Source organism: Camelina sativa, chromosome 2 (assembly GCF_030686135.1).
Source record: "Camelina sativa cultivar CO46 ecotype springtype chromosome 2, ASM3068613v1".
Classification (NCBI taxonomy): Eukaryota; Viridiplantae; Streptophyta; class Magnoliopsida; order Brassicales; family Brassicaceae; genus Camelina; species Camelina sativa.
Genome location: NC_141881.1, coordinates 4860184 through 4929482, shown reverse-complemented (window position 1 = coordinate 4929482; position 69299 = coordinate 4860184). Strand labels below are relative to the sequence as shown.

The window sequence follows — 69299 nt, the reverse complement described above, 5'->3', positions numbered from 1 at the left end:
CTGCTGAAGATGTATAATCTTCTGAACCTCTGCATCACATGCTAGAGTTCGAGGATCTTGCCAATTTAAGGATGTTTGATTCCATGTCAATTCCTTTACCAGCTTGTTGGTCTCACCACCCACTACAGGGAATTCGGACTCAATAAATTGACAATCCGCGTATCTGGCCTTGAACAGGTCTCCTGTCAGTGGCTCCAGATACTTTATGATGGTGGGAGACTCATATCCAACATATATTCCCATCCTCCTCTGAGGTCCCATCTTAGTTCTCTGTGGTGGAGCAATCGGTACATAAACGGCACAACCGAATGTCTTGAGATGGGATATGTCTGGCTCATGACCCGTTAATAGTTGGGATGGGGAATACTTATGTTCACTAGATGGCCTGATGCGTATGAGCTCTGCTGCATGCAATACTGCGTGTCCCCAAGCCGATACAGGGAGCTTCGACCTCATTAACAATGGGCGAGCTATTATTTGTATTCGTTTAATGAAGGACTCAGCCAGTCCGTTTTGTGTATGGACATGTGCCACAGGATGTTCCACACTCACCCCCATGGACATACAATAATCATTAAACGCTTGGGATGTGAATTCACCAGCATTATCTAGACGTATAGTCTTAAGTGGAAAGTCTGGAAAGTGTGCTCTCAGCCTTATAATCTGAGCCAACATCTTTGCAAAGGCGAGATTTCTTGTGGATAACAAGCAAACATGCGACCATCTGGTTGATGCATCTATCATCACCATAAAATATCTAAACGACCCACTAAATGGGTGTATTGGTCCGCAAATATCTCCCTGAATTCTTTCCAGAAAGTTTAAAGTCTCTCTTGTGACTTTTACTGGTGAAGGCCTTATAATAAGTTTCCCTTGTGCGCATGCGACACACGTGAGATGTTTAGGGATAACTTTCCTTTCACTTAGGTTGTGCCCATTCGAACTCTTAATTAGTTTACGCATCATGTTCGAACCAGGATGGCCTAGCCGGTCATGCCATAGAGTGAACTCCTCACTGAACATTCTTTGCTTTGCCAAGTTAGCCTCTATCATATTTATCTTAGCATGGTATAAACCAGAGGCTAGTGCAGGTATAGTCTCTAGGATTTTCTTTTGTCCTTTTACATTCTCTGTAATGTATAGGAATTCTCTTGTCCCTTCACCCTTGGTTTCCACATGATAACCATTTAATCTTATATCTTTAAAGCTCAACAAGTTTCTCTTGGAGCTGGGTGAATATATGGCATCACTTAATTCAATGTGTGTTCCCTTAGGCAACAACACGTGAGCCTGGCCGTAGCCCTCTATAAGGTTTGCTATACCCGCAATTGTACTAACATTGGCACTTTTCATGGTGAGGTTTATAAAATATCTTTTATCTCTTAAAATAGTGTGGCTGGATCCACTATCCACCACTAGTTCACTCATATCCTCAGCCATTTCTATAAAACAACATTTGTGTTTTAACTTAATAAGGCAAATAATTTATAAAATAAATCCTTGAATTTAAACCAAATAAATTATCCAATAAATAGAAATCAATCAAAGCATAAATTTAAACCAAATAAAACCGAAAAATTCATTCATCCTCTTTAAGGAGATCGGAAGTCTCTAAGGAGTCATCATTCTCATGACCTTCATCATCGAGATGCACCATGTTTGTTTCTGCGTTTTCCTTCAGGATCTCTGAAAGCCATTCAAACATACCCACATATGTCTTGAAGCTCCTTTCACGAATTTGCTGCTGCTGCAGTTCATCATCAGTGTGAAAGGTTGAGAGTGTCTTCTCTATCAAGTCCTCTTCAGTAACCTCAATACCACATATCTTTAAATTCGTTGCTATCTTAAATAGCTCTAAGTGGTATTCATACAAGGAGTCAAAATCATCGATCCTTATTGTTTCCCAATCCTCTTGAGCCTTTGGGAGTACAATCTCTTTGTACCCAAATCTGTTTTTCAACGCTGTCCAAAGTTCAAGAGGATCATCAACATGGAGGTACTGCAGCTTGAGGTTTTCATCCATATGGCGGCGCATATAGAAGTGCGCCGTAGCCTTGCTCCTTTCGGAACACTCATTCTCACTCTCTATGCATCTGAAGAGGTCTCTTGCTTTCATGTTAATCTCGGTGTCTAATGCCCATTGCAAGTAGTTATCACCGGACTTTTTCAGGCTAGCATACTCTAAGCTCTTAAGCCTTGCCATCTGCATACAACAGAAACAGACATCCGAATATTAGCATGCGATATTTGAGATCGAACCATGCACTCAATCAATAGGACATGCGATATTTGAGATCGAACCATGCCTTAGGCCATGCGATATTTTAGATCGAACCATGCCTTTCCATATTTGGTTTTAGGTTTAAATTCATGCATGCAAGACAACAAAAGCAAATAGTCTAAGCATGCAACAATTCTAGATAGGATTTCCTTTTCCTTAAGTTTCCTTTTTACTCTAGGATTTAATATCTTAATATTTTGGATAATTGCTAAATTAATTTAGGAACTTATCCTAAATCTTTTAATTCCGAAAATATTTATTTTCAAGCTTATGGAAATTTAACAAAGTTTCTTCTCTATCGGATTCAACCCTAGAACATGATTCTAGTTCATGCAATCGATCTTAATCAACTTTAAACAAAATTTTCGATTTCTATATGCATGAACAATCCAAGTTTTAATTCTCCTAGAACAGTTAGATCAAATCCTATCTCATGATCCTAACAACATCAATTCTAGGTTCTTATGCAACATAACAATTCAAGCAATCTTAGACTATGCAATCAATAAATTCGGATTTTAAAGCTTGATGTATATGGTGCAATTCTCAATCAATCTAACAGCCCTAACAATCTGATTTTAAGTTTTAAGATTTAGGGAAATTTAAGGTTTGTTAGATTGTATATTTGGATGTTTTAGGGTTCCATAGTTTTAAGTTCAAGTTCGATCATAGGGTTTTGAGGCGGTTAGAAACTTTGTTTACCTTAACACCTTAGGGTTCTGACTGGATAGGATCTGGGAGCTAAAGACCTCAGATATCACGAACCACGAACCTCGAACAGCTTCCCACGAACTTGAGCTCCTTGCCGCGAACTCGATCTGCTTCCCGCGAACTAGATCTCCTTCCCGCGAACTGCTCCTTGCGCGCGAACTCACCCCCGAACCAAGTAACCGTGTAAACCTCGATAGGGTTTTGAGAAAACTTGATCTCGAGCTAAGGATGCTCGAGTATCAATCAGAAAGAACTTCGAGATCAAGAGAGAATCTCGAAGGAGGTGAAGAACAAGAGGCGGTTTAGGGTTTGGAAGGAGAAGAAGAATCGGCGGCTGCCTATTAGGGTTTTAGGGTTAGAGACTCGTGCTGATAACGTGTTATGAAAGTAGAGTTTAGGGATAAAGCTCTTGTGTTTCTTATTGATAATTCCCAAGGATTACATGCATATATATAGTAGATTACATAAACCGACCTAAGACCTAATGGCCGAGTAAGGCTTCGGCCCATGGGCCGAAGCTATATGGACTGAGTAAAGCCTATGGACCGAGACTCCATAGCTTAGTACATGGGCCGGTCTAGTGAGTCCACTAAGTGTTTCACAACAGTTTCTGATTAATTTCCGTTTAATCTCTGATTTTTTTGTTAGGTGCTAGGCCCATCCCAATCGCTTGACTAGCGCTTAGCGATTTGTAAAAAAGACATACACCGAAAGAAATTTTTGATAGAATAAGAAATATGAGCATGATCATGAAAGTCCATTACAGAAGTAACAAGACATATATAAAATATAGAGATAATGTTTGTTAGATTTCTATTTGTTAGTATAACTTAGAAAACTTATTTATCGATTTAAAGGATGCGAAGTCGTTTGTTATACTAAAATATATTATTTCAAAAGGATGAAACTATTTTAAAATATATAAGTGAACATTAGTTTTTGACTATTTATTTTCTTTCAGAGAAACTTCTATATAACTGCATGTTATTACTTTTGTAAACTATTCTCCTCCCTATTGGCTCATTTAAACTAATCTAATACAGCTGTTGTGAAAAATAAAATAAAAAAGCTTCTATATAACTATTTTAGTTTGAAGAATCTTAAATATCACTTTACATAAAAGATTAGTTTATTGTATACAAATGGTTAAACAAAATTCCTTAAAGTGATCAGTTTTGCGTCTACTATTACAAATTTGTAAAATAACCTAGGATGTAACTAACTACCTAAGCAATTTCTGGAATAAACGAAAAAAAAAACAGTAAAAGGGATACAATGTCAATTTAAGGAACTGGTATCCAATGTCTAACTTAGTTCCAAATCAACCAGCTAGAGTTTCTAATAAAAATACATATAACATATTCTTTATCGATATATAATAAGAATTTACCAAAGACGCAAGCGCAGAGCACAAGGCGAAAGATTTGGTCAGCCCTAAACGCTAAAACAAGTAAAAACAGCGAAGAAATTAAAGAAGAATGACACATTTGGGTCAGCCCTCCATCAAATTTTTGATACGTATAGGATATCGATACAGGTCATGTACATATTTGTAAATGAATACAATAATTAAATTAAAAATTACGTAATAAGGATTTAGTATAATGATTAAAGGAGTAAAGAAGGTTAAGAGGAGGGATAATGAGATAAAAGCTCAAGTACAATGATAAAGAAAACAAAGAAGAAAAAGGGTGAACACAAACATACCTTCCAATATACAAACAAAGACTGCCATATTTGTCCTAATCCCCATTTCACCTTCACGTATACATACATACACATAACACATATTCAGGATTAGTTGCATATATACTCATTTGTTCAAATATACTTGTCATTTTCAAAACTACTTAGTGTCAAAGGCGAGATTGAGAGCCGAAATTACTACTTAGTGTCAAAACTACTTAGGTTCAGCCTCACGAGGTCATGCATGCCGAAATTACTGTCATCACTCATCAATTGTGGACGTTTGTTTTCAATTCTAAAAAATCGTTAGTTTACATATATACTAGAATTTGCACCCGCGGCGCACGCGCAGGATTTTAATTTAAAATATTTCTTATCAACAGAAATTGTTGAGCTCAAATATAATAATTCCAACATTTGAGTATAAATATATAACTTATTTTACTCAATGATATACAACATATATATATTTTAAGATAACATTTCTTTGTTATATCTATTTGCGATTTTACGTGGGATTTTAGTTAAAATTTTTATCAATAAGAATAATTGAATATGAATATAATTTAAAAATTAAAAGATAAATCTATATAAATGCTGTACTTATTTTACTAATATATATATAACATATATTGTCTGGTGTCGCAATAATATTGTCGACAATCTTTGACATTTTATCTTTAAAAGAGTTCATTCCATATTCATATCCCATGAAAACATAATTTTAAAAGTTCTAACGTCAATGTCGATCGTTGACCTAATTATAGAGACCATTTAAACATATTAATATCCAACATTAAATGCAAATATACAAAGTTTCATGAACAGTTTTACTGCTATGTCGCTAAAATGAGGTTGTCCAAATGCATCATCTGTCATAATATAATTTTAGACTAAGTCAAAAATGCTTAAATGATGAAACATTTGAACCCCACAATAAATATCTATTCATTATTCCAAGCTACATATATTTCTAAAATCTCATATGCTATTTGCAGATGTTAATATTGTGATGTAACCCCATCTTCGTCTTCTAAAAAAAATATAGTGTACTTTAAATATGTTGTTTTTGCCAATGTTTTGGGTTTTTTTCTTTTTGTTTGAACAAATTCCAATGTTTTGGGTTAAAAGCATTTGATTATATATAGATATATATATATATATATATATATATATGTTATATTTGTTATATATATTTTATATCATGTTATAAAATTGTAGCTCCACCTTATGAGATATGCTACATAGATCACATGCCACTTTTTGTAACGGCTTGCATATTATTTTTTCTATATTTCCTGACCATTGATTTTGTTTTTAGATAGATTATTTTTTTAAAATTCTTTTTCATAGTTTTCCCAAAAAAAAGTGTGCCCCTTTGTTTTAGATCAAATTTTTTAAGTTAAGTTAAGTTAAATAATTAATATATTCTTTCTTATAAGTAAAATTTAATAATAAATCTTTATGGTATATGTTTCTTAGAAACTAATGTTTCACTTCAATTTTATTTTCATGTTTAGATTTTTATAAATACAATTACATAACTTGTTTTTTTATTCCACCATGCATTAAAATCTTACTTACATTCTAAAACCCATTAACCCATTCTAAATTCTAAATTTTGGAATATAATTATTTTTTGGTTATAATTTTAATAATAATATTATTACTAAAACAAATTTATAGTATTATTTTTACTATTTTAAAATTTTCATTGAATTTACTTAATTCATTTTTTAGATAGTTATTAATTTTATTATTTACTAAAAAAATATATATTATTGTTTATACTATTCTAAAATTTAATTAGTTTTAGTTAAATCGTTTTTTATTTATTTTTTACTGTTATTAATTATAATTAATAAATATGCAATTAAATGAATATTAAAAATAATATCTTTTATGCAAAAAAATAAATAAAAACAAATTGATTAGGTGGATGCTGATGTGGAGGAAGGAGAAGTGAGCAAAGTAGTAGCGCGATAATTAGATTAAGGTTTATTCTGAATTTTGTTGTGTATTTTATTTTTTTGGTTACGTTAAAATCATATTTATGTTTGTTTTTGTATTTGATTTTGGTTGCTTATGTTGTATTGTTGTTTTTGTATTTGATTTTGGTTGCTTATGTTGTATTGTTGGATATTTTTTATACAAATAGGTTTTGCAGTAAGTATAAGTATAATTTAGTATGCTGTTTAGATTTTTTAAAATTGACATCATCTTAATTAAAACTCACTCGAAAGTCAAGTTTGACAATGGAACAAACCTTTTGTTACCTTAATTAATACTTACCACAATTATAACTTAACCTAAAGTTTTAGTATTTGAGCGAAAATTTTGGTTCTCTCGGTTCGGGTAAAACCGTAAGCCCAAGTTATTTATTTATAAACAACCTCAACTTTATTATGAAACTTAAATGGGCCAAGAAAAAGAAGCCCAAATATGAAAAAAACCACGGGCTTATGTATCTTCTCACTCTCTATTTTTCTGATCCTTCTTCTTCTTTTTACAGACTTCTTCATTCTTGAGCTTTAAAAGCGGTGGATGTTGTTCTTCTACGTTCACGAACTTGTCGGGTTCGGTATAACCACTGAACAGGGTGCTTCCATCAGCGCTCCAGTTCAGGCTTGTGCAGTAAATAACCTGACCCAATCAACAAACATATCGAATTCAGTTTCCATTGTTATACACAGAAAACAATGGGCTATGTTCGAAATTCTTGAGGAATGAAGTCTAACAACATGAATTATGAATCATCCAAAAAAGAACACTTTAGAAGATATCAAGTCTTGCAAGATATCTTAGGTAATCGAAGAGTATGGAGAATGAAATACATTATAACCCTACGTTGACAAGGTAGTCTCAAATCTATAGACTAAAAACGCAATTGTTATACAGGTTTCACAGATACATATCCTCAACAACAGGGTAATGCCTCTATGTGAAGCTAAATACAGGCAAAAGACGAGAACACAAGTAACTCACATGACAAAGCAAAGAAAACAACCAGAATTACAGACCTAGATTAATAATAAATCAATCCATTACAATCTTTTCAATGAACTTCCTCATTTCCTACAACAGACCTAGATTACTACTTAATCATCAGACATAACCAACATTACAAACAACAACAGAGCATTCTATCAAAACCAAAGTGAAACTCAAAATCAATCATGAGTTAGTTTGTTAGTATGTGTGTACCTTCCTCTTGGTGGCAGCAGGGCCACGGTTGTCAGCCTTCTCGGCCTCAGCCTTGAGATCAACCTTCAAATCCTCAACAATGGTCTTGCTCTCCAAGTCCCAAATCTTAATACCTTGTTCAGTTGCAGCACAGAGCCAGTACCTGTTGGGACTGAAGCAAAGGGCATGGATCACAGAGTTAGCTTCAAAAGAGTAAAGCTTCTTCCCCTCAGCCAAATCCCACAGCAAAACAACACCGTCTTTGCCTCCACTTGCACAGAGTGAACCATCAGGTGACACGGCAACAGTGCTCACGTATCCAGTGTGACCAGCAAGTGTCGATCTGAGCTTGCAGTTCGAGAGGTTCCACACTTTCACCGTTTTGTCCCACGAGGCTGACACAATCGTCGGCTGAAGTGTGTTAGGACTGAATCTGACGCAGCTAACCCAATCACGGTGTCCGTCACCACCTCCTTCTGAGATCGTGTACTTGCACTCACCTAGAGTGTTCCACAGCTTGATCGTACGGTCACGAGATGCAGAGACGATCTGACGGTTGTCAAGGGAGAAGGCGACGGAGAGCACATCCTTGGTGTGTCCGACGAATCGACGAGTGGAGACACCATCAGCTAGATCCCAAAGACGGAGCTCACCGTCCCAGCTACCGGAAAGGGCGAATTGTCCATCTGAGGAGAGAACAACATCCTCAACGAATGAATTAAGAATGAATGAAGGGGAGAATGGAGATTGAGGGTACCTTTTCGTCAATCAGAAGGAAATCAACCCCCATGAGTTGTCCACCTTTTTTAAGGTTTCAAGCAGGCCAGAAACAGAGGATCCTACCTACGATTTGTTGGTCAAGTCGACCAGCTTTAAGGTCAGCGAAAGAAACGAACAAAGAATTCATACTTCTAAGCAGAGAATGTAAGGCCATATGTAAGTTGAGAAAATGACAATAGGAAGAGATTGGTTTATATAACAGAAGGACTTACGACATTTAAAGAAGAAGTAGTGGACTCTCCATTAAATCAGAGAAGATGGAAGAACATTATTAACAGTTACAAACTAAACCGTAGCAATTGTGATGGAAGACATGGAAGATAAGTGAAAGTGTAGAGGACTGGAAGACTTCAATTTACATCAGATGATGAAACGGCATGGATCATGAGTTAAGGAGAGGAGCAACCGGTGGAGATGGAGAGTCGTGGACACAGCGCGGAGGAGAGACATTCATAGGTTTAATCAAAAAGATAGAAAAACTGCTGGGCCTGAATTATCTCTGCAAAATTTTGGACTAAGTCCAATCCGAAAAACTCAAAATATTTAAGAAAAAATGCTGACGTGAATGCACCAGTTCTGGTTTTGGTTTTAGTCCAGACCAGCCAGATGTGTAAAAACATATAACTAATAATTATTAAGCAAAAAAAAAAAAACAGGAGATGGCGTAACTCCAGTCTCCAGCCAAACGGACTGACCAAACCGACCCTAAACTTTGAACTGAAAAGCCCGTCGGACTCTCGGTCTTCATATTGCAATGAATCACCGTGTGCTAACTACTACCACTCTGCTAAGTGCTAACCACTGGAGGTAGATGTTGTCATAAACGACTCGCCACACCCGCATTGCCCTTGGGAGTTAGGATTGATGAATACAAACTCTGATCTACAACTAACATAAACGTGGTTAAATTATATCGAGAAGAGTATTAAAAACAGACTTTGGGTTTGTAAATGTGACAGAGGTCCAAACCTGAGTTTATCATCTACAAAATCCATCTTGGTTCCAATGACATGCATTAAGGCTTTAGGTTCAACAAGTATTCTCACACCTTTCTCCTCCACCAGCTCATCAAATTTCCCTTTCTCATCTGAAAAAGCACTCACAAAGAAACGTGTATATATAAACAAAGGCTCAAGACACACGATCGATCAACAACACACAACTTTGACAATTTTATAGAGCCCGAGATAATATAGAAAAAATGTGCATTAGCTTATATATATAGGAAGATAGAGATTTCAGTACATCATAACACCTTGAACCATATATGTACACACTAGACTAGCCAACAAAGGTGACTACCAAAAGTTTGAGAACATGACATATTTGTGAAGCAACAAGATGGTACACACCTAGCAACAAGTTTGAGAAGAGAAATAAGTTATAGATCTGATATAGATTGAACATAAGACATAGCAACCATTGATGAGCCCTTAGAACATAGCAATGCATCCATTGAATGTAAACTAGAAAGCACTTAGAACATAGCCAGTTTTTTCACATCAATGAAACTGTGGAGAAGATCTAAAGACCTCAAAGCATACAGCTGTAGTGTCCCTTTAATTTTTCAAATAAAACAATAAACATCCACAGAATCATTGTTGACTCTATAAGACAAGCCGTTGCAGCCACGAGCCTTAACGCCTAATGGTAAGAAAGGTTTTTTTTTTTTACGCTGTTGCAAGAAATGATGAACCCTAGAGGTCGTCAGTCAAGGTTAACACTTGCTTCCTTAACGCCGGTCCAACCCTCGCCGTCAAAACTCCATAAGCCTTCATCGAATCCTCAGAGAATATACTTTTTTTTGGTCAAAGGGCATTAGAGATGATGATTCTCCCCTCCATCTTCATTCAATCACCCAACAACATTGTTAACTACCCATTTTCATCTCCGACATCCATTACTTCGTGTTACAGCTTCTCGCAGCTCCTACGACGTAGTCGTTGTTGGCGGTGGGATCATCAGATTGACCACAGCCCATCAATTCCTTACCGGGTCGGATCTATCCATTGCCGTTGTTGAAAAAGCCGTCCCTTGCTCTGGCGCCACTGGTGCCGGTAATCTTTATTTCATTCCCTTCTCTTACAAAATTGGATTCTGCAAATAAAGTTGGACTCTTGGAGAGTGAATAGAGTTGACTTAACTAACTTGAAATTTGTGGTTTTGGGATTTTAGGGCAGGGATATATATATGGATGTGTAACAGTAAATAAATCAGCGAGCTAAAAACTATTCTAGGTCTTCACCAAGAGACTAAGAACAGAGAAAACAGAACTGAAAGATGATCAAAGAGAGAGAAGGATCACCTTAAAGGACTGATTCCGAGTGATGTGAGCAAGCTTAAGCGCCGCAAGAGATAAATGAGAAAGAGAGAGAGATAGGAAAATAAAAATGATACTCATTAATTAGGTTTCTCGAAATGGCAAACATTGTCTTACATACTATTCTTTGGACCACAAACCGGTACCAAAGTAAGATAACCAAAGCATAAACCGGATTACATTTTAATGTATTCGTTACATCATAAAGTAAGATACTGAAGGCATATTCCTGTCACAATACTTTCCTCTTCAGAACATCCTTGTCCTAAAGGATCAAAGGTGGGATACTTGTTGATGAAGTCTTGGTAGAACTCCCAAGTAGCTGCTGCAGGTGTTGAGCCTTTCCAGTGAACCAGAACCTTTGTGGTGGCTTTGTTGCGATACTTGATCATCTTCTTATCCAAAATGGCCTATGGTTCTTTAGCATTGCCGATGTCCAACAGATATTGGGGTAACAATGGAGCGTCCGAGGGAGGATTTGGGCAAAGTTTCAACTGGCTGACATGGAAGACATCATGAATAGCCGATTGCTGAGGGAGCTTTAACTTATACGCAACTGAACCTACTCTGTCCATGATCTGAAAAGGGCCGTAGAACCTTGGGGACAGCTTATGAGGGACGTTCTTTGACTTAAGGTAGTTCTGGCGATATGGTTGCAGTTTTAGATAGACGAAGTCTCCTATCTTGAACTCCCTTTCAGACCTGTGAGAGTCCGCTGCTTGTTTCATCCTGTTATGAGCTCTGAGCAGGTGGAACTTGAGCATATTAATCACTTCTTCCCGTTTTTGCAAACTGCGATCAACCACAACGGATGAGCTCTCACCAGGGAGATATGGTAGGTGAAGTGGAGGTGGTTGCCCGTACACGATCTCATAGGGGGTTGACTGGATGGCAGTGTGATAGGTAGTGTTATACCACCATTCTGCAAGAGGAAGCCATTTGCTCCAAGTTTCTGGGGCTTCTGACACCATACAGCGAAGGTACGTCTCCAGTATTTTGTTGGTTATTTCCGTCTGACCATCGGTTTGGGGATGATAGGACGTTGAGAACTGAAGATCAGTGCCATGAACCCTGAACATCTCTCTCCAAATCTCACTCAAAAACGTGGGGTCTATGTCACTGGTGACATCCTTAGGCATACCGTGAAGCTTGAAAACTTGGTCCAGGTACACCTGTGCAACATCCAAGGCCGTATAGGGGTGTGACAGAGGTAGGAAGTGTGCGTTTTTACTCAACCTGTCAATAACCACTAGGATGCAGTGTTTACCGGATGAAGGTGGTAGACCTTCAATGAAATCCAAACTGATTGATTCCTAAACACCATTAGGAATGGGTAATGGATTCAGCAGTCCGGGCTTAGCAGCCATGTCATACTTGTTTCGCTGGCAGATACTACAGTTGCGGACGTAGTTCTGGACCTCGAGACTCATTTTGGGCCAGAAGAATAGGGATTTGACGCGGTGCAAAGTCGCATCTCTACCTGATTGTCCACCTATAGCCGAATCATGCAACCACTGGAGGATCTTGGTTTTAACTGCAGCGTCATTCCCAACTACCAGCTTACTCCTGCATCTTAACTCATCATTGGTGAAGGTATAGTTTGGATGCGAGGCCGGTTTGGCTTTGATCTCAGATATAAGCTTACGCAAATGATCATCAGTTTCCCACAGAAGTTTCAACGAGTCAAAGAAGCCCTCGTGAGCTTGGGACAAGGTGATTTGTAGAAGTTGTGAGCCAGTTACCCGTGATAAAGCGTCCACAGCATGGTTTTCTTTTCCTGCTTTATACTGTATCTCAAAAGTGTACCCCATCAGTTTAGACAACGACATATGTTGAAAGGGTGTGGTTACCTTTTGATCCATAAGGAATTTGAGGCTCTTTTGATCTGTTATGATGATGAAGGGTCGATGTGCGAGGTAAGCATTCCAAACCTAAACTGCATGGACCACTGCGAGCAACTCCTTTTCATAAACCGATAATGATTGGTGTCTTGGTCCCAAAGCTCGGCTGATGAAACAGATAGGATGATGGTCTTGCATTAGCACCGCCCCAATGCCCACATTAGAAGCGTCGGTCTCGACTACGAATGCTTTGTCGAAGTTAGGTAGTGCCAGAACCGGGGATGTAGATAGTGCCTTTTTCAGGTTTTGGAAGGCCTGATCCGCTTCTGCATTCCAAAGGAACCCATCTTTCTTAAGTAAGTTGGTAAGAGCCCTTGCAATAACCCCATATCCTTTGATGAACCTTCTATAGTAGTTGGCCAAACCCAGGAAGCTCCTCAACTGATTCTGGTTCAACAGTGTTGGCCACTGCTCTATTGCCTTGATCTTACCCGGGTCGGTGCTTACACCTTCTTCAGAGATAAAATGACCCAAGTACTCGATGGTGGTGGCCCCGAGCGTGCATTTTGAGGGTTTCAGGAAGAGCTGTTAGCCTCGCAATATAATGAACACCTGTTGGAGATGGTATAGATGCAGCTCCCATGTGGCACTGTACACCAATATGTCATCGAAGAACACCAGTAAGAACTTCCTGGTAATCTCTTGGAAGGCATGGTTCATTAACCCTTGGAACGTGCATGGAGCATTAGTAAGACCGCAAGGCATCACTAAGTATTCATAGTGCCCCGCATGAGTTTTGAAAGCTGTTTTGTATACATCCTCGGGTGACATTCTGAATTGGTGGAAACCAGCCCGCAAATCCAGCTTAGAGAAGTATTTAGCACCACCTAGTTCATCCAACAGATCTTCCAACAAAGGAATAGGGTACTTATCTTTGATGGTTTGCTTGTTGAGACCACGGTAATCCACACAGAGGCGCCATGAGCCGTCCTTCTTCTTGACCAACACAATAGGTGAAGCGTAGGGACTAGTGCTACTCTGTATGATCCCTTGGGAAATCATGTCCTTCACCATCCTATCAATGACATCTTTCTGGAGGGTTGTATAGCGGTAAGGTCTGAGACTCACCGGATTTGCATCTGCGATCAGAGGGATCTTGTGATCGTACCCTTCACGAAATGGTTGTAAACCGGAGGGCTCCTCGAAGATATCATGGAAAGATGCTAGTAGGTACTGCATGGAAGGGTCATCTGACATTTCTGACTGATGTGTGGCGATGTGTGAGAGAAGGGCTTCCGGTTGCAGAGAAGGTTGATCAGGTGAGTCTGAGAGCAACTGAACTTGCAAGAGGGCTATCTGCGATGGTTGTTGCATGATTTTTTCCAAATTATCACCTTTAACTTCCTTGCAAACAACCTTTGTTCCCCGCAACACATGCTTAACGCCTCCTAACTTGAACTCCATGCGCAAATTCAAGAAATCCCATAATATTGGACCAAGGGTCACCAACCATTGCACCCCGAGGACCAGATCATAACTATCCAACGGTATCGGTCTCACCTCTGTGACAAACGTATACCCTTGCATCCTTCATGAAAAAGCTGAACACTTGTGTTTGGAAATGATCGAGCCACCGAAAGCTCCAATCACGCGTATTGGCTTAATGGGTTCCAAGAGACTGCCTATCTCGTTAGCCACAGCTACACTGAGAAAACTGTGTGTACTACCAGGATCGATCAACACATGAAGCTTTCGCTTACCGTAGTATGCAGTCATGATCATGCAGGTGAAATCAGAGGTTCCATTCAATGCATTCACAGAGATCACCGGTCCAGTTTCAGTTATCTCTTCCGCCTGATCATCATAATGGTTGGTGATTATCTCTTCCCCCTCGGGGCATTCGTCTTCCTCAACTTCCACCACAAATATCTGAGACCTCTTATGCTTTAAGTGATGACCGGGAGAGTAGGGCTCATCACAGAACATACAGAGCCCTTTGGTTCGACGTTCTTGCATTTCTTGATATGAATACTTCCTTGGGATTTTCTCGGGGGGTTTGGTGAAAGTGTTTGGCTTGGTAGATGGATATTTGGATATGTTGCTTTCGGGTGTCGGGAGTAATGGGGTTGTGTTTGGGTTCCTGTAGTGGGGTGAAGTGTTTGATTTGGGGAAGGGACTGAAGGGAGCTCGAGGTTGTTTTTGTTGGTTGAGGGATAGATAAGCCTCATGAAGTTTGGCTAATCGCGCGGCTTCAGCTACTTCAGTTACCTCAAACTGGCGGACATGTAAGGCAAGTTGAGGGTTGAGGTTGGTCAGGAAAATGCTTAAGGCGTGTTGGTCCGGCAGAGATAGCTTGGTTAGAGCATTTTCAAACTTCTCTAGGAAGTCTTCCACCGAGTCACCAAATTGCTTTATACTCACCAGAGCGGACAGAGGGTCGTTGTTGGCCTCCGCGAACGTTTAGACAAAGCCATGATAAACTTTGACCACGACGGGAAACACCAAAACGATTGTTCAGATAGTTGTGGAGCCACTGCATCGTTTTCCCCTCCATGTAAATGGAAGCTAACTGGACTTTCCCCTCGGCGGGAGTGTGGTCGAGGTGAAATAACTGCTCGCAACGGTATACCCAGTCTCTCAACGACGTACCATCAAAGATCGGGAAACCTACCTTGGTCAGGCGCGTGGATAAACCGTTTGGTGCCATCGAGTGGGTTGGAAGACGGTCAGTCCCCATAGGTCGCTTCCCGGAGGATGCGTGGCACTCATTCATTAGATCTGGGGGGTCCGGAGGTCGTGGTTGCTGAGTTTCGGCGGTTACCTCACCAGATACCATCGTCGGGGAATCAGTGGTTCCGCTTGACTGGCCCGTGTTCTGTAACACCAGCTTCTTCACCATGGATTCAAGGTTGGCCTGAGATTTGACCAGCTCAGTCTGCGATTTGACCCTTGATATCACCGGTTGTCTGTTTCTGGTCGTCGATTTGTTTGCTCAGAGTTTGGAAACGAGTAGCGTCGGCCATGGTTTTCGTCGATCCAAGGAGCGAGAGCTCTGATACCAATGTAACAGTAAATGAATCAGCGAGCTAAAAACTATTCTAGGTCTTCACCAAGAGACTAAGAACAGAGAAAACAGAACTGAAAGATGATCAAAGAGAGAGAAGGATCACCTTAAAGGACTGATTCCGAGTGATGTGAGCAAGCTTAAGCGCCGCAAGAGATAAATGAGGAAGAGAGAGAGATAGGGAAATAAAGATGATACTCATTAATTAGGTTTCTCGAAATGGCAAACATTGCCTTACATACTATTCTTTAGACCACAAACCGGTACCAAAGTAAGATAACCAAAGCATAAACCGGATTACATTTTAATGTATCCGTTACATATAAAGTAAGATACTGAAGACATATTCCTGTCACAGGATGACACACAAGAAACCAGGCAGTGATGTATGGGACTTGACCTTGAGGAGTCATCAACTTTGGCACAATCTTGCAGAGAGCTTAAACGATGCAGGTCTTATCTGTGTATTGTTGTTATCTGCAGGAAGTTTACTCATTGGAAGGACCTCTGAGGAATGTGTTTCTCTGAAACGAAAGGTTCATGAGCTATCTGAAGCTGGGTTGAGAACTGAATATTTGTCTATTACTGATTTCTTAAAGAGCCTTCGGTTCTTGTGGATGATGATTCCGGGGCTGCATTTCTTCCCCATGACTCGCAGTTGGATGCTCATCGTGCGGTTGCTTATATCGACAAGGTTGCTAGTTTTTCCTGGATATTTGAATGTCTCCTCTGCCTCTTTGCTTTGTGGTTAACTTAGTTTTCTTATTCTTTTTATTTTTTTTTATTTTTTTTATTCAGGGAAACAGAGAGTTTGCAACACAAGGAAGATATGCCGAGTTCTATCATGAACCCGTTACAGGTTTGATAGGGTTGCTATAATCTTTGTTTAGCTGAATTGGAACTCTTCTGAAACAGAAATAAAAATGCTTTATGTAATCTAGGGATCAATTGAGTTTATAAATATTCATACCTGTATATGATATTTGTGTCTAGTTTGCCATCACAGTATCCTAATTTTGGTACCTTGTGTTAATAGTATATTTGATTCAGGTCTGAGGGGCATGGAACGGAGGTTACAAGTGTTCAGACTTCTAAACAGAACTTGTATGGTAAGAAGGCTACTATAGTAGCTGCTGGTTGCTGGAGTGGATCTCTTATGCATGAACTGCTTAAAGACTGCAACATTTCGCTTGACGTTCCTGTAAAGCCAAGAAAGGTTTGAACTCTTGTCTCATTGCTCATTCTTCCATTTTCATTTACCCCCGTTATCAAAATCTCTGCCTGCACAAAAATTTGGCATTTTGAATCTCTATCATCGACGTCAACAGGTCTATAAATTCTGGAAAGCTGAGTTCCTGAGAGTAGTATTGTTTACAAGAAAACAAGTATATTTTTGTTTGTCAAGTTGATCCTCTGCAAGCTTCCAGAATTTGCAAACTCTGAAAATAGACTGCTTTCGGATTATCCAACTTATTTCTTTGCAGGGATAATTTTGATTCGTTCCATTTGATTCGTTCCATTTAAATTATTCGAATCATCAAGTGCTTCAGCTTTAGGATTGGATGTCGATGAACGAATGCTATCTATTTCCATGACAGCCACAGTGGATACAACAGGAAACCTTGTTCTTGGTAATTTCAATTTCATGAGTCTATGTCTCACCTCTTGAACTCCTGAACCAGTAAAATATCCATGTTCTTATTTTGTATGCTTAAAAATGTTTACCAGTCACACATGATATACATACATGTCTAACATCAGGGAACAGCCGTGAATTTGTTGGGTTTGACACTGAAGCTGATGAGTTTATCATCCGCTGCATATGGGAGCGTGCAGCAGAATTCTTCCCCAAGTTAAGAGATATTTCCCTCGAAGATTTCATCCGTAACAGGAAAGTGAGAGTCGGGTTGCGTCCTTACAGTTAGTCTCTTGCTTCTATTGCTTCAAAGATACTTGAAACCGGTGTTTCGAATTATCACAAAACCTGAACGTACTTGTCTTTTAACTGATGATAGTGCCTGATGGGAAGTCAGTGATTGGATCCATGCCCGGATTACAAAACCTGTACTTGGTAGCTGGTCATGAAGGAGGAAGACTTTCCATAGTAATTAATATTCATAATAATGTTCTTAAACCTTTCTAAAGTACATGATCATGATTCCAGGTTTTCTTGAAATCGTTTAGGCTCTAGGAACAGCAGAAATGGTACTGGGGAAACCGTCACAGGTAGCTAGTTCAACGTTTGGGGTTGGAGGACGTTGTTGCTGAGGAAATAGACGCAGTTCAGTTTAGTTAAGGGACTGAATCTTCTTAAGCATTGTTGTTGCTGAATGGTCTCTCGAAGGGAGTGGTGTCTAAATTTTTTTTGTTGTAGTGTTTGTCTCAGGCATTCTTGTCCATGCATGGTATTGTATCGTTTCGTTTTCTATGTTTGTTTATAATTTTGCGTTTGGAGTTCCACTAGACGATGATGAGGATTTACAACCACCAATTATAAGCAATTTAATTTATCTATGTGTTCATAAGTTGATAATAGCTTTAAATTTCATCTACAGCTAAACCTGAAATGAAATTGAAGCTACGTTGCCACTGTTAGCCCATATATGAGAAATAAAAAGAAGGGTGTTTTAGTGTGCGTACCTGAATCATCCCAGGATAGTGTCTACCAGGCCAGGGAGTAACATCCTGCGTTGTCCAACCTTCGTCATGGATATAAATAATATATCACTTTACACTTCTCACTCTGACTCTACCAACATAAGACATAAGGATATATGATATTAACTCTTACGTTTCTCAAATATAACCATAAGATAACACAAGAAAAGGCTATTTAAGCAAATTATAGTAGTCCAAGTAACCTTTAATGCCCGCCTCTCTTTGAGAATAGTAAGGCTGGATCTCGTCCTTCAAGTATTATTCAAGAAGTCTTGGTTCAATGTTGAATTTCTTGAAGGAAACCCATTTCCTTTGCAAACTCAGCTGTTTCAGAAAGGGATTCAAAAGTTAGCATAGCTGAATGGTCTTCTGAACCACATCACGCATATTTCTTTACTGGATTAAGAGAACCAAGTTTGCTGTTACAAGAAGAGGCCCTTTCATTTAGTCCACCATATTAACAAACACATTCACGGGAGCTAGCTGTAGTTGTCCCAAAACATGATCATATATATCTACAATAAAAAATAATAATCAAAACATGTGTTATTCTATCTTGAGGCATATGTAAGGTAAGTTACACTAACCTTAGTGACATTGTCCATAGCCAAAAACAAAATTTCTAACTTGTTTACATATTCTTTTTTTTTTCCAAGAGTTTGGAGAGGTTCTTTGTCCGTTTCTCCTCGTTCATGGCTTCTTCTAGTTTCAACCTTTAATATCCATTCATATAATATGCAAACAAGTTGAAATTTTTTTGAACTTTTCATTGCTTCACACAATTGATATGAGACAAGACTTTTTGTTTTGCAGACAATTTCTTTCTACTCTTCTCCATTCATCTTCGCAACCTGTACTGACAATTCATCTGCACATTTACGTGACAAAAATTTTCAGAATTTCTAAAACTTGAGTATAGTCTGTAAAAAATTTCAAACCAATTTTTTTTGAAATTATACTAATCTAACGCAAGACCTTCAAATCATAATTTTGTATCGCACGTAGGCTTTGCTCTAAAAAAACAAGGATGAACAAAAATTCAGAGAGTACATAAAATAAAAGATAGAAATTTATCTAATAGGACATGGATCGCACCCTTGCATGCAAGCAGTGATTTTATCCATCTGCAAACTCATCCATCAAAATCTCAATCAGGATATAAGTCTATACAGCTAAGCTTTGTAGTATCTCTAACCAAAGGAATAGAAAAATTTGATAGCAACATAACTTCCCATGCTTCAAAACTATATAGTTGAACAAAGCTATTATTCATCAGCATAACTTACCCTCAAGAGTTCAGACTACAGTAAGAAAAGAGACTATAACGATAATTTTAACACTTAATTTACCTCCAAAATGCTCTAGTTATCTTTTCGTAGAGCAGTAGTCTACTTGTTTGCATATACTAGGTAGGTAGACACAAGTTGTGTACGTAGGTTTCAAGCAGTCCTTTAGTTATCTAGAAAACGAGAATGATGTCAGTTCTATTGCATTTTCATTACAACTGAAACAGCTGTCATGATCTAGAATTCATCACCTCGTCTTGACATCTCTGTAACTATAACCGCAGCTTCAACATTGGTATAGAGGCTGAACTTGAGAGATCGTACAATGATTTGGAAGCCCTTCCTCTGATCTGCAATCTGTATCCTCCAAAATCACAAGGTTGAGTCAAATTCAGAGAGTAAAATTAACTACAAGATATAGAAACTTTATGGCCTCCAGGATTTTTCTGAACTCCAGCTTGTCCTAATTCTTTACTATCGTCAAACACAAGCAAGATGCTGCTTCTGGTGGACAATCTGCAACAAGACACAAAAAGAAGCAATAATAGATTTTTTTTGTAGTTACTGCTCCCAGATCAACTACAACTACATGTTTTTCTATTTATATAATTAAAATAAGTAAAGCCCTCAAAGTAAGTTATCATAGTTACTGCTCCAATCGTGAATTCCCCGGGAAAAATGCAGTAAGGAACTTATAATGCGGGCAACGAGACGGCTAACTCAATTTAGTCCACATCATGAGCTATTACCACCAATCACGCCTTGTTCTGCAATAAAAAAAACATACATGTTTCAGAAAAGATCCTGCAGCTAGCTAACTAATTTCGAGTGACAATTGAATAAATCAGGAAAGGAAGAAGCTTTCTCATTGAGGTTAGTCGCATGATTAAGACCTCAGCCTTCACAACAATTGACTTCTTTTACTTAGAAGGTTTGCCCTCAGCCTTCTTGAGAAGACGCTCCTTCTTGGCAGTTTATACTTCAAGTTTATACCAGAGAAGAACCTTGAACAGAGGAGTGGCTGCAATTATACAAACATTGGGTTAAAATAGCTAAAGGGTAATATAAAATAGAGCTGTCAAGGGTCCCTAAAACAAAGCTGGTGGGACCTTCGAGCTCTGCTTCAAGATACCCAAGAATCTACAGCCATAAAAACAAATATGTCACAAATTCGAACAGCAACAAGGTGTTCAGAGGGCTGTTTGGCAAAGAAATAAAAGAGAGAGAGAGACACCAAAACTTAAGGCTTTCAAATTATGTAACAACTATTACGAAAACAATTCCTGCATATGTTTTAGGGATGCCATCTCAAAAAATTATATGAAGTGCAATTTCCAGCTTGCGATTGTTTTAATAACACCTGAGATGAACTTAAGCGACCTACCAAAAAAAAAAAAATCAAACGGAACCAACAAGGTTTAAAGGTTGGAAATCGAAAAAGAATGGTGTACTTGAGAAAGAAACCAGCGCTTTGCTTTTCTGAAGACACAATAGACCCTTAGCTTCCCCTGGATTTTGAAAATAACCTTTAAATCTTGTAATATAATAGATACAACTTTGAGAGGTTTCGCTAGTTAGCAAGTCTAGGCATCACAACTAAGATAAAGAGAGAACAATATAGAGGCTGTCCTTGATGAGTTCTTACAATGCTTTGCGAATCATTCCCATGATTTGTGAATCATTCCCATGATCTGCCGAATTCTGAGTAAATGAATATAAACTTATCTAATATGAACTAGGATCGCTCCCTTGAGTACATGAAGTAGTTTCATCCATCAAAAATCGTAGTCCAGGAGGATAGAAGCCTAAAGTTATGATTCATAGTATCTAAAACAACAAGAATCGAGTTATTTGATAGCAAACAATGAATTTTGATAGCAAAAAAAAAAATCAAATGCAGCAAACAATGGATACAACGTTGCAGCATCGTTAACTAGTTTTTGGAATCACAAACTGCATCATAACTAAAGTACAGAGAGAGAATATTTACCTGACCAACAGTTTCAGAACTTCTGCAATAAACACAAAACGCATGTTAGCTTTGTTAAGGATGAACAAAATTTAGAGAGTAAATTGAAGTAAAAGAGACTGTTTCAAGCAATCACAAGCTAGCAAACTGATCTAATAGGACATGGATCAGTGATAGGAAGCATGCACTAGTCTAAATATTTTGTGGATCAGCGATCAGAAGCAAGCACTAGTTTTAGAATTTCTACAATAACCAATCTCTAGGTATAGAATCAAACAAACATGTAAAGCCTCAGAATACTGCAACTTTTCAACTAATTAGAAATGGTGCCTTACAATACAGCGTCAGTATTTTTATGAAAGCAGTCCTCAAGAGATCTTACAATGCTTCAGAAGCCATTCCCATGTTTTGCAATCTGGATCCCACAAAAACACACGTTAGCTTTGTTCTAAAAACAAGGGACATTGATCATATCGCAAGCAAACAATAGTTTGATCCATCCGTAGAATCATCATCATCATCCATCAAAATCAAAATCGGACCGTTGTCGTAGGAAAAGATTCCTCAAAGGTCGGTGGTGGTGATTTTGGAGATTTCTGGGTTTTATAAAAGAAGGATGAACAAAATTCAGAGAGTAAATTGAAGTAAAAGAGACTGTTTCAAGCAAATCAGCAATCGCAAGCAAGCATCAATCTTCATCCATTGACATCAAAACAAAATCGAACTGTTGTCGCATCTCAAACGGCTCGATTATAAAAATCATCAGATAGAAAACAAAATCGGACCGTTGTCGCATCTCAAACGGCTCAAATTTAAAGAGATTTCTCAAAAGTCGGTGGTGGTGATTTTAGAGATTTCTGGGTTTTATTAGAGATCCAAACGGTCGAAAACTCAGATTGAAACATCTCTCTTTCTCTTCCGTAACTGAAAAGGATACTTTTCTGGATTTAAATCGCGTTTTCACGTCCACGATTTTATTATTTTATGACCGTTTGAAGTGTCACTGTCTCTAATCAATTTAACTAAACCAAAACTTACAATTAAACCAAACCAATATTATATTACAGTTTAAACCAAAACAAATTCAGAACCGGTTCTATTTTAATTCTATTTTTCTTTTACATCATCCCTAATTTTCACATGATTAATGTCATGAAAATTTCAAATCAAGAACGATTAGAAAATTTAAAAGATCTGCATTAGAAGTTTATCATACTCAGCAACCAAGAACAATTCTGATCAGTGTGAAGAGGACCACTGCAACTCAAAGAGTATACTAAAACATGTGTAATGTGGATGCAGCCTGAAAGAATGATTTGAATGCAAGTGGCATTGGTTGAGTTTTGAGAGATGAGAAAGAGGAAACATCTGATGGGGTTGTGTACTGCTGCTGAAGCCTTCCCTCGTCTTGGTAGTTCCTTGAAGTTGAAGCCTCTGCCATCACATGGGCATTGAACTGTGTCTATAAGGTTTTTTTTGGCAATTCGAGAGAAATTATTCAACCATAAGAATGAAGTAAGATTAAGAATCTATTACACAATAGATTGGAATTTATTGACCTTAAGGGAGATTATCACCGGTCATTATATTGGAAGATTTAAGAATCTTTTGCTAATGACACTTTGCTCTGGCCATGTCGCAAGTTCTTCCTTCACCTCCAAGGCAAACATATAACCTTTTGCATTCACCACCTAAGCAGAGCAATCAGCTTCCACAGTACTACATTTGCTTCTGAATTCCCAAACTCCTAATGTATTTGGATTTCTTTTGAGGATTTTATTTTGTACATGATTTAGCTGTTCTTGGATAGGTATAGTTTTTCGATTTTTTTAAAAAAGGATAGGTATAGTTTCTGGATTCTTTTGTAAATCACTCTTATGTGAACAATATATGCGATAAGCTATATGTGTTATATGAATTTGTGATCTCATTGAAGAAGAAGAATCAATGAAGAACAGTTTTGTTAGTAGTTAGCATTTTTGATAGAACTCCTTTTACGTTTAATTAAACACTCCCTAGTCCCATGAAGAATCTTGAGGATTTTTATCGGATTTTTTAGCGAAGGTTGAGGAAAGCTTTCGTTTTGCTTTTTTCTTTTTCTTTCTAAAAATGATTAACACTCCCTAGTCTATGAAGATTGACGATTGCTCGATGTATTGTTTAATAGAATAATTATTTCCTCTAATGTAGTTGGTAACCCACTGAAGTTAGTTGGTAAATAACAAATTAACGATTTACAAGTTTGGTGGTTCCGATTATTATATTTAGTTACAAGACAATCACTTGGTATTTTAGTTACAACTTACATGACAATGCAAAATATATTACTATTACGAGCCATTTAGATAGTATCAACCAATATACACCACGCAGATTGTTCAGTTCATATACATAAGCCGAGTTATTTAAAAGACTAGGAAATTATATAACTTGCAGAAACAATAGTTTAGTGGAGCAATCATAAGCTTAAGTTGTTTAAGGATTCCTCATCAAAATCTAATGCATTATTTTTCTTTTATGGCTTTGGTGTTGGATTTTTCCCACCAAAGCCACTGTTCATTCTAATGAACAAATCTAATGCATGATGGAAAGACTCTACTCCTTTGTATGCAAAACAGCAAAAGTCATAATTACATTCTATAAAAAGTTTAATCTATAAGTTTTTAAGGCTTTCCACATAAGATTATAAACAAACAATCACGATTAGTCAACATTTTTTAATTTCTAATAATTTGCTATATCAAAGATAATTATATAGCTCTATAAGAATATCACTATGGTGATCCATTTCAAGAAAATTTCTGAAAAATATTATTTAGAAAATGGTAACAACTATTTTAATCCCCATCATATTCACCATCAACTACTTTTTTTTTTTGTCAAACCACCATCTACTACTTAAGTATTGGAAAATTGGCCTTATTAGAAGTACGGGCGACCATATTCCATGAGAGCTTTATGTAAGTTAAATGGCCATATTAATATGAGTAAATTGTTGAGATCGTCGCATTTTTTGTTACTTTTGAAGTTATTTTTGGAGATTCAACGACGACTTAGTAGCATTTTTTGATATATGTTGATCATGGAATAAGCCGTATATTATATGATCTAAATTATCTTTTCGGTCACTATGTTTCAAACCTTTTTTTGTTACTATATGTAACCAAACATTGAAAAAATATATATCAAAACGATATATTACATCATGCAATGAATCATCCTATTTAAATAATAGTTTACTGTGGAAAAAATGGTTGTAAAGATCAAAAACACGATATGGTCGTCTGGATATACATATACGTAAAATACAAAACAGGAAAACAATTGCTAACGAGGCGTGGTTGCCATTAAAAGGTGTAATATGTAAATAAAAATCTCTATATAAAAAAGCTCCACTTGAATGTATATGAAGACTGTTGGCATAAGTTTGAAGATAGCTTGAGGTTGGCATAAGTTTGAAGATAGCTTGAGGTGCAAGCTATACTAATCCTACCGAGTTATGGAATTATGATTAGTTCTATTTAGGAGTTATCTAAATATATTAGTTTACCGGTTTAGAATAGAAAAATTCCTATCGATGCGGAATTGGAAAGTTGTCAATTCTAGGGCTGCGCATCTAGGGTATTCTCGAGAGATGCACACAAGGTGTGTGGCGTCGCCCCACTATTGCTTGATATGATATACAATTGTAATTGTAATTGTAATCTTGTTCTAGTGGATTTGTTCTAGACTAGGTCCCAGAGATGTACGAGATCCGAACCCTGTTAACAAACTCTCGTGTTGTTTTACATTATGCTCATACATAGTCGCACTCAACATATACGTACTAGAAGAAGTAGACTTACAAATATGTGTTCTTTATGAAAACGCAAGAGCTATCGATATGTATGGAAACTGAGACACAAACTGAGTCACAAACTAAGACAGGGGTTCTTCAAAATAAAACTTCTTTATTAGATAATCTGTTTAGTAAACTTACAAGTTTCACTCAATCAATTATCTAATCTCTCATGTTCATGAATCTATACACAATCCAAGAACCTCTCAAGACAAACCCCTTAGTCCCCTTAAGCGTTATGCTTTCCTACAAGAACCCACATAACCTTAATGTCTAAGAATTCTCTTGCTCTTTTGTGCTAACCTCTACAAAGGCTTAGGCCCCCTATTTATACACAATAGGTCGTGGCCATACAACCTTAAATTCCTATTATAATTCTAATAGGAATTGCCAAATCTCTTTGCAAATTTCCTTTTCTTTTATGGAATAGGAAAGTCTTCTTCATGTTTCCTTTTCTACCAAACAAGAAACTCTTCATGCTTCTAGACTCTTCTCCAAGCTTCTAGTCTTCATAACTTTCATGGTTTGAATATTAATCGCCTTAGTTGATTTCCTTATTTCAGCTCCATGTTATCTGCTTTGTTGAACTACTTCTTGTAGTACTCTGAACTAGTGCAGCGACTACTTCTTGTTGTAAAACTCAGTTAAGAATACATCAACAATCTCTCCCTTTCTTACTGAGTTTTACAATCCAAGCTTCACACAACATAAGCTTCAACTACTACTTTGATGATCTCCAAACTCTCCCTTAATCTCCAAGTAAATATCTCTGCAGCATCTAAAACTCGATCTTCATAACACCAACAATCTCCCCCTTGATGATTGAGTTTTAGAACCAAAACACATACTTAACGCTCAGATGAAAAAGTCATTATTTGTTTTACATCCGCATCACTTTATTGTATTATGTTATCTTCCCTTTTTAACTTTGTGCGTCTCACAAGCACAATATAATTCCAACAACGAACTGAAGATCAAACACCATCTTCTTCTCCCCCTGCTTGTGAGCACACACAAGTTAAAAACATCTTCACAGGTTGACACACTCATTGTTTCCCTTTCCAATATTAAAGAACTCTTGTAACAACTCTTACTTATCAGTCTTGAAACAGAGAATAACCGGAGTAGTAAACCAACCCAGAAAATTATGAAACTTGGTTGATAAACCAACTACCTTCATATGAAGCCATAGAAAGAAACATATCATAATTTGCAGTTACGGTTTAAAAGATATGGCAAGATTCCTATGACAGATCCAGAGTGAGACAATCCTGTGAGCATCCAACTTCAGAAGAGATTTTCTATCAACTATAATGAATCCAACAACGTTCTTTATATCACTGAAAAGATCTTGCTCTCAAGATTCTAGAACATTTTCCAGACGTAAGATCCGAAATTTGCAGCCAAAGAAAACGAAGAAGAGATAACCACATCATGAAGATCATGAACCAGCAAATTTTTTTTTTGTCTCACTGAATTTTACTTTCTTTTTATTTTTTTTTATTTTCTGGGCTTTGGCTTTGATAATGCAGACCATATATTCTCTTCTTATTTCTTCTCCCCCATGGATGTAGCTCTCTCTAATAACTTGCAGAGACAAACATTGGACCTGATTTTGAAAGATTTCCTTTAAATCCAAGACCATATCGATCAGTTTTGCCAATGTTCAGAATACGATCCAACTGTTTTGTGCCATTATTAAGCATTCTCAAATTCTTTTGAGTTTCTTCAAGTTGTATTCTAGCTTGTAATGCTTCTTCTTCTTTCTCTATGGCATATTTTTGTATTTCAGCAACCTTAGCCTCTAGCTTGAGTTTCTCCCTTGTCAACCCTGAATTCTCCTCAGTTAGTTTAAGCCATTTATTATACAACATTGTGTAGTTGACACTCTCTACCTTGCTGCAATCTTCTGTTGCAGGTTCTGTTATAATTGTTGGTTCAATAACAGTTTCAGTCCTAGCTACAGTCTCTGTTGCAGTTGCATTCTCTGATGCAGACTTAGGATTTTTTACACATTCACGTTCTATTGCAGTTTCAGAGTCAGTTTCAGGTTTCTTCTTTTGCTTGAGAATGATTCCAATGGTTCCTTCTCTTTTCTTAACACTTTGTAGATTGCTCCAGGTTTCTATCATATGAGGTGAACTCCCATCATCAATAATCTGATGTTCCTTCCTCTTACACATTGATGCCATCTGATACAGATCAGATTTCTTCACCCATATTTGATTATGAAATCTGTTCCATGAAATTTTTTCTTGATCTTTGAGTCTACTTACTCTTTCTCTAAATCTGTAGCAATATGCTTTTATGTGCCCATTCTTCCCACAAAAATAACAACCAATATGTTTGGTTGTATTACTTTCAGATTTGTATAGATTTGGTAGAGAAACACCTTCAGGTACAAACTTGATTTAGGCTGTTTGAGATCCTTCTTGTCCAGTATATCCCAAACATCTGTTAGATTTTCCTGTTCTTGTAGAGACATTATGCTTGTCCTTCATTAATGTTACATTTTCTTGTTTGATTTTCTTTGTATCACTCAATTCAATCTGCAATGACTTGACAAGTGCATCAAGACGACGCTTCTCTTTTATTAAGGTCTGATTTTCCTTTCCAATCTTAATCAGCGTTTCACGCACCTCCTTGAAACATTCTGTAAATTCATCTACCTGTTCCCCTTCAGATTCAGATTCTGAAACTTCCTCTCCTTCAACAAATGTAGCGACGTCCAAGAATGCACCAAGCTTATCTAGTTCTATTCCATTATCATTATCTTCTTTTGAATCATCTTCAACTCTCAGTTTAGACTTTTCTTTTCTACGTCTCTGATCATTACCACATTCTAGCTGAGTGTGTCCAATACCTTTGCACATAAAACATTTTATTTCTCTTCTTTTGATTATAGGACAATTATTCTTATAGTGTCCATATCCTCTGCACTCATGACATTGCATGTACGTCTTCTTGACAGCTTCACCTTTCTCTAGATTATTTTTGATCGAGCTGAACCTCCTCTGACCTAATTCATGTTCTGCTTCTTTCAACACTCGACTAAACTTCTGAGCCAGCAAACCAATCGAATCTTCTTCTTCTACTTCGTGATTCTCTCTTTCAAGAGCAAAAATGTCTCGTTTATTCTCACCTTCCAGTTCCATCTCATGAGCTTGAAGCATACCAACCACTTCTCCAAAGCTAAGATTTTCTATGTTATGAGACACACTCAAGGCAGTCTTGTATGCCATGAATCTTGTAGGAAGACATCTTAGAAATTTCTTCACCAATTTCTTGTCTTTGTATTTTTTTCCCAAGAGTCAATGCTTCCTGAGCTAAAGAACTTATCTTTGAACTAAAATCAGATATTGACTCATAGCTTTCCATCTTTAGATTTTCAAATCTTGAAGCTAACATGTCTTTCCTTAAATTTTTCACCTTAGTAGTTCCTTCAAAGTGAGTTTGCAAGATATCCCATGCTTCTTTTGCTGTTTCACATCCTTGAATCAGTTCAAACTGGTTTCTTCCAACATTATTGTGAATAGCAGAGAGTGCTCTGGCATTATATTTTGATTTCTTCAATTCGTCGTTAGTCCAGTCTTTCTCTGGCTTAGCAACTTCCACTCCTGATTCATCCTTGATTTTTGGCTCTTCCCACTTTTCCAATATTGCTTTCCAAGCATATACATCAATACCTCCTATAACCGCCTTCATCTTTGATTTCCAAAAACCGTAGTTTCCATCACCTAATATTACTCTTGAACCGAACTCAAGTCCATGATAGCTCTCCATCTTCTCCACAGGATCTCACCTATATGTAATCTCACAAGTGCCGCTCTGATACCAATTGAAAACGCAAGAGCTATCGATATGTATGGAAACTGAGACACAAACTGAGTCACAAACTAAGACAGGGGTTCTTCAAAATAAAACTTCTTTATTAGATAATCTGTTTAGTAAACTTACAAGTTTCACTCAATCAATTATCTAATCTCTCATGTTCATGAATCTATACACAATCCAAGAACCTCTCAAGACAAACCCCTTAGTCCCCTTAAGCGTTATGCTTTCCTACAAGAACCCACATAACCTTAATGTCTAAGAATTCTCTTGCTCTTTTGTGCTAACCTCTACAAAGGCTTAGGCCCCCTATTTATACACAATAGGTCGTGGCCATACAACCTTAAATTCCTATTATAATTCTAATAGGAATTGCCAAATCTCTTTGCAAATTTCCTTTTCTTTTATGGAATAGGAAAGTCTTCTTCATGTTTCCTTTTCTACCAAACAGGAAACTCTTCATGCTTCTAGACTCTTCTCCAAGCTTCTAGTCTTCATAACTTTCATGGTTTGAATATTAATCGCCTTAGCTGATTTCCTTATTTCAGCTCCATGTTATCTGCTTTGTTGAACTACTTCTTGTAGTACTCTGAACTAGTGCAGCGACTACTTCTTGTTGTAAAACTCAGTTAAGAATACATCAACAATCTCTCCCTTTCTTACTGAGTTTTACAATCCAAGCTTCACACAACATAAGCTTCAACTACTACTTTGATGATCTCCAAACTCTCCCTTAATCTCCAAGTAAATATCTCTGCAGCATCTAAAACTCGATCTTCATAACACCAACAATCTCCCCCTTGATGATTGAGTTTTAGAACCAAAACACATACTTAACGCTCAGATGAAAAAGTCATTATTTGTTTTACATCCGCATCACTTTATTGTATTATGTTATCTTCCCTTTTTAACTTTGTGTGTCTCACAAGCACAATATAATTCCAACAACGAACTGAAGATCAAACACCATCTTCTTCTCCCCCTGCTTGTGAGCACACACAAGTTAAAAACATCTTCACAGGTTGACACACTCATTGTTTCCCTTTCCAATATTAAAGAACTCTTGTAACAACTCTTACTTATCAGTCTTGAAACAGAGAATAACCGGAGTAGTAAACCAACCCAGAAAATTATGAAACTTGGTTGATAAACCAACTACCTTCATATGAAGCCATAGAAAGAAACATATCATAATTTGCAGTTACGGTTTAAAAGATATGGCAAGATTCCTATGACAGATCCAGAGTGAGACAATCCTGTGAGCATCCAACTTCAGAAGAGATTTTCTATCAACTATAATGAATCCAACAACGTTCTTTATATCACTGAAAAGATCTTGCTCTCAAGATTCTAGAACATTTTCCAGACGTAAGATCCGAAATTTGCAGCCAAAGAAAACGAAGAAGAGATAACCACATCATGAAGATCATGAACCAGCAAATTTTTTTTTTGTCTCACTGAATTTTACTTTCTTTTTATTTTTTTTTATTTTCTGGGCTTTGGCTTTGATAATGCAGACCATATATTCTCTTCTTATTTCTTCTCCCCCATGGATGTAGCTCTCTCTAATAACTTGCAGAGACAAACATTGGACCTGATTTTGAAAGATTTCCTTTAAATCCAAGACCATATCGATCAGTTTTGCCAATGTTCAGAATACGATCCAACTGTTTTGTGCCATTATTAAGCATTCTCAAATTTTTTTGAGTTTCTTCAAGTTGTATTCTAGCTTGTAATGCTTCTTCTTCTTTCTCTATGGCATATTTTTGTATTTCAGCAACCTTAGCCTCTAGCTTGAGTTTCTCCCTTGTCAACCCTGAATTCTCCTCAGTTAGTTTAAGCCATTTATTATACAACATTGTGTAGTTGACACTCTCTACCTTGCTGCAATCTTCTGTTGCAGGTTCTGTTATAATTGTTGGTTCAATAACAGTTTCAGTCCTAGCTACAGTCTCTGTTGCAGTTGCATTCTCTGATGCAGACTTAGGATTTTTTACACATTCACGTTCTATTGCAGTTTCAGAGTCAGTTTCAGGTTTCTTCTTTTGCTTGAGAATGATTCCAATGGTTCCTTCTCTTTTCTTAACACTTTGTAGATTGCTCCAGGTTTCTATCATATGAGGTGAACTCCCATCATCAATAATCTGATGTTCCTTCCTCTTACACATTGATGCCATCTGATACAGATCAGATTTCTTCACCCATATTTGATTATGAAATCTGTTCCATGAAATTTTTTCTTGATCTTTGAGTCTACTTACTCTTTCTCTAAATCTGTAGCAATATGCTTTTATGTGCCCATTCTTCCCACAAAAATAACAACCAATATGTTTGGTTGTATTACTTTCAGATTTGTATAGATTTGGTAGAGAAACACCTTCAGGTACAAACTTGATTTAGGCTGTTTGAGATCCTTCTTGTCCAGTATATCCCAAACATCTGTTAGATTTTCCTGTTCTTGTAGAGACATTATGCTTGTCCTTCATTAATGTTACATTTTCTTGTTTGATTTTCTTTGTATCACTCAATTCAATCTGCAATGACTTGACAAGTGCATCAAGACGACGCTTCTCTTTTATTAAGGTCTGATTTTCCTTTCCAATCTTAATCAGCGTTTCACGCACCTCCTTGAAACATTCTGTAAATTCATCTACCTGTTCCCCTTCAGATTCAGATTCTGAAACTTCCTCTCCTTCAACAAATGTAGCGACGTCCAAGAATGCACCAAGTTTATTTAGTTCTATTCCATTATCATTATCTTCTTTTGAATCATCTTCAACTCTCAGTTTAGACTTTTCTTTTCTACGTCTCTGATCATTACCACATTCTAGCTGAGTGTGTCCAATACCTTTGCACATAAAACATTTTATTTCTCTTCTTTTGATTGTAGGACAATTATTCTTATAGTGTCCATATCCTCTGCACTCATGACATTGCATGTACGTCTTCTTGACAGCTTCACCTTTCTCTAGATTATTTTTGATCGAGCTGAACCTCCTCTGACCTAATTCCTGTTCTGCTTCTTTCAACACTCGACTAAACTTCTGAGCCAGCAAACCAATCGAATCTTCTTCTTCTACTTCGTGATTATCTCTTTCAAGAGCAAAAATGTCTCGTTTATTCTCACCTTCCAGTTCCATCTCATGAGCTTGAAGCATACCAACCACTTCTCCAAAGCTAAGATTTTCTATGTTATGAGACACACTCAAGGCAGTCTTGTATGCCATGAATCTTGTAGGAAGACATCTTAGAAATTTCTTCACCAATTTCTTGTCTTTGTATTTTTTCCCAAGAGTCAATGCTTCCTGAGCTAAAGAACTTATCTTTGAACTAAAATCAGATATTGACTCATAGCTTTCCATCTTTAGATTTTCAAATCTTGAAGCTAACATGTCTTTCCTTAAATTTTTCACCTTAGTAGTTCCTTCAAAGTGAGTTTGCAAGATATCCCATGCTTCTTTTGCTGTTTCACATCCTTGAATCAGTTCAAACTGGTTTCTTCCAACATTATTGTGAATAGCAGAGAGTGCTCTGGCATTATATTTTGATTTCTTCAATTCGTCGTTAGTCCAGTCCTTCTCTGGCTTAGCAACTTCCACTCCTGATTCATCCTTGATTTTTGGCTCTTCCCACTTTTCCAATATGGCTTTCCAAGCATATACATCAATACCTCCTATAACCGCCTTCATCTTTGATTTCCAAAAACCGTAGTTTCCATCACCTAATATTACTCTTGAACCGAACTCAAGTCCATGATAGCTCTCCATCTTCTCCACAGGATCTCACCTATATGTAATCTCACAAGTGCCGCTCTGATACCAATTGAAAACGCAAGAGCTATCGATATGTATGGAAACTGAGACACAAACTGAGTCACAAACTAAGACAGGGGTTCTTCAAAATAAAACTTCTTTATTAGATAATCTGTTTAGTAAACTTACAAGTTTCACTCAATCAATTATCTAATCTCTCATGTTCATGAATCTATACACAATCCAAGAACCTCTCAAGACAAACCCCTTAGTCCCCTTAAGCGTTATGCTTTCCTACAAGAACCCACATAACCTTAATGTCTAAGAATTCTCTTGCTCTTTTATGCTAACCTCTACAAAGGCTTAGGCCCCCTATTTATACACAATAGGTCGTGGCCATACAAGCTTAAATTCCTATTATAATTCTAATAGGAATTGCCAAATCTCTTTGCAAATTTCCTTTTCTTTTATGGAATAGGAAAGTCTTCTTCATGTTTCCTTTTCTACCAAACAGGAAACTCTTCATGCTTCTAGACTCTTCTCCAAGCTTCTAGTCTTCATAACTTTCATGGTTTGAATATTAATCGCCTTAGCTGATTTCCCTATTTCAGCTCTATATTATCTGCTTTGTTGAACTACTTCTTGTAGTACTCTGAACTAGTGCAGCGACTACTTCTTGTTGTAAAACTCAGTTAAGAATACATCAACACTTTATTTGGTATCAGAGTGGGAAACCGACTTGAGTCTTTAGTCTCTAACAGGGTAGATCCTGGATGTATGAACATAGAAGCGAATGAGGATGAAGGCGTGTGTTGAGTGTTTGTGGAATTGAAGAAACATAGAAAATGGTGATTTAAAGTTTAGACATCAGAACAGAAACCGAATTGGTGATGATATCGTCGGAAGGAAGCCATCGAAGAAAAGAATAGAGATTCGTTCTAGTAGGAAAAGAAGAAGTGTTGAGTATCGAGTTCGCTGGGAATCGCAAGGCCGTCACACAAAACTTTGTGTTCCTCTTCCCGTGAGAAAAAAAAAAAAAAAAAAATTGGAACAGAAAAGAGTGTTTTCTCGTCATTGGTCTTTTTGGGATTTTTAATTTAAAACAGGCTTAGAAAAAGCCCATTGTGAGAAGAAGAATTGAAAGTGTTTGGAGTCTCTAAAGGGTTCTAGTAGGTTTTTGTAGAAGGTGATAAGCTCAGGTGGCACAAGTGTGAATCTGGTTGCGAAGATCAGACAGAGAAAATGATTAATCTTCTGGCGAGCTTGGTGTGGTATTTAGTGATCAGCAGAGAGGTACATCGACAAAGATGTCACATGAATGTACAAATACTGTTGCTGGATGTGCTCGGGTTTAGATTGAGAAAAGCTCTGGTTTCTCTGTCTTTCGAATTGGATTGCGAAGAGAAGTCACAGGAAATTGGAGTTGTTGATCGTTTTTCTACTTTGTGTCTGGCTGCCTATTGTTGGTGAAAAGCGACTTTTCTTCGGAACTCTATGAGAAATCGGCTCAAGATCAAAGAAGAAGGGTCTTGATTGTGTTTATGTCATCATGACAGACAAAAGTATTTCCGGTGCATATTGGTGTTTGGTTTCGTCATAGAAACTGTTTGACGACGCGCTACAATGCTATTTGATGGGCCTAGCAGAAGATTCTCAAAGAATTGGTGAAGAGACATCGCCAAAAAAAATGCAGAGGCAATGACTGAAATTACATCTGGTTCTATTGTAGGGTAAGAAGCTTTGAGGCAGAGACAAGTAGAAGGGTTATAGTGATGATTGTGAGGTTCATTGGTTACCTGTGAAGTATGTTTTCAGAGAAGATAATAGAATGAAGTATGCTTCTTTAGCGTATCAGAGGAATGGCCATGAGAGTTGAGAGATCTGCTGCGGTTACCGTGCAGTTAATTTTAGGTTGCTAAAGACTGTTTTCTTGGCTGGAGTTTTTTTGCTATAGTGTGAAATTGCAATCAAAAGAGAGCTTGGCGCTATAATGTGAACTTGAAATTTTGTGATGATGATCTCAAAGGGCGCTTACAGTTGGTCTTGGAATTAGAGTCAAGAGCTAGATGCCTGTGATATTATTTTTTCTGAGATAAAAAGTTGCGAGTGTTGTAAGCTTAAACGAAATCAGTGTGTGATGTGGCTGCAAAGAAGAGAAGCTGGGTTTTTTTGGTTCTTCTGGTTTTTGTGCAAAACTTTCTTCTTGGACGGTCATGGTTCACATAAAATGTGGAGAAAGTTTGGTGCTTTTTGCTCGCTGAGTGTTGACGAAATGCCTGAGAGAAATATGGTTTTGTGGAATTCTAAGCTGTGGATCAAAACACATAGCTTGAAAAGTAAGACTAAACGTTTAGAGCATACAAAAGTCTTTATCTTCTGTTTGGTTCTGTTATCGACATTGAAAAGGAAAGATGAAGCAAACAATGGTTTTTGTGAGCCACGTTCTTTGAGGCTCCATTTGTTGAAGTGTTTTTGTGATTGATAGAATTGCTTGAGACGTTGGCCAAGTTATAACAAGTTTAGTTGAAAATTGTCAAAGATGATGGGAAGGAAATTAATGACGAGACATGAGAGAATTGGAGGCTGGTCGAATTAACAAAGGAAAGAAATAGGAATTATATTTGAGAAAGGAAGTTTTGATTTCACCATGGGATATTATATGTCGTGAATATTGCATCGACGATCATCAAGGTTGACTGAGGTGGAACAACTTGTCATTAATTGTAATATCTGGTTTGATGATGTTCATGTTAACTCATGAAGGAGAGTGTAACTCAAAGAGATGCTTCGTGCTGGACGGAAACGATGCGGAGAGAAATCCATAAAAGAGTATAAAGTCAAGTGAAATGGGTTACAGATCTCGGTTTTTAAGTCTGAAAGGTGTTCTGAAAATTGAGAGCTAGATCTTTCCAATGATATAAAGATCGTCATATAATTCGTTGTGGTCTAATGGGAAATTGCTCTTAAAGTTGGACTGTTTGCAAGCTGCATCATTTCGGATCTGTGCTGGGAAAGTGGCCGTAACTTTCAAACCGTAAATGCAAATCGTGATCTGTTTTTTCCTGTGTCTTCATATGACTGTTTTTGATATTCCCACAAAATTTCATAATTCTCTGGGTTGGTTTGCTACTCCATTGTGCTCTGCATCGAAACTGATGAAAAATGCAGAATTTTAGTTGTCTCAAGACAAGAAGTTGTGGAGAAATATTTGAAGGCTAGATTGGAGAGCATAATTTTAAAAGAGAATATGAGCTCGTTGGTCTTGTAAACAAGTATGTGTGATTAACAAAGTTCATAAAGAAGATTTTGTGGTTGAAGAGATTAAGACAGATCCAAGAGGAAAAAGTAGAGTTGATTGAGAAAAAGAAAGGGACAAGAAGATATGATCTGCATCGTCAAGGTTGAAGTATTTGAAAGAAATTTGCAAGGAGATATCAAGCTCATTGGAAAAGAAAATCCTAGTAAAGATTTACTCTGTATGAGAAGCTGAATGGGATCAATTGTCCACTGCAATCACAAAGACTAGATATCTTGAACATGAAATAAAATGAGATTTTGTAGAGATATAAGAGACTGTGTGGAGAATGGGTAAGTGGAAGTCAAGCATGTTCACGGAAGTGAGGAAAAGGTAGATATCTTGACTAAAGCGCTTGGAAGAAAAGAGTTTTAAAAAATGAGGGATCTCATTGGCATGAGAGATTTGGAAGAAAAGGAGTTCAAGCTTAAGAGGGAGAATGTTGGCATAAGCTTGAAGATAGCTTGAGGTGTAATCTTATTCTAATCCTACCGAGTTATGGAATTAGGATTAGTTCTATTTAGGAGTTATCTAAATATGTTAGTTTACCGGTTTAGAATAGGAAAATTCCTATCGATGCAGAATTGGAAAGTTGTCAATTCTAGGGTTGAACAATTGTTATAAATACCAAGAGGGTGTTTCATGAAGACTTGCGCGTCTAGGGTATTCTCGAGAGATGCACACAAGGTGTGTGGCGTCGCCCTACTATTGCTTGATATGATATACAATTGTAACTGTAATTGTAATCTTGTTCTAGTGGATTTGTTCTCGACTAGGTCCCGGGGATGTAGGAGATCCGAACCCCGTTAACAAACTCTCGTGTTGTTATAGTCGCACTCAACATATACGTACTAGAAGAAGTAGACTTACAAATATGTGTTCTTTAAAGACCCATTCAAAAGTTTCTCTTGAAATCAACATAAACAAAAACTAAAAACCAACATGGCTTTGCTAAAGTTGTCTCTCTTGGGACTGTTTTTGCTACTAACCATCGTCGTGGTCTCTTCAGTAACAGCCGATGGACCTGTTTGCTCGCCGTCGACAAAACTAAGCCTGGTAAGTTTTCGTGATGGTTTTATATTTGACAAAACAACTTATATCCATGCTGATTTTTGTTTTCTTTAATTTACTTTTATATTACAGAGATGCAATAACGAAAAGAGCAGTGTTGTTGCTGATTTCTTCCATCGTTATAAGGTGCTAAGTGAGTACCCTGTTTCCGTTAAGTATTTGTTGTTGTTTATAGTTCTTGTTTTTTATTTTGTATTTATTGATAGACAAGATCTAATGGACTATTGGTCTGTAATTCCTATTGGCCGGGGACCAAAAAATTTGTTGGTGTTCAGTATTTTATTTTATTTCAATTTTTGTATAATATTTTATTTAGATTATTATTTTTATTTACTATTCATAAATTATAGTTTGTAATGGTGCGAACCGAGAAAAATAGAAAAAAATTCGCAGCAAACTAAACAAAGATCCTTTTTATGTATAAATAAATTTGATCTGCATTGAATTATAGTCCATCTATCCGCTAATGGTTTAGTCTGCTTCGTCTGCAACATCTATTGAAAGTTTTAGCTGATCATCCCACGTCCAAAAGATGTGTTACAACAGTGTTTGAAAGTTATGAATTCCCCTTGGGGAGGATGATTGTATTCACAGGCTTTAAATAGCCATAGAGGTTACATCGATGTCCTATATACTTGGGATACATGAAACAATATAAACTAGATATTAGCTATGAAGTTGAACAGAATATTCCTATATTCTATCACCCTCCCTCAGTTGAAGCTTCGGGACTCCTGATAGTTAAACTGGCTCGAAACTCATTGAAAAGGCAGGTGGGTAAGCCTTTCGTGAAAATGTCGGCATATTGAAGAGAGCATGGTACATGTATAACTTTAACCTCGCCAATGGCAATCTTTTTGCGGACAAAGTGGAAATCGAGCTCTATATGCTTGGTCCTTTGATGTTGAACCGGATTGTTGGCTAAGTAGACTGAGCCGATGTTGTCGCAGTAGACTAGGGAAGCTTTTCGTAGTGGTAAATGAAGTTCCCGTAGTAGATTGCATAGCCATGTGAGTTTTGCAACGACATTCGCCACTCCTTTGTATTCTGCTTCTGAGCTAGACCGTGAAACCGTTTGTTGCCGTTTGGCTGACCATGAGACAATGTATCGAACCAAGAAAAATACAGTAACCAGATGTGGAGCGTCTAGTATCGGGACAGCCGGCCCAGTCTGCATCCGTATAAGCTGTCTGAGTAGTAATGTCACCTCTCACAAGCTGTAGACCATGTTTCACTGTCCTGCAAGTAGCGGATTATTCGTTTCAATGCATTCATATGTGGGATGTGCGGATCGTGCATGTAGAGGCAGATTTGGTGGACTGCATATGCTATATCTGGGCGTGTGAAAGTGAGGTACTGGAGAGCACCAGCCAAGCTCCTGTAAGTTGTCGGATCTGGTATTGGTTCCCCATCAGCAGCAGAGAGCTTGGACTGAAGATCCACTGGAGTTGCGCATGGTTTACACTCAGACATACCCGCACGATTTATAATGTCTTGTGCATAGCTAGGTTGACTTAAAAACACACCTTGTTTGTTGTAGTCAACTTTGATGCCCAGAAAATGTCGTAGCTTCCCCTCGTCAGACATTGGGAATTCATCTTTTAGCCTGTCTATTATCCGCTTGAGGAGTGTGATAGATGAATCAGTTAGCATGATATCATTAACATAAGACAGGAGATAGGCAAGATGAGGACCATTTTTGTAGATGAACAAAGAGTTATCGGCTTTGCTCATGACAAATCCAATCTTGGTTAGATACGTTGTAAACCGAGAGTTCCAGGCCCTTGGAGCTTGCTTTAAGCCATAAATGGCCTTATTGAGCTTGCAAACATGATTTGGAAATTGTTTGCTCACAAAACCAGGTGGTTGGTGCATGTAGACTGTCTCATTCAAGTCCCCCTGAAGGAAAGCATTCTTTACATTCAGCTGATGCATAGGCCAGTTCAAAGCGACTCCAACATCCAAAACGGCTCTTATTGTAGCAGGTTTGACAACCGGACTGAAATTCTCGTTGTAATCAACCCCTTGTTTATGTGATTTTCCATTCGCTACAAGTCTTGCTTTGTGGCGCGTTAGAGCTCCATTGGCATCATATTTGTGTATGAAAAGCCACATTGAGCAAACGATATTGACGTTAGGGGGCCTATCAACCAAATTATAACTTCTAGTCTTAATCATGGAACCATATTCATTAGTCATAGCAGGATTCCAATTAGGGTCTTGTAGGGCATGGTTGTGACCTTTTGGAAGTGGTGATTTGGTGGTGATGTTAAGGGATAGAACATGTTTTGGTTTAGCTATGCCAGATTTTGATCTGGTGGTCATTGTATGGCTAGGATTGGAAGATTTCGAAGTTGTGGTTATTGGTGGAGGAAGAGCCGGAGTTGGTGTTTGTTGGTGGATTGGTGTTTCGAGTATCTCTTTGAAAATTGGAGGCGTCGAGGAATGTGTAACAGGAAGGATGATGAAGCTGTTGATCTACTGCTGGAAATTTATCTTCGACAAAAAGGACATGTTGCGAGATAATAATTTTCTTTGTTTTCAAATCCAGGCAGCGATATCCCTTGTGTTGTGAAGGGTAGCCAAGGAAAAGACACGGGGTTGATCTTGGTGAGAGCTTAGAGAGATTGTTATGGTTTAAGGAAGGGAAGCATAGGCACCCAAAGACCCTAAGATGATCATATGATGGAGGTTTGTTTTACAGCAAAGTGAAAGGGATTTTGTTCTGAATTGCTGAAGAGGGGAGAATGTTTAAAACATGAACAGCGACATTCAAAGCTTCTACCCAATAACATGGTGGTAATCGAGCTTGAAAGAGGAGAGCTTGAATAGCATTGTTTATTGTTCGGATCATTCGCTCAGATTTAACGTTTTGTTGTGAGGTATGAGGACATGAGAACCGAACTTTGAGCTCGAATAGCATTGTTTATTGTTCGGATCATTCGCTCAGATTTAACGTTTTGTTGTGAGGTATTAGGACATGAGAACCGAACTTTAATGCTATTTTTCTCAAAAAAATCATGGAATTGATTGTTATTGTACTCACCACCATTGTCACATTGAAAACTTTGAATGAAGGCATCGAATTGTGTTTTGATCATATTTGAAAAGTGTTTGAATTTAGTGAAAACATCACTTTTTCTGCGAAGTGGATAAACCCAAAGGTGATGAGTGAAAGCATCAAGAAATAAAACATAGTATTTGATCCCACTTATGCTTGAGACAGGGTGGGTCCAGACATCGGAGTTAATGATTTCAAACGCTCTAGAAACCGTGGAAAGAGATTTATCAAACGGCAATTTTATTTTTTTCCCAAATGACAAGGTTCACAAGAATGAGACAACTTGTTTTTATTACAAAAACCGAAAGACTTAGATAGAAATGAATCAAGAGAAACCGATTGAGTATGAGCTAGACGTTTGTGCCAAAGGGATGGAGTCAACGCAAGGAGAGCTGTTGAGGTGGGCATTGTTTTATTGAGGGATGCTGGAAGTGGGTATAGGTCACCTTGGCTATCACAGCGGAGCAGAATCCTCCGTGTTTGAAGGTCCTTCACAGAAAAGCCAAAAGGATCAAATTCAACCGTACACCCAATTATCGGTGGTAAATTTTCGAACAGAAATCAGGTTTTTGACAATTTGGGGTGTAACTAGTGATACTAGGTTTTTTGTGTCTCCTAGCAGGTTCAATTAACCTTAAGTGTTGTAGTATTTAAGGTGTCAATCCAAATGGGATGTTGCTAGCAATCAAGATGCAATCAAGGAATCACAAGTCAAGCCAATTCAAAAAGAGTGTTTTTTCTAACAATCCTAGAATAACAAAAATGTAAACGGAAATGTGTTCTGGAACTAGAAACGAGAATGCAAGACAAGAAATGAAAATTAATAAAAACAGAAACGAGTCTAAGCATGAACTAAAAAGCAAGAAGCGAAACAATCTCAGGAATGTAATATCAAACAAAAGGATAAAAGTCCTAAGGATGGGAGTAATTGATGTCGGTGGAGTATCCTAATCTACAGAGTGTTTAACATGCCACAAGCAATCTATCCCTAAACAATGAACATCACAACTTAGCTAATCCAATCTCTTGGTAAAAGCTACTCAGACTCAACCACTTCCATACCTAGCTCTCGCTAGAGAAACGTGGTCGAGCAGGCATGACAAACAAGTTCATTCACGTCAACAAACATCCTAGACAACTAATCTCTTAGGCTAGGAACGTAAGTCTCTGGCACTAGTTGGTCAGACATTTCATCGAACACCTTTTGGGTGTGGAAATGTCTCGAACCTAGTTCCAATTGATCAGAGAGAAACTAGTAATTCTAACTCTAGTCAAGAAGGGAATCATACAAATCAAGCTTAAACACCCTACATCCTAAGATCCTCCCCCTAATCTATCCCATCCTCAAGAACTAACGCACTACTCAGATCCGGAAATCATCATCAACAATACAAACTCAGAAAACATTGAAACAAGCATTCTTAGATAGGTAAAAATGAGATAAACAAGTTTGTAGAAGAAATCAAATGCAAATACTCAATGTATCAAAAGATATCTTAATACAAAGTCTGGGAACGGTTCTTGGTGGCTAGGGAAACCTTACAAAATAAAAACGAGATAAAAACTAAGATGATGTCGCAAAGACTTCACAAAACGTATTTATAGTAAAGACATAAAATCCCTAAAACTTAAAACGACAAGATGAAGAGTCGGTTTGGGAATCTCCTGAAGCGTGTAAGATGGAACGTCTTCCTGACATGTGCGAACGAGAAGTGGCTCGAGTGAGTGATGGCGTCGGCTCAAACGGTAGTCCACGACGGAGTGATGGCGCGACTCGAGCGGATGTGTGATGACGGAGTGACGGCGCGACCCGAGCGGATGTGTGATGACAGAGTGATAGCGCGACCCGAGCGGATGTGTGATGACGGAGTGATGGCGCGACTTGAGCGGATGTGTGATGACGGAGTGATGACGCGACTCGAGTGAGGTGATGGCGTTGGCTCGAGTGGAGTGATGGCGTTGGCTCGAGTGGAGTGATGGCGTTGGCTCGAGTGGCGCGACTCGAACAGCACGACAGCGCGACTCAAACGGCACGACATCGTGACTCGAACGGCACGACAGCGCGACTCGAGCTGGATGTATACGCTTCCACTAAAACGATGATAACTTTTGAACCACAGCTCCGATTGGCTTGAAATAAACGGCATTGGAAAGATGCCTCAATATTCTACAACTTTGATGAAGACGTTGAAAGCTGAATCCCCCGACCGGTGGCTCGAAAGATGACTCGAATGGCGACTCGATCGACGGTCAAGGTGTTGCTCGAGTGGGTGACTCGAACGACGTCGAACAGCGACTCGAACGGCGATGCTGAGCGATGTGTTCCGAACGTCTCCTAGATACCTGAAATACTCCAAAATGCACAATGTATGCAAGGATGATGCAAGAGTTACCTAGACATGCAAAGTGTATAGAAAAGACTAGAAAATGTTGCAAAACAATCAGTTGTCCTAGCTAAATGCATGATAAACATATGCTAAAAGGAGACAAAATATAGACATATCAACTAGCACATTTCTGAGGTTTAGAGGATGGGAAAGGCTTTTTATGGAGGAAAAACCCATACAAGTGACTGGTATTTTGGAACCATTGCCTACTATGATTGATTGAGTGATGTTATGACTAATGTTAGAATGGAGGTTACCTGGTGTGGAGGAGAGATGAGCCGTCGCACCTGTATCCATGATCCATGGATAAGCATTTGGGTCCGAGATACTCGCCGTCATCAGAGTTGCTGGAGGGAGTTCAGTAAGGTGAGCTTGCTGGTACGACGGAGCCGGAGAGGTCGGGAACGACTGTCTGTATTGTTGTTGTGGCCATTGCCCATAGTAGTTGGGCCAAGACGGGAACAGGCCTTGCCAAAAAGGTGGTGTGGCCCAATTAGGAAAATTAGGTCTTGATTGATAGTTGTGTCGACCACCTCCTCTTGTTTGATTGTTCCGGCGATTACCTCTGTATTTTCCAAACTGCTGTCGTGGATTTGCTTGAGATGAAGGACGAGGCTCCGAAGGTGGGGCTGAGATGGTGAGAGCCGTTGTTGAGGACGAATGATCAGTATGTGTGGATACGAGGCGTTGGGATTTTTTTAGGCGAGATTCCTCAAGTTCCAGCATCGATTTCGCCATTTCAAAGGTAGGGAACGGGTCCTTGTGTTTGATAACATTGATTATGTAATCAAACTTTTCATTAAGTCCATTCAGCATGTACATGACCAAGTGGCGTTCATTTACTAGGGCCTCGACATTGGTAAGTAGGTCGGCGAGGGATTTGATTTTCTGACAGTACTCCTGAATTGAACGGTCACCAATGACCATGGTGCGAAGCTCGTTGTCCAGCTGAATAGCCCTCGCCTCCTTGTTGTTGCGTAATTGATTTTCAACACGAATCCAAACATTACGAGATGTCCCACCAGTTTTAAAGGAAGAGCGAAACAAATCTGGTGCTAGAGTGCCGTAAATCCAGAGTTTGACCAAGCCATCACGCTTGTACCAAGCAGCATCGTTTGCATTAGTCGGACATAGAGTCCCATCGATGTGCCAGAGGACATCAAATGTTAGGCAATGAGTGAGGAAAAGCTCTCTCCAGGCATCATAGTTGTGGTCGTCGAGGTCTAGGATGAGCGGGATGTGAGATTTGATGTTTGTGACACCAAAAACAAGCTCATAGGGACCTTGAGGGGCAGCCATCGTTGATAAAAGAGAAAAAAAAGAAGCGAGAGAGAGAGATAGAGAAAGAAGAGAGACGAAAGCAAAGGATATCAAGAGTGAACTCGCTCTGATACCATGAAAGTTATGAAATCCCCTTGAGGAGGATGATTGTATTCACGGGCTTTAAATAGCCATAGAAGTTACATCGATGTCCTATATACTTGGGATAAATGAAACAATATAAACTAGATATTAGCTATGAAGTTGAACAGAATATCCCTATATTCTATCAGTGTTCTCTCCAAAATTCTCACTATATATAGCGGCTTATGGCTTTGAACTTCTATTAAAAATGTCACTAATAGCGTCTTTTCTGATTTCTCTTTCTGTGTTTATTCAAGTTTCGTATCATAATTCTTGTTCTTTTAGCCAAAGTTGTCTAAGCTTTTACTAATTTTTCTTCTTAGAGGATTAAGATCTACCCATCTTTGTTAATATATATATATATATACTCAATTATGTTCTTAGTAATACCTACTAAGGAGCATCATTTCATTGACTACTCCTTAATCCTTATCATACTTGATTTCAGATTCCACGTTGTTTTCGCCACAAAAATATTCCAACTAAGGACCGTCATTTCATTGACTAATCTAGCTAGTTCTAAGGAAACTATGTAAACTGTATTATATGATACAAAACAGAAATCAAACATTTGTTTATTATGTAACCAAAGCTAAAAGTTCTATCCCCTTTCACATAATCATACTATCCCAAATCGTAATGTATCAAAACGATGATCAATTGTTACACGCAATTGAAGCATAGTGATAGGAATGTTGCAAATGTCTCACCATGGTGGTGTATACAGTTTTTGAGAAAGAGACTCGACAAGATTTTTCTTAAATCACCAAACTTGATAAAATATTTGGAACAGGTAGCAAATTTTTCAACACACATAGCTCCTTAAACTTAGAGACGTACTTAGAAGTTACATATCATCAACACATAAACTCCTTAAAACAACAACACACACACACACAAAGTAGTTTACAAACGAAAAGACACAAATGCAACTCATTAATTGACATTAAGATGAGAGAAACCCCAAAACACCAAATCATCAAGCCGCTCATTGGTCGGACAATTCCCACCATGAACCAGCAGACCTTCCTCACCATCCTTAACCGCTGCAGTAAACGCACACCACCCGCGTTGGCTCGGCTTCTCCTCCTCTTTCCCACAAACAATCCTCTCCCACACTAATGTCTCTGTATCAAGCTTGTAAACCTCTCCAGACATCTTCCCAGCTCCCATATGCATAAGCTCATGCGGCTCTTCCTCCCCACCATATATAACAATGTATTTCCCGTAAGAAACCGCCGGAAACACGCTTCTTGCCGACGGTACATCCCCGGTGGTCTCCACAGCAGTCCATTTCTCACTAGCCAGATCAAAACAATGAATATCACCCAATTCATTACCATCAAACCCAAACAAAACCCAAATTTTCCCTTCGACAACCACAAGCCCCGGTGCTCCTCGCCCTTTACAAGCTTCCCCTGCATCAGGATACTCAACCCACTTCTGATCAACAACATCGTAAGCGTGAAGCGTGTTCACACGTCCCTTAGCAGTAACACCACCAAAGACATAAACTTTACGATCATCACAAGCCATTGAATGGTAGCTACGACCAGGGAGCCCTTCTTCAACAGGAGATAACATTTTCCACTCATTAGTCACAGTGTCATAAGAATACAAACCGTTGTACTTCCGCTGATCATCACGGCCACCGTAGACGTAGATCGTTTTACCGATCGTGACCATGGAGACTCCAAAACAGGGGAAAGGAGCCTCCCCTGTCGCAGGAGCTATAGACCATTCTTGACTCTGGAGATCGAAAACGTAAAGATCGTTGTCGATATGAATCGTAGGCTTCAGCTCACCGCCGAAACAGTAAACTTTGTTCCCAACGACGGTCATGGCGTGTGAGCTTCTCGGTCCAGGACCAGCTCCCTTTTGACTCACCTGATCAACATAATCAAGATCAGATTTTTTCAAGAATCGAAGCCCTTAATTATATTTTGAAGATTGAAATTAAGATTGAATTTTTACCTTGACCCATTTGTTCTCCACCGGACACATTTTTTCTTTGTTCTTCACACCAAAAAATATTATCTTTAAGAAACTCTGATAGATCAAAATTTTATGGCTATGGTTTGTTTCTTGATATTGCGTGTATACTTTACTTATATAGGCGAATGTGGTGTCACGGGACCACGATGCATTAATTAAAAATATACAAAGTAAATTAAGATTTCTCTTACGAAACCTTCCATTGTTGGAAAAGAAAAATAAAATGGAGATACGTTACCATTTTTAATTGTGGCAGTTTCAAAAAATAATATGATTGTTATTTGGATCCGTATTAAGAAAAAAATCTTCACTAAATTATTAAATTTGCCCACCCTTTTTTTTGTGTGAAAATTTGCCCACTCTTTTATATATATACTAGATTAGGACCTGCAGTACATTGTGGACAAAATTATTTGTAACTAAAATATTTAAATTATAAGTTAAATTTATTGGTTAAATATGTTATAATTATATAATAATTATTAAATAAATCATATAATACTACAATATATACCTTTTTCTCTCGTCTCTCTCTGCGACACAGAAGGCGATCTACACAACCGTTTTTTCCATCGGCTTTTACGGGCCGCCTGCATTTGCCGGTGGTTCTCTTAGTTTTTAATTTGTTTTTCTCCTGTTTTTGATATTTGCCATAGGAGACAGCCAATTATATCGGAATTCTTTCCGATAGATCTCCTTTTTCTGGATGTTGGCAACGCTTGTGTTTGTGTTCACACTCGATTCTCAGTTTCGTGAAGAATCGCCGCCAAATCGAGAAACAGGGGGTATTAACTGGTGTTATCTCAAGCAAATTGTTTATGTAATTTCGATTTGGAAGCACTTTCGTTTCCAGTATATTCCTCCGTATTGCGAGGCTCTTCATTCATGGTTCGTTAAAATGTATTCGTCTCCTGGATTAACACACGACGAGCCTGTTCTCTCCGTGAAAAATCTCTTAATTTTTTATGATGACCGATTTCCACAATCCCCATCTCTAGAAGGGATTGAGTATAAAGTCCACATAGTGTTATGGCATATTGATTGGTGATTGTGGGATCCAGGCATAACTATTCTATGGAGACTTGAAGAAATAATGCAAGAGAAGATTTTGAGGATCACCAGTGATATAAGACAACTATGGAATTTCTTCCATGAGAAGATAGCCAAGAACGACGATCTCATAATTTTGGGACTGATTCTAGAGAGGGAAAGAAACAGGTTTAATAATCTGTTGGCGAGTAAGGCTTCGTTAAAAGCATCGTGGAAAGTCGCTTCTCTATCGTTCTTTTTATTGATAGGTTATGAATTTGTGGATGTGTATTTTGATTTGCTCAGTGTTGGTGTAATTCTAATGTATCAACTCTTGTCTAAGATTCTGAATCAATGAATGGAAAGGAAGTGTTAAAAAAAATACTACAATATAATTTATCTTTTATATAATATTTATTTAATCAATTTAATTAGATATGTCTATTCTTTGATACCAACAGTGTTAACAAAATAATGAAATGATGTTTTACCTCTTCAACACCGAATTAATGATATTTTTTAATTTATATAGATATCGATAAAATCCATCCCACTATATAACTCCGTCCCAAGATATTTTAACTCATACTATATCATTTTAGTTTTTAATAGTTATTGTGTATCTACGGTATAATATTTATCATATATAACTTTTTGAAAGTTTTAAATTTTTTCATATTTAACCTTTTAAAAATCTTTAAAATAAATAACTAGAATAAACCAAATAAAAGTTTTTAAAGTTTGATTGCCTGATAAATCAAGCTTCCTACTCATTTGTATTCGGAATCATTTTGGTCTCTTTTATAGTATGCCCAAATTTTTTAGACGATGTAGGATATTATATCCATATTTTTATTCATTTATTGAGTAATATATGTCTGTTTTAAAAATTTTGTATTACATCATATGCAGGAAAAAATCGTATTTTTATTAACTAAATGTATTATAGCATAATTCAAAATAATTTAAATATAAATTCAAATAAAAATGAAAGGGAATCATATATTTATGTTTGAATGAGGTAGAAAGATTTCCTTATTTTTTTAAATTTTACCTATAATTAATTTTGAAATTTTGGTAACTAATATTAAAGTCAATGCATTAAACGTAAAAACTTTCCAAAAAGTATTTTTGGGAAAAAACTGCTGCAAAAATACTAGTATAGATTAGTTGTCATAGTTATCAATTCGAATAAAATTTAACAAAGATATTATAAGAAAAAAATAACTAAAATGATAAACAAAATCAATCAAACTACTCTTCACTTATCATTTCTGGATAATAAAAGGGAAATTCGTGAATATCATATTTACAAATTTTATTACAAAAAGTATGATTATTAATTTAATGTTTCAGAAATATTATCAAAAGTTTTAGTTTCTTAAACAATACCATAAACATAAAAAGTTGTGATATTTTTCGAATATGATGCTTTTGATTATTTTTGAAAATTTGCCTCTAATAAAATGGTTTTTCCCATGTTTTGAATAAATTATGAATAACTGAATAGAGGTGTAACTGTGGAAGACGATACGAAATCCACGGGTGGATTACGTGTACACGTGGCGGTGCTTATCTTTATGATTTATGAATTCCCTTTAGCGCAGAGGGTCACATGCGACTTTTTAATTATTCAGAAACAAAAGAAAAAAAAACAAGAGAGAAGAGAAGGCTGAAAAGCTTATGGTGAAAAAGAAATAAAAAACAGAAAAAAATGTGAGATGCACGTAGACAACAATTGGAATCTGGTGAATAATGCAGGCTACATTAATGTAACTATAAGTAAGCTATAGGTTCCGACCAAATGTGGCAGTTTTATGTACTTTTAAGTTTTAACCTTTATAACCCATCCTCTAAGTTAGCAATAACTTTGTTCCGCATAAAAATTTCAAATTATTATTGTATAGGTAATAAAAAGTGTTTAATTTGGTTGTGAATATAAATATAAATAATAATTTTTATACTGAATAAAAAGAAATAGTTAATCTATACTAGTATTTTTGCAGCAGTTTTTGCTCAAAATATTTTTTTGGAAAGTTTTTACATTTAATGCAATGACTTTAATAGTAGTTACCAAAATTTCAAAATTAATTATAGGTAAGATTTTTAAAAATAAGGAAATCTTTCTACCTCATTCAAACATAAATATATGATTCACTTTCATTTTTATTTGAATTTATATTTAAATTATCTTGAATTATTTTATAATACATTTAGTTAATAAAAATTATGATTTTTTCCTGTATATGATGTAATTCAAAATTTTAAAAACGGACATATATTACTCAATAGATGAATAAATAATACGGGTACAATATCCCACATCGTCTAAAAAATTGTGCAATGATTTAGAGTCATACTATAAAAGAGACCAAAATGATTATGAATACAAATGAATAGAAAGCTTGATTTTATCAGGCATTCAAACTTTAAAAACTTTTATTTGATTTATTCCGGTTCTTTATTTTAAAGATTTTTAAAAGGTTTATTATGAAAAATATTTAAAACTTTTAAAAAGTTAAATATGATAAATATTATACTGTAGATACACAATAAATATTAAAAATTAAGATGATATAGTGTGAGTTAAAATATCTCGGGACAGAGTTATATAGCGGGACATGGTTATATAGCCGGACGGATTTTTATTGATATTTATATAAATAAAAATATCATTAATTCGGTGTTACATAGGTAAAACATCATTTCATTATATTGTTAACACTGTCGATATCAGAGAATAGACATATCTAATTAAATTGATTAAATAAATATTATGTAAAAAAATTATGTTGTGGTATTATATGATTTATTTAACAATTATTATATAATTATAGCATATTTAACCAACAAATACAACTTATAATTTAAATATTTTAGTTAAATAATTTTGTCCCGCGGTATACCGCGGGTCCTAATCTAGTACTTTTATATAATTGAAGTTTGTAAATTGTATTTGTGTATCTTACAATGAACGATTCATTATTCTATTTATAAAAGTAAAAAGATAAATTATTATATTTGCATAGTGACGATGGACTGCATATAAGTTATGTAACATTAATCACATGCATGCATCTTTTCGTGACTTTGCGGTCTCTTCATATTTTTAACTTTCATAACACTTTTCTTTGGAAACCAGTGTCATAATGTCTGCGAAGTTTCTATGTTGTCTTGTTAAAAACTTTTCTAGGTTCTAATGGGAAAAAAACTTTAGTAAGGTAAAAGAGTACAATTTCGCAAGCTCTCTCTTTCGACTGATCAAGATCTCATCTTACAAATCTTGTTGACGACGCATTCCAATGTTATAGACATGTTTCCACATAGTCGTGGGTAGGATTTGGTGAAGAGACATGCATAATTTTTGGATGATCGAACATATCTTACTTCAATGTCTTTATTCTTCACGAGTTATTGGGTGTATGAAAAAAACTTTGGAGGGATATGTTTGGTTATATCATTTTGATATACCCTTCCTTTGTCTGAACAACACATACATCATTGTCTTTATATAATATAGATGGTTCTATATTTTGACGAATTCTGTTACTTGATTTAATGTGTCGACTTATAGATCTTAGCCATACACAATTTCTACTTGCTTCATGAAGTGCGATCATTTCAGCATGATTCGAAGAAGTAGCTACAAACGTATGCTTCTGAGAACGCCATGATATAGTGGTGCCTCCAATCGTGCATACACTGTTTGTGAAAGAGCTTTGTGTGGATATGACAGATATCCTGCATATGTATAACCAATCATTTGAACATTTAAATTATTATGGTAAAATAATCCTAAATCAATAGTCCCTTGAAGATAAAGAAAGACATGTTTAATCTCATTATAATGTCTACGTGTATGAGACAAACTAAATCTAGCCAAAAGATTAATAAAAATGATATATCAGGTCGAGTACAATTTGCAAGATACATATGAGCTCTAATTGCACTTAGATACGATACTTCAGAACTAAGTATCTCTTCATTTTTGTCAGGTGGCTTAGGTGGCTGAGCCTCCTTATATATTATCTATAATATAAATATAATTTAACGGCAATATAGTGGTGACAGAGTCATCCACATTACAACAATATATAATTTATGCTGATAGAGTCATCCACATTATCGGCGGCTGAACCGTCCATTATTATGGTACGTAAATTAGCTATTTCAATAATTACTTATAGGGGCGGAATATCTTTCACTATAGTTACATATAATTTATGGTGTTTTGAACACCCAATAGAAAATAAATCTCTTTTTTTTTAACAAGGCGACATACCGCCCGATATAATAACATACAGATTATAAATATATATTTTTGGCAGATCATAGAATGATCATGCTGATAACGTGTTATAAAAAATGTTTGATTTTATGGTGAATATAAATATAAATAATAGTGTGAAATTCATATCCCTAGAAGGATCGGGATACCAAATAAAGAAAGAGACGAGAGACATAGTTTAAACTTCTTCTATAATTGAAGTTCGTAAATCGTATTCGTCTATCTTAAAAATGAATGATTCATCGTTCTATTTATAGAAGTAAAAAAATAAGTTATTCTGCTTGCATAGTGATGATGGACTCCACATAAGTTACGTAACATTTATCACATGCATACATTCTTTTGTGACTTTGCGCTCTCCTCTTATTTTTGACTTTCATAACATTATAGTGTTTATTAAATTTTCAAGTATTAAATACTGGGATACTTATTGATTTTGGCCTTTGTTGGACCAAATCTTTTAAATTAGGGTTAATTGTCAGACTCTCAAATATATGTATTTTTGGTTTAGATAAAATTTCAGTTTTGCCCCTATGTATCTTCTCCTTCCTTCTCTTTATGACACAACAACAACTTTTTTTCTGCCGCCAATCAACACCAATTATTTGGACTCCAAAACACAAAACATCTTTCAATCAAAACTATGCCTTCTCTGATCCAATAAATCCAAAAATGTAGCTTCTCTAATCCATTAAACACAAAACCTCTCTCAATCTCTATTTTGTTTTGCATAAAGAAATTTAAACCCTAAGGAGATAATATCTAATGAACCTAAGAGTTTCAAATCATAACACTGAACCAATCAAAATTTCCTTCGATTTTTACGAATCAAATGAATAAATTACCTAGAAGGGGAGATAATCAGATCTGACCATTCACGGCGGTTGGTAGGCGAGAGAGAAAGAGTTGTGAAATAGAAAGAATTGTTTATAAGAGCAATTTCGTCTTTTTATGAATATTAAAATGCCTAATTCCGTGAATCCGGACGATTAGTCCTAAACTCATAAGAATCTCAGAAAAAACCCCAAATTCAGTAATTGATCCATTAAATAATAGAGTTTTTACTATTTTTTTAATCAAACAATCAGCAAAAAAAGAAAAGAAAAAAAAAAAAAAAAAAAAAAAAAAAAAAAAAAACAACCTAACAAACTGTTAACCTTTATTTGGGGTCACCCCAAGAGTGCCTCCATCATTCTTCACAATGAAAACATTCACAGTATGCAACTTATAACTTTCACATTTGTTTCATCTTATATAAATCCAATCACTGACTACTCCTATCAAATATAAAAACTCATTCCAAAACTCTCATCAACATGTGGATGGACAAATTCTTCTTGATCCTTCTTTCAGTTGTATGCATTGCCGTGTTCGTTACAGCTCAACCCTTGCCATCACCGCAACCTTTCCAAGTAGATTGTTGGTCATCACTAGAAATGATTCCCGACTGTGTACCCGAAATATTCCGGTCCATAACAAACGGACAATTCGGGAGCGTGGGACCTTCTTGCTGCCATGCCTTCTTGGGTCTCCATGCTGATTGCATCCCTCAGATGTTTATCTTTGCTCCCCTCGTCCCTCCTTCTCGCAGACTCAGGGATCATTGTTCCCAGACAGTAATTGTGCCATAAACCCTTTTGAGACTTCGTTTCAAGAAGTTTTTATTATAAAACATGTTCTATGCTTTTAATGTGCTAATAATTAGTAGAACTATGTTTCTGCTTTCTCTATCAGATATCAATATTAACTTCCATGTAAACACTCTATATATATCCATGCTATGTGATATGCCTTTCTTTTTGTACTTTCAAAAACTCTCATTTGTCTACTATATGACTTATCAGGAATATGATCAGCATTATAAATGTGTATAGATTGCCAAAATCTTCGGCCTAAAGCAGAAACTAGAAAGTTAAGAAGCATGAACTTGGTCGTAAGAACTTCCTTAATTTAATTTTGGTCTGATATTTTATTTTACGGTTCAAAATTAGAAACCTATATAAAAGTGATTTTAATAGTTGAGTCTAGTATTTGTTAAATTCAATTTGAAACTAAGTTTTGCTGTACTTTTCAATTTCAGGATATGCATGATAAGTGTTAATCCATTTAGCCTAAATTATAACTCGATGTAGTTTCTTGATAATCTTTTCCCTATCCAAATATGGATCAGCTTAGTTTATCTGATTGAACCAGCCTATTTAAACATAGATGTTTGTAACTTTGTAGTTCGTTTATCATTTTTTTTTGTTTGATTAAAAAATATAATAAAAATATAGTCAGTTTTGTTTGAATCGTACCTTATTCAAATTGCAGTACTCATTCACTTCTAGAGTTTTGTCTCTTATATATACCACACACCTGTAAAGTGTAAACTTCATTTGTCAATAACTAACCACTATACCAACGTCATCGAGTCCGAAAAATCAACGAATATGCCAAACACGAAAATGAAATAATCTCAACGAAGAAAAGAAACATCTAAAGTATTCAAATAAAAGTATTATAGTGAACGAACATAAAGGAACATGCACACTTCTTTATTCGATCTTGTGTTACTTGAAAAATGAACACAATAATATTAAATCAAGTAATTGGATGCATGAAAAATATAAAATTGTCAAGTGCTTCATTACCTCCCAAGGTCTTCGGCGAGTTTTGTTTCTTGATTGATGTAATTTGACTTTGATATAAATGACTCTTTGTCTCTTTCTATGGCTTACTTCGATCAAAATTGCCGAAGATTTAGACTTTTGTAACGAGCTAGTAGTGACGAATGTTAAATCGTCAATAATAAACACGCATGCTCTATAATGTCATTTCTTCTACTCCACTTAGGATCATGGTGGATGTCTCATAAAGGGGATAAATTCACATCAAGGAATATTAAAAAAAAAAAAAAAAAAAAAAAAGAAAGGTGTGTTACTATTATTTCCGACGGTTTGTTAAGTTCTTTCGAGAAAAAGTTAGTCGCATTAACAAATAAAATATCTTTCTTTTGTAGCATACATTTCTATCTGAATTTATGTAACGGATAGCCGGATAGGAAAATGTTGTTTTCACTTATACGTTGGCTGGAAAAAAAATATTATTTTTATTTGTTTGGAATATTATTTTTATTTGTTTGATTAAAATAAATCGGATTATAATTTGTTGATTTAAATTTATTTCAAAAAGAAATTATGCAACCAATAGTAAAATGATATTTTAACTTATATGTGGTAAGGAAAAAAAAAAAAAATCAAAATTAATATCTCAATGAGATGCGGCGTTTGGGGGTACTATTCAAAACTGTCTCCTCCACTCAACAGATAGCATCGCCGGCGACGGAGAAGACATAGAAAAAATGGAAGGACTTTGTTTAACCCTTCAGCCCATTCCTTCCTCCGCTATTCAACGGCGGCTCTCTACGTTTAACCTCCACAACAGACTTACCAGACCCTCTTCTTGTGCTCCTCTTCGTGCTCATCAAAAGGTTTCATTTTTCATCCAATTCAATCTTATTGTATACACACCATAGTTGCAATTTCGTAAATTTCACTATGAATCGAGTTGGTGATATTAATAGCTTTTCAGCTTCTGGAGTTGGGATTAATAAAAAAAGGTCAGAATCGATGTTAGGTAGGTCCTCCTAGTAAGTATCCTGGAAGCGTTTTGTTGAACAACATTGAGTGTACTTGAGAATCTGTGATGTAGTGAAGAAACTAGATTATATGTTGAGAACTTAAGTAGCTTTTTTTTTGTTTTTGTTTGGTTAGTCTGGAATCACAGAAGGTTCTGATTCAGCATTGGAGGGTAAAGTGAGTGATGTCAAGATCAGTGAGCAAGAAGTGAATATATACCAGAATGAAGTAGTTGAAAGTCAGGGTATTAAGATAAGGAGAAGACCACCCACTGGACCTCCAATGCATTACGTTGGACCTTTTGAGTTCCGCCTTCAGAACGAGGGCAATACGCCTCGTAACATTTTGGAAGAGATTGTATGGCACAAGGATAAAGAAGTTGCTCAGGTATTGAAAAATCTGTGCTTTTTTGTTTGTTTGTTTGTTTGTTTCTTTCTTTCTTTTATGTTCCGAGTTGCTTTGATTCCCAAGGTTTGCTAAATTCGCAGATGAAAGAGAGAAAACCACTTTATACCTTGAAGAAGGCTCTTGATAATATTCCTCCGGCTCAAGACTTCATTGGTGCTCTTAGATCTGCTCATCAAAGAACCGGGTTGCCTGGTTTAATTGCTGAGGTTAAGAAAGCTTCACCAAGCAGAGGAATCCTAAGAGAGGATTTTAACCCAGTATGAACTCACCTCTTTCTTCCTATTCTGTCAGTGTGGATAAGTTTCGGGATTGAAAGAACTATGTCTGAAGGCTTGATATCTTAGGTTGAAATTGCACAAGCTTATGAGAAGGGTGGAGCAGCATGTCTTAGTGTTTTGACAGATGACAAATACTTCAAGGTAATGCTGTAAAGAACTTTGAGACCAACTTAAGTATGATTACCTTGTTCGTAATGAAAGCCATAATCTGTTTCATATAGGGAAGCTATGAGAACCTGCAAGCTATTAGGGAAGCTGGTGTAAAGGTTCATGCTTTCTCTGTTTAATCATGTTTATATTCTTTGTCATTCAACAGTGACATGCAGAGTTCTGATGTCTTGTCACAAAAAAAAATGCAGTGCCCTTTGCTGTTGAAAGAGTTCATTGTTGAGGCATGGCAGATATACTATGGTAGAAGCAAGGGCGCAGATGCAGTTCTGTTGATCGCTTCTGTGTTACCTGACCTTGACATCAAATACATGATTAAGATTTGCAAAATACTTGGAATGGCTACACTTGTGGAGGTTTGTATGTATTTCCTCAGGGAGCCACTTTCATATATGCCTCAACAAAAGAAATGCTTCTGCCTCTTCGTAATCCTGATCTTTTCTGGTTACTACATGCCATTAGGTTCATGACGAAAGGGAGATGGATCGTGTACTTGCAATTGAAGGAGTAGAGCTCATTGGCATCAATAACCGTAACCTTGGTAAATGCTTAAACAAGACCTCCTTCAAAGCTAGAGAATACAATCCTTCTTGATCCGTTTTACCACCCTTTCTTTCAGAAACGTTTGAGGTAGATCTTGGTATCACAAAGAAGCTACTTGAAGGAGAGCGTGGCGAACTGATCCGTCAAAAAGACATCCTCGTAAGTAGTACTCACATCCCCTGTTTCTCTTACCCCTTTACAATGTATACACACACCTCACTTAAAAGTTTTTTACACGGTAGGTGGTTGGAGAATCTGGGTTATTCACTCCCGAAGATATCGCCTTTGTACAAGAAGCTGGCCTCAAAGCAGTAAGCTTACACAAACTTTATGGTCAAAAATAACATTCCTCAAAATGCTGGTTCACCTAATCTTAGCTCCCATGTGATTTTTCTTTTTCTGTTATTAGGTTCTAGTCGGCGAATCTCTTATTAAACAAAGCGATCCCGGGAAGGCAATCAGCACCCTTTTTGGAAGAGATATCTCAGAGTAGAAAGCTTTTTGTATTGAGAAAAATCTTCACTGCGTCTCTTGATAAAGGCTCTTTTTTTTCTTTTACGTGCCGTGCTCATTCAAGTGTGCAGGGGCTTGTGTAATACAGAAATGTCAAAACAAAATTTTCTCTCGTCATACATGCACAACGTGTACATGAGGATAAATCAAGTCAATGCATTGGTCGATGATTCAATAAATTTCCGGCAGTACATGAAGATAAATCATTAACTACGATAAATTGGTCCATAATTTAGAACTGACTGTCACAAGTAAGAAAAAAAAATAGAATTGAGTTTTCAATATAAATAAATAGACTTAACAACATCGACGATCACTCCTTTATTGAGAGACCAACCAACATATAACTTAAAGTGCAATTGCTGACTCTTGGAAGTTGGAAGAGAGATAGATCCATCTATATAGTTTACCAGCCTGAGGGAAAGAAAACACACACATGGGCACGAGATCATGAGTTCCTTTCCCGCATTTTATATCGTCGATCTATGAAAACTACACATAATGTGCGTTACCTGGATTCATAATGCATCAAAGGAGTTCAAGAACAAGAGCAGAAGCACCTCCTCCTCCGTTGCACACTCCTCCCACACCGTACTTTCCGTTTCTCTTCTTTAGTATCCCAAGCAATGTGATTAGAATACGAGCGCCACTGCAGCCTAGAGGATGTCCTAAAGAGACAGCTCCTCCGTTTACGTTCACCTTCTCCTGTTAAGGAAAAGAGGTATGTTAATGAAATCACTTGAGTAAGTTGATTGAGAAGATGATGTTTTTAAGAGACTTACCGGACTAATCCCAAGTAGCTTTTGATTAGCTAGTGCTACAACCTGGGAAAATAGGCAGTTTATCAAAATTTAGCCATTGCAAATGGTTGGCTATTCTTTAGGGGAAGAAGTCTAATTTTCTTACTGCAAATGCTTCATTGATCTCATAGTAATCAACTTGAGAAGATTCCAAACCAGCATGTGCAATAGCTTTTGGTATCGCAAGAGCAGGAGCAGTAGTGAAAAACTCTGGTTCCTGCAGGGTTTGGATCTCACTTTGTGAATCGAATAAGACATCTTAAATTGTTGTATCTAAGAAGGAAAGGCGAGAATATAAGTAACGTACCTGAGCTGCATCACCATAACCTTTAATTTTTGCGAGTACTTGAAGTCCTAGCTGAAGCGCCTTCTCTCCACTCACTAGGACAAGAGCAGCTGCACCATCACTGTCCAAAAGAGGCAAATTTTACTTGAGAGAAAGAGAAGTTGCAAGTATATCAAAAGATCTATTTCATAGATCACACTGTTTCTCTAAAACATAAGAATATATATATATATATATATATATATTGTCATCTGGTAAAAGTACCTTATGCTAGATGCATTTCCAGCTGTAACAGTGCCTCCATTCTCCTTGAAACTAGGACGGAGTTTCCTCAACTTTGCAGCATCAAACTGAGACAATGCGATATCGTACATGAAGCAAATCATAATAAATTAGACCTCATTTTATGAAGTTGTCCAACCATAAGGTTCATTTCGTAACGTGTAATGCTTCATACAATAAAAGGTACATATCACTAAAAATTTATGACTAGCAAACAAGAACATGGATCAAAATTTCTTTAAAAGTAGCCGATGGAAATACTCTACGGTTTAGCTTAGTTCCTTTAGAAAAAAAAAAATAATAATGTATGCAACAGGTGAATATAAAATGAAGTAAACAGAAGCTCAGGTTCATTGGAGTATTAATGCATCATCTATAACCAAAAGGGGATAAAAATCACCTTCCCAAGACCTTCATCCTTGTCAACAATGGTTGATGGCCTACCTCTTCCTCCAGAAACTTCAACCTGCATAACCAAATTACCTTAGTGTATATTCACCAAATATAACGCACTAACCCAAACCCAAAACAAACACAAAAATATGCTAACCGGGACGATTTCCCATGTGAAGGCTCCAGCTTCCTGGGCAGCAATACCACGCTCAAAACTCTGAACTGCATAGTCATCCTACATATTTATACGTAAGACACCAATCAACTGGTGTTTTGAGTTTACCGTAAACAATGAGCCCAACTAACCAATTCGTGTAATTCACAGTTTCAGAGAGAGAGAGAGAGTCAAACTATCATAGCTAATTTATCAAGGCATCAGGAACAAGAAAATAAGACACTGGAAGTATACAAAAGGTCTATGCAGAGTATCTATAATTTACAAGTTAATGGGGGACAAATATACAACAAGCATCAATGATTGTTAATCCAAATAAAATTAAGGAACAACATACTTGCTGCTCCCTCGTGATCTCAAACTTCTCAGCGCACAATTCTGCACAACTTCCCATCCCACAGTCGTTATAGACATCCCAAAGTCCATCCTTTAGCATTCCATCTACTACTGAATCATGACCAAATCGAGATCCTTTCCTGCATCAAAAATTTTGAATAAGAAACAATATTGCATAGCTACAAAGACCAAACGATTGAGTAAAACCACATTACTACCTCGCTTCTGCCAAATATTTAGGTGTATTAGACATGCTTTCCATGCCACCAGCCACAACTACGTCATTGATCCCTAACTGGATACTTTGTGCAGCAATCATTACCGCTGAAAACCACCCAAAAAGCCCTTGTTAAAAGAATCAAGTCCATAGTCTAAAAAAAAAAACAGAGCCCATATGTCCCAAAGTTGACTCACCTTTCATGCCTGATGCACAAACCTTGTTGACAGTGGTACAGATAACAGAGTTAGGGATTCCTGCACCTAAAGCAGCCTGACGAGCAGGTGCTTGACCCAAATTAGCACTCAGAACATTGCCAAATACAACTTCTTGGACAAGAGCTGGATCAACATTTGCTCTCTTCAAAGCAGCTGAAACAATAAAACCAACACGGGCACGTCAAATTATATACAAAACAAAACTAAAGACCTGTTTTGCACAGAAGTAAGATCTGTTTTATACCTGCAATAGCTAAAGATCCAAGCTTTGTAGCAGGCAAAGATGAAAGAGATCCAAGAAAGCCACCCATTGGAGTGCGTGCAACCCCGACAATGCAAACATCTGTTACAACCAACATTCAGTTTTGATCTTTCAATTTCAGTTTTGCCAATGATTTATGAAAAAGACAGAGAGTTGTTACCTTTCGGATTCACAGAATCTGCTGTATGGGCCATAATAGCTGATCAATCTACACAAAATGGTGTCAAAAAGCCAAATGTTAATGAAGTAAAAGTCAACAAGGGAAGGGACCAAACTCGTTTAAGAGTCAGATCCATTTATAAACATCGGGGAAGTGAGAATACGATCAAATGATAGAAACAGAGATCTGTAAGGATCGTTTACCTGATTCTTCAGTTCCAGAAGAGAGCGACGAATGGGAAGAGAGGGAGCCAAGTCGTTGTGAAAATGACAACAGATTCTGCAATTATAACTGGGAGAGGAGTGACAGAGAGTAACAGAGAGGGTCCTATAAAAGAGGACGCTTTCTTGTGATGTTGTTGTTGTCTTTGGTGAGTGAATCAGCGACGATAACTACGATGAAGAAGCAACACGACGGCTATGTGATCTGTTACTTCAAATCTTTTAATGTTTTTTTAAGGAAGATAATTGCACATGTTAACCTTTACTTATTTACGCTAATCCTTAATTTTAATTATATATATATATATATATATATATATACTCCTTTTTTGTTCCATTTGACTTATTTACGCAAATCTTTAATTTTAAATATATATATATATATATATACTTGTTGTTTGTTCCATTTGACTTATTTAATATATATGATGGGCTGGAAGTTGTTGTGTCCATTTCAAAGAAAAAAAGTTATTTAAATTATTTTAAATAAAATATATCATAAATTTAGTTTGGATACTTAAATTTATCCACATATTTAGAACGGTTATTTTAAGCTAAGTTTAATTTTTGGGATGATATTTTTGAGCTTTAAGTATTTTCCTAAAATTATTTTAAAAAATTATTGTAAAATTTAAATTACATAGAAAAAAAGTTACGAAGTGAAATATAAATCCAGATAAACCAGCAAAGCTTGAGAGTGATATGAGAAAACAAAGAAACCAAGTCGACTTAATTGATTTCTCTAGAGCCATCCGAAAGATTTAAACAAGATTTAAATAAGCACCAAAGTCTAGTAAAAACTATACACATAAACACGAAAACCACACTCTTAGGATTTGATTGACAAATGTTTTAGAAACTTTACAAAGCAAAAAAAATCTTAAAAATTTGAAATGAATCAAATCAACCTTTAGAAATGTTGACCTTTTTTATTATTTATAGCCTAAATATTTCCTTAATTCATATCTTGGCTATATAAAGCATTTCTTTTCTAACGCACAAAATTCTAAGCTTTCCAAATTTTTAATTTCTACAACCAAAATACTACGACAATAAAATCTACAATCACAAAAAATATATATATTTTAAAATCTACCGTCAAAAATCTATAACCAATCATGTTTGTAATCAACATGAAACTTAGAAAAAACAGTTAGTAATTTGAAAGCATAATTGGTAAATATGTTGTGTAATTAATGTACATATGTATATATGGTAATATGATAATAATCACTATTAGATAATTATATATATTGCCTAAAAATCCCTCTTATTAGTTATAAACTCAAAAGAGAGAACATGTAATGGCATCCTTAACGCCACATCAGTTGTAGTGGTCTTAGGGAAATTAAAATATTTAAATAATGGTCTACACTTAAGAACACACTTTCTTTTTTTTGGTCAACAAAAGAAAATCAGCTCAAACGAGCCAATTTTGAGGTAAAACGTCTACAAATAAAACATGATGCGGAGACACACGCGCCTGGCGTGCTAAGGAGTCCACGCGTACATTCTGTCGTCGTGGAACGTAGAGCAAAGAAAAGGATGAGAATTCCTCCTTATCCGTCTGGATGTCATCGAGATATGCTGCAAATGCTGGCCAATCAGTAGGGGAAGACACCATCTTCACCAAGTCTGAGCAGTCAGTAAGGAAAACCACATCCCTGAAATCGTGGCCAATCATACAGCGGATCGCCCAGAGGAAAGCTTCAACTTCAGTATGTAACGGGGATAAACTTCGCCGGAAATTGGTCGCTCCAAACACCGGAGAGGTGTCTTGTGACGAGAAACAACACCATCCTGCACCTGAAAAAGCATCAGAGTCCTTCCACGAGCCATCAACATAACACCGATAGCCCGTAAAAGTCCGTGGAAGCGAAGCACACAGCCGGGGTCCGGAAGATGGACGCAGAGGGATGATAGGGTGCTCATCCTCCTCGATATCCACCTGTGCCTCCTGCCAGGTTACCGCCTCGCCTTCTGCCACCCTGACTACCACATCCGGGCGTTCATCAATGCTGTCGAAAACACTAGCATTCCGCGCTTTCCAAATATACCACATCAGCCAAGGAAAAGCCGAGATGTGTGAACCCGGACCTTTTGGATCCAAAAAATGATCTAAATTAGCATAGACCAACCCTGACGGGAAAAGCTGTGGTCCCACTGGGACATTTGCCAAAGCCCAAACCTGTCTAGCCGGCGGACACAAGAAAATGGCATGATTGATATCTTCCGCCTCCATCCCACATCGTGTGCAAACAACATCACAACTCACCCCTCGACGGCGTAAATTAGTCGAGACCGATATACATCCCGATAAAACTTGCCACATAAAATGCTGTAATTTTGGCGGACACCGCACCTTCCACACCCTTGCAAGAAGTGGGGTGAAATCTGGTCCAGAGCCCAAGGCCCGAAAAGGACCCTGGACATCTGAGCGTGCCATCTCATACCCTGATTTAACCGTATATTTCCCAGATTTGGTAAAATGCCATCCAAAATAATCATCTCTCAGTTGTCTGCCAAGAGGTATAGCCTCAATCAGTGCAACATCCTCAGAGTCGAAATGATGCATGAGTAGATCCTTACGCCAAGAATTTGCTGACCGATCAATCAAATGAGATATCCGGAGATTTGGGTCCTTAAAAGGACCGTTACTTAAGGCTGGTCTCGGGAATTGAGCTGGGACCCAGGGATCGCTCCAAATAGAAATGGAGGTCCCTGACCCAACCCGTGTAATAAGGCCTTTGTTCACCAGAGAGCGAGCAGAAACGATGCTCCTCCACCCGTACGAGGGTGAATAAGATCGTATAGGATCCATAGGATCAGAGTTCCGATAATATCTACTTTTAAAAACCCGTGCAAAGAGAGAGTCTGGATACTCTATCAGTCTCCATAGTTGCTTAGCCAGCAGAGCCGTATTAAAGTCATCAACACTCTTAAACCCCAAACCACCTAACTGTTTGCTACAACAGAGGCGTTCCCACGCAATCCAATGCATACCCCCAGACTGACCATTTGTACTCCACCAGAAATTTGCCACTGCACTAGTTAGTTTTGTTGTAATTGTCTTTGGTAGACGATAACAAGACATCACAAAAGTCGGAACAGCCGTAGCGACTGACTTGACCATAACCTCTTTCCCCCCTTTTGAGAGTAGCCTCGCCGACCACCCAGTCGTACGACTCTGCAAACGATCCCTGACGTAAGAGAAAACCTTAGTTTTGGACCCTCCAAGGCTCTCAGGAATACCCAAATAAGAGCCCATTCCCCCTCGATTAGTAATCCCTAGAACCCCCTGCAATTCCGTCTGGACGGCCGCCTCAACCGTGTGACCAAATTGAATCGAAGACTTTGCCAAATTAACCTGCTGGCCCGAAACCCTCTCATACTGCCTTAGGATCTCTAAAATCGCCAGGCATTGATCCTTATCAACCTTACAAAAGAACAGGCTATCATCCGCAAATAATAAGTGAGTGATTGGCGGACACTTATTAGCAACCTTAATACCCGTAATCCGTTTATCTGCCTCCGCCTTCCGAAGATTCGCAATAAGGACCTCCGTGCAGAGAATAAACAAATAAGGAGAAAGCGGATCCCCCTGCCGGAGGCCCCTTTCCGGAACAATTAAACCATTCGGTTGCCCATTTAGAAGAACCCGATACTCCACCGAAGAAACACAATACATGATCCAGGAAATCCAGCATTCTGAAAATCCCATTTTCCGAAATAGCGCCTCTAAGAAACCCCACTCAACTCTATCATACGCCTTACTCATATCCGTCTTTATTGCCATAAATTTACCTTTACACGAATTATTCGTCCGCAGCCCATGAAACATCTCTTGAGCAATCAAGATATTATCTGAGATCAACCGACCCGGGACAAAGGCCGTCTGTGTCTCCGAAATAAGTCCTGGTAAAAGAAGCTTTAACCGTTGACACAAAACCTTAGAGATAACCTTATACGCCACATTGCACAAGCTAATGGGGCGCAACTCCGTCATCCTTGTCGGCTTGGCTACCTTAGGGATAAGACAGATATGTGTCCGATTTAATTCCTTATCAAAAACACCTTCCTCCAGAAATTGATTAACCATATAGACAAGATCAGTCTTAACGACTGGCCACGCTTTTTGGAAAAACAAAGCAGTCATCCCATCCGGCCCCGGAGCTTTATCCGGGTGCATCATAAATAGAGCCTGCCGAACCTCTGCTTCCGTAGCCGGAGCAGTTAACCGGGTATTATCCGCATCCATAATAACCGTATTAACCTCCCGTAGAACACCCTCAAAATTATCTGGGTTAATGGAAGTAAAAAGTTCCTCGAAATACGAAATCGCCGTATCACAGATATCCTCATCGTCTGTTGACCAGACATCCTGTGAATTATAAAGGCCTACAATCCGATTTCGAGCTCGTCGCTGTTTAGTTTGGGCCTGAAAATATTTTGTATTCTTATCCCCCACCCGCATCCAACGATTCCTACTTTTCTGATACCAATGAATTTCCTCATCCCGATATGCCTCAAACAACCGGGAATTCAACATCGAGATTGATTCCGGTGTAGACGCATCATCCGCCTGAGCCAGTTCCAACTGTCGTTTAAGATCCTCGATTAAATCCCTACCATAGGGAACCTGAGTCTTACGCCAGCGAGAAATCGCCCACCGACAAGACACAATTTTATCCATAAACCCCGCCGAGCCCGGGTCCTGGTCAGCATGCCAACCAGAAGCTATCGCCTCCATTAAACCCGCCTTACCAACCCAGCGCCGATCAAACATAAAACTTTGCCTACCCCGTGGCCGCTTCGCACCTATACTCGTTATCAGAGGCATGTGATCCGACGTGATCATTGGTAGATATTCCGTCACTGTATCGGGGAATAAATCATGCCAATCCTCGTTACCCAAAGCTCTGTCCAAACGACACCTGATAGGCTTTTTGTCCCTCCATCCTTTCCAAGACAAACAATCCCCCAGAAAAGGAAATTCCAGGAGGCCACAATCGCTGATCATTTCATTAAAAGCAAGAAAAGAGGAAGCAGGACGAAGCCTCCCTCCCCGTTTTTCATGATTACCGGTTAATTCATTAAAATCTCCAATAAGAAACCAAGGTGTAGACCGAGTAGTACCGATTCGTATTAACCGTTCCCAAACCAAATCTCGGTTTTTTGGAACCAGATCACCATAAACAAAGGTTAAATGAATAACACGACCTTTGAAACATGCTTCAACATCAATTAATCTATTTGATTCCATTAATATTGAAACATTAAAAGCATCCTTATTATAAAATAAAGCCAACCCTCCACTTGAACCAATAGGCTCTACTGTTTTTAAATCAGAATAGCCAAAATGGCCTACAAATTTTTCCAAGAAAGACAAAGACTGTTTTGTTTCCATAAGAAATAAAAAATCTGGCCTATGTTTATTCCAGAGATCTCTAAGATTCCCTATAGAGGCCTTATTACCAAGCCCTTGACAATTCCAACTTAATACATTCATTTAACAATTTTTGGTTTGGGTGGTTTAACCCCCCCCGGCCCGCCTTTTGCCCCATCCTGAGCCTTTGAGGCAGGTCCATTCTCGCTAGTACTTGGACCATGCGGAGGACGCCTTCTAGGCGATAGCAGCATCTGCGCATTGCGCTTCTTAGCGCATACACCCCGTAGAACCGGCCCCCGCCCCTTCTTCCCCTTTGTCTCATCCGCTTGAAGCCTGGCACCCTCAATTGCCACCTCCCCTGTCGCACCATCATCTCCCCCTGAATCCTCATCCAAATCGTCAAAAGTATCAGGGTCCTCGTCTACCACCCCAACATCCTGGTCCATTTGACCAAACTCACCACCACCCTCCCCAAATTCTCTCTGGACATCACCCATTCCCACATTGTTCGCTTGAGGATCCACCCCATCCGATACTGAGGTGGTTTGCAAGTCACGAACCTGACCGCAGACACTACGTCCCTCCCCAACATCACCTGCAACGTCACCAGCACCCTTAGTATCCGCTACGGGAAGAACATCACCCTCCAACCGTGCCTCCACCAAAGCCAGAGCAGGAGTCCGTGAAACCTCCTGGATAAATACCGCGGCAACACCATGAGCAAGAGCTGTGTCACCAGAACTCTGCAAGGCACCCTCTCCTCCCACCAACTCTGTCGAGACATCCATAATCTGTCCCTCCTCAACAACCTCTCCCTCCACGACCGGAGTCACCAAAGGACCCCCAACCACATTAACATCCTGAAACAAAGGTCTCCTGACCACCCTGTGTGGTTGTGATTGCCCCCGCTGCAAACCCACTTCCTCAACCACCGGCTCATGAACCCTTTCCTCACGAGTGCGACTCTGTCCCTTCGCCTTTCCTTGTCGACCCCGAGAATCCTGTGTAGTCCCCATCTGGGAAGGATTCTTAGCCCGAGAAGAAGACCCAGCCCCCGGCTCCACTCTAGGCTTGGAAGAGCCTTGAGTATGACCTTGGTGACGCCCCTTATGAGAACCATGTCCTCCTCTAGCTTCCGCCAGAACCGCCCCTTTGTAACTCAACATCTGTCCTTGATCACTGCTCACCTCCGAACCAAAATCACCCCGTACAGGAGCCAAAGAAACCCGTGTTGGGCAAACCTTTTCATCATGGCATAGACTGGAACAAATCTTACACCAACCATGAAGACGTTCGTAAATGAGCTTCACAATCGTAACCTGACCATTATAAAACTCAATATCCGTTTCAAAACAGAGCGGCTTCATTCCATCAATCGTTACCTGGACCCTCCCTCTGTTTATATCAACAGCTTCCACCACACCCAAAGCCGATCCAATAACCCGAAATGTTGGCTCCGCCCAAAACTGAATGGGTACATCAGAGACCCGAATCCAGAACTTCAGTGAGGATGGGTAAGCCGGATCCACCACTGGAGTCCAACGAACCAGAGAAACCATCCAGGAGTCAAAATGAAACGGCTCCTTCCTCATGACCTCCAAAATATCAGCTTCCTCATCGAAATCCAGCTGAAACTTCCCGGATCCCAACTCTGCACCAGCAACTCTACCCTCCACCTGCCAAATCCGCGGCATGACAATGAGCAAAGACTTCAAATCCTGAACTTCAGGATTGAAACACCGCCCAATGAGTGTCTTTGAATAACCGGCAATGACAGCAGAGTTATCAAAGAACGGAATCTTAATCTTCCGCCGTGAACCAGAAGCACCCTCCGACAATCCAGCTAACCCCTTCCCCATAAGACCGCTTTGAGCCATGATGCAACAGAACGTAAACAACCGAGTAAAAACTGCAAAAACTCTCCTCAAAGAAAGAAAACAGAGAAGAATGATCGAAGTTGCTGTCCGAACCCACTGATAAAATAATCGAGACCAGAGCAAAAGGCAGAAAAGGAAAACGATATCAATCAGATCAGATACGATTCCAACCGAGGCTAAAATTCTGTCAATAGTCGCCCGAACCAAATCACAAATCCTCAACGAATCCTGTGTAATATCCCCCAATAAATCCCTAATCGGTAAAGAGAAAGAACGAAATCGAACATGGGCTCGGATAAGGAAACCCAAATCAAAGAAAGGAGATCCGAATCTGCCCAAGTACAGGAACGTGACAGTAGATTCCAAAACCTGGGACCATTTGCCAATCAACACCGATAGGAAATCCCCCATTAAAACCGTCGAATCCTGTAGATCCGTAGAAATCCGATCACCTCCTTTAAAGGACATGGATCTCCTCCATCCCCCAATCCTGCTTCCGAATCAAAGATCCACCAAATCTGAAAACCGAGAGGTTTCGTGACCCAACGACCCCCAAAATCCCGAAAGACAAGCCCGAAAAAATCATCAATGAGACAATCTCCATGAGCAGACCAACCAAAAACCACTAGATCCGAAGAAAGCACAATAGAATCCCATTCAATAACCCAACAGAAAATCCAGAACATCCGAAAATCTCTGAAGATACTTAAAACCCTAGAATCGCCTGCACCATCGCCGCTTAAAGTACGTTTCTTTTTTTATCTTGTTTCATATATATCCTTAAGAACACACTATTCAACAGTTTTTGTAGGAGACCAATTTTCTATTTCTTAAGAATAATTGTACCCACTATTCAATATTTTTATTATTTTAAAACCCTTAAAAACACACCATGTGTTGTAGCGATGAGTAGGCCTAGGCAAAATACCCGATCCGAAATATCCGTATTGGAACCAAAGCGAAAAACTCCGGTTCGGATCAGGTATGGATCTTCCCAATATATTAGTTGGATCTTAATTGTAAATACTTTTGGGTATTGGGTATTACCTGATCCGAACCGATACCCAATTAGTACCCATATATACTCAAACCTATGCTATTTATCATTTCACATATGTGTGTTTATCAGTTGAAATTGCATTGAAGAAGAAGAATCATATTTATTAGTTCGTCTCCACTCTCCACTACCTATATGACTATATATGCAGAAAATTTGTTTTTCTTTATAAATTCTATAACCCTAATCCACAATTTCAATATGGATTCTTTAAATTTCTTTGCTTCTTCTCCTAAATCTCATATTTCAGAGACGTTAAAGACTCATTCAAAGGTAAATCTCATCTCTTAGTGAATTTAGTTCATCAATTGACACTTATATTGTATAAAGAGTTAACCACGAGAGTTTGATGCATTTAACCACGAG

General features: G+C 37.7%; 9 protein-coding genes, 3 long non-coding RNA genes and 1 pseudogene across 15 annotated transcripts; 5 read left to right on the top strand and 8 right to left on the bottom strand.

The window, feature by feature from the left end:
- Window positions 1-6926: 6926 nt before the first annotated feature.
- Window positions 6927-8575, bottom strand: LOC104772534 (small ribosomal subunit protein RACK1z pseudogene; annotated as a pseudogene). The gene is made up of 2 exons (XR_015566385.1): window positions 7883-8575; window positions 6927-7321 (listed from the first exon to the last, which is right to left on the bottom strand). The product of XR_015566385.1 is annotated as a small ribosomal subunit protein RACK1z pseudogene (transcript).
- A 537-nt stretch (window positions 8576-9112) lies between these two features.
- Window positions 9113-11053, bottom strand: LOC147948292 (uncharacterized). Of its 2 annotated transcripts, none has more exons than XR_015577669.1 (4): window positions 10947-11053; window positions 10316-10738; window positions 9611-9728; window positions 9113-9529 (listed from the first exon to the last, which is right to left on the bottom strand). It is a non-coding gene; the product is annotated as an uncharacterized LOC147948292 (long non-coding RNA). The 2 variants fall into 2 exon arrangements; XR_015577670.1 differs by having other exon boundaries at window positions 9113-9523.
- Window positions 11054-16225: 5172 nt separating this feature from the next.
- LOC147948291 (uncharacterized) lies at window positions 16226-17088 on the top strand. Its single transcript, XM_087466078.1, has 4 exons — window positions 16226-16319; window positions 16466-16560; window positions 16665-16735; window positions 16917-17088. Exons 1-4 carry the CDS (start codon window positions 16226-16228, stop codon window positions 17086-17088), a joined length of 432 nt encoding a protein of 143 aa, XP_087322204.1.
- A 369-nt stretch (window positions 17089-17457) lies between these two features.
- LOC104770866 (uncharacterized) lies at window positions 17458-18134 on the top strand. The gene is made up of 4 exons (XM_087466066.1): window positions 17458-17497; window positions 17595-17786; window positions 17882-17970; window positions 18051-18134. Exons 1-4 carry the CDS (start codon window positions 17458-17460, stop codon window positions 18132-18134), a joined length of 405 nt encoding a protein of 134 aa, XP_087322192.1.
- Window positions 18135-19101: 967 nt separating this feature from the next.
- LOC147948290 (uncharacterized) lies at window positions 19102-20201 on the bottom strand. The gene is made up of 3 exons (XR_015577671.1): window positions 20062-20201; window positions 19874-19983; window positions 19102-19392 (listed from the first exon to the last, which is right to left on the bottom strand). It is a non-coding gene; the product is annotated as an uncharacterized LOC147948290 (long non-coding RNA).
- Window positions 20202-20702: 501 nt separating this feature from the next.
- LOC147948289 (uncharacterized) lies at window positions 20703-22733 on the bottom strand. Of its 2 annotated transcripts, XR_015577674.1 has the most exons (4): window positions 22115-22733; window positions 21801-21822; window positions 21456-21637; window positions 20703-20831 (listed from the first exon to the last, which is right to left on the bottom strand). It is a non-coding gene; the product is annotated as an uncharacterized LOC147948289 (long non-coding RNA). The 2 variants fall into 2 exon arrangements; XR_015577673.1 differs by lacking the exon at window positions 20703-20831 and having other exon boundaries at window positions 21324-21637.
- A 9111-nt stretch (window positions 22734-31844) lies between these two features.
- Window positions 31845-37295, bottom strand: LOC109131194 (uncharacterized). Its single transcript, XM_019241879.2, has one exon. It carries the CDS (start codon window positions 33213-33215, stop codon window positions 31845-31847), a length of 1371 nt encoding a protein of 456 aa, XP_019097424.2. The 5' UTR covers window positions 33216-37295.
- Window positions 37296-37437: 142 nt separating this feature from the next.
- LOC104770868 (uncharacterized) lies at window positions 37438-37923 on the top strand. The gene is made up of 2 exons (XM_010495329.2): window positions 37438-37551; window positions 37639-37923. The coding sequence occupies exons 1-2, from the start codon at window positions 37438-37440 to the stop codon at window positions 37921-37923; spliced, it is 399 nt and encodes a 132-aa protein (XP_010493631.2).
- A 3158-nt stretch (window positions 37924-41081) lies between these two features.
- LOC104772535 (uncharacterized) lies at window positions 41082-44313 on the bottom strand. Its single transcript, XM_010497138.2, has 2 exons — window positions 43272-44313; window positions 41082-41116 (listed from the first exon to the last, which is right to left on the bottom strand). The coding sequence occupies exons 1-2, from the start codon at window positions 44311-44313 to the stop codon at window positions 41082-41084; spliced, it is 1077 nt and encodes a 358-aa protein (XP_010495440.2).
- Window positions 44314-45170: 857 nt separating this feature from the next.
- On the bottom strand, window positions 45171-46645 carry LOC104770869 (thiohydroximate-O-sulfate sulfur/sulfate-lyase (nitrile-forming) NSP5). Its single transcript, XM_010495332.3, has 2 exons — window positions 46393-46645; window positions 45171-46305 (listed from the first exon to the last, which is right to left on the bottom strand). Exons 1-2 carry the CDS (start codon window positions 46420-46422, stop codon window positions 45355-45357), a joined length of 981 nt encoding a protein of 326 aa, XP_010493634.1. The 5' UTR covers window positions 46423-46645; the 3' UTR covers window positions 45171-45354.
- A 6335-nt stretch (window positions 46646-52980) lies between these two features.
- On the top strand, window positions 52981-53558 carry LOC104770870 (uncharacterized). The gene has a single exon (XM_010495333.3). It carries the CDS (start codon window positions 53047-53049, stop codon window positions 53359-53361), a length of 315 nt encoding a protein of 104 aa, XP_010493635.1. The 5' UTR covers window positions 52981-53046; the 3' UTR covers window positions 53362-53558.
- A 1351-nt stretch (window positions 53559-54909) lies between these two features.
- LOC104770872 (indole-3-glycerol phosphate synthase, chloroplastic) lies at window positions 54910-57439 on the top strand. Its single transcript, XM_010495335.3, has 10 exons — window positions 54910-55202; window positions 55486-55737; window positions 55839-56015; window positions 56103-56177; window positions 56258-56302; window positions 56396-56560; window positions 56667-56745; window positions 56824-56906; window positions 56990-57058; window positions 57157-57439. The coding sequence occupies exons 1-10, from the start codon at window positions 55074-55076 to the stop codon at window positions 57238-57240; spliced, it is 1158 nt and encodes a 385-aa protein (XP_010493637.1). The 5' UTR covers window positions 54910-55073; the 3' UTR covers window positions 57241-57439.
- LOC104760804 (acetyl-CoA acetyltransferase 2) lies at window positions 57440-60894 on the bottom strand. The gene is made up of 14 exons (XM_087480597.1): window positions 60593-60894; window positions 60390-60437; window positions 60212-60310; window positions 59947-60120; window positions 59751-59856; window positions 59534-59672; window positions 59179-59256; window positions 59029-59094; window positions 58611-58696; window positions 58368-58467; window positions 58167-58277; window positions 58043-58084; window positions 57773-57965; window positions 57440-57674 (listed from the first exon to the last, which is right to left on the bottom strand). The coding sequence occupies exons 2-13, from the start codon at window positions 60421-60423 to the stop codon at window positions 57789-57791; spliced, it is 1212 nt and encodes a 403-aa protein (XP_087336723.1). The 5' UTR covers window positions 60424-60437; window positions 60593-60894; the 3' UTR covers window positions 57440-57674; window positions 57773-57788.
- Window positions 60895-69299: the final 8405 nt, after the last annotated feature.

What these genes read in the sequence shown, in the direction of transcription:
- LOC147948291 (XM_087466078.1), top strand. Translation starts at nt 16,226, where the DNA reads ATGACACACAAGAAACCAGGCAGTGATGTATGGGACTTGACCTTGAGG. An exon ending in AGAGAGCTTAAACGATGCAG is followed by an intron (nt 16,320 to 16,465) that starts GTCTTATCTGTG and finishes GATTTCTTAAAG; the next exon opens with AGCCTTCGGTTCTTGTGGAT. An exon ending in CCCGTTACAGGTTTGATAGG is followed by an intron (nt 16,736 to 16,916) that starts GTTGCTATAATC and finishes TATTTGATTCAG; the next exon opens with GTCTGAGGGGCATGGAACGG.
- LOC104770866 (XM_087466066.1), top strand. Translation starts at nt 17,458, where the DNA reads ATGACAGCCACAGTGGATACAACAGGAAACCTTGTTCTTG. An exon ending in AACAGGAAACCTTGTTCTTG is followed by an intron (nt 17,498 to 17,594) that starts GTAATTTCAATT and finishes AATGTTTACCAG; the next exon opens with TCACACATGATATACATACA. An exon ending in AAGGAGGAAGACTTTCCATA is followed by an intron (nt 17,971 to 18,050) that starts GTAATTAATATT and finishes GAAATCGTTTAG; the next exon opens with GCTCTAGGAACAGCAGAAAT.
- LOC109131194 (XM_019241879.2), bottom strand. Translation starts at nt 33,215, where the DNA reads ATGGAGAGCTATCATGGACTTGAGTTCGGTTCAAGAGTAATATTAGGT.
- LOC104770868 (XM_010495329.2), top strand. Translation starts at nt 37,438, where the DNA reads ATGGCTTTGCTAAAGTTGTCTCTCTTGGGACTGTTTTTGCTACTAACC. An exon ending in CGTCGACAAAACTAAGCCTG is followed by an intron (nt 37,552 to 37,638) that starts GTAAGTTTTCGT and finishes TTTATATTACAG; the next exon opens with AGATGCAATAACGAAAAGAG.
- LOC104772535 (XM_010497138.2), bottom strand. Translation starts at nt 44,313, where the DNA reads ATGGCTGCCCCTCAAGGTCCCTATGAGCTTGTTTTTGGTGTCACAAAC. An exon ending in TCATCTCTCCTCCACACCAG is followed by an intron (nt 41,117 to 43,271) that starts GTAACCTCCATT and finishes TTTTCTGTGAAG; the next exon opens with GACCTTCAAACACGGAGGAT.
- LOC104770869 (XM_010495332.3), bottom strand. Translation starts at nt 46,422, where the DNA reads ATGTGTCCGGTGGAGAACAAATGGGTCAAG. An exon ending in TGGAGAACAAATGGGTCAAG is followed by an intron (nt 46,306 to 46,392) that starts GTAAAAATTCAA and finishes TATGTTGATCAG; the next exon opens with GTGAGTCAAAAGGGAGCTGG.
- LOC104770870 (XM_010495333.3), top strand. Translation starts at nt 53,047, where the DNA reads ATGTGGATGGACAAATTCTTCTTGATCCTTCTTTCAGTTGTATGCATT.
- LOC104770872 (XM_010495335.3), top strand. Translation starts at nt 55,074, where the DNA reads ATGGAAGGACTTTGTTTAACCCTTCAGCCCATTCCTTCCTCCGCTATT. An exon ending in CTCTTCGTGCTCATCAAAAG is followed by an intron (nt 55,203 to 55,485) that starts GTTTCATTTTTC and finishes TTGTTTGGTTAG; the next exon opens with TCTGGAATCACAGAAGGTTC. An exon ending in TTAGGGAAGCTGGTGTAAAG is followed by an intron (nt 56,303 to 56,395) that starts GTTCATGCTTTC and finishes AAAAAAATGCAG; the next exon opens with TGCCCTTTGCTGTTGAAAGA.
- LOC104760804 (XM_087480597.1), bottom strand. Translation starts at nt 60,423, where the DNA reads ATGGCCCATACAGCAGATTCTGTGAATCCGAAAG. An exon ending in TTGTGCATCAGGCATGAAAG is followed by an intron (nt 59,857 to 59,946) that starts GTGAGTCAACTT and finishes GGTGGTTTTCAG; the next exon opens with CGGTAATGATTGCTGCACAA. An exon ending in TCACATGGGAAATCGTCCCG is followed by an intron (nt 59,095 to 59,178) that starts GTTAGCATATTT and finishes TTGGTTATGCAG; the next exon opens with GTTGAAGTTTCTGGAGGAAG.